This window comes from Haliotis rubra, unplaced genomic scaffold, assembly GCF_003918875.1.
Source record: "Haliotis rubra isolate DU_JTF1 unplaced genomic scaffold, ASM391887v1 Scf37, whole genome shotgun sequence".
In the NCBI taxonomy this organism is placed as follows: domain Eukaryota; kingdom Metazoa; phylum Mollusca; class Gastropoda; order Lepetellida; family Haliotidae; genus Haliotis; species Haliotis rubra.
In genome coordinates, this window is record NW_025767046.1 from 2,255,891 (window position 1) to 2,327,979 (window position 72,089).

The window sequence follows — 72,089 nt, forward strand, 5'->3', positions numbered from 1 at the left end:
TGCTCAAGTCATGCAACTCTGAACAGCAAATTGCAACATCACAAATGACTGGGTCAATGTGCCCTTTCTGAAAACTAACAATAGCTTGGATGGCAAGGTCTTTGTTTACACTTTTTTTTAAGTGCAGCAATTTGCTCCTATTGGCATGAGTAACATAATCTACGAAAATACTACTTTCCAAACAACTGATTGTCATGAAAAGCCATAAATGGTGTTTGTCTTTACATACATCAATTTTTAGAATGTCACGTCAAAAATAGAAAAATAATAAAAAGTTAAAACACAAGTTTCGAAGTTTGCAATTTATTTACATCATTAAAGCTTTTAAGCTTGAACCCCGACCATATTTACCCAAAGATGCATACACATGACAGCCTTATCGTGCAGCAACACCTGACAAGTCGGTTACGTTTCCCTATCATCACCATGTTTCCATGAATGCAAGGTGCCTCCCATTCCGAGATAACGCTATTTCCTCCGAGACCCATCCCTTGTCTACACATGCACAGAACCTCTCCTCATCACCCTCTCCTTAGATAATACAGTTAGAATATACAGAGGCAGAAGAATCAGAGAATTTATGTCAAATTTAACATACGAGACCAGCCAGCACCCTGTCCTCGTCATCATTCTAGTAAACAGGTTTTATCCCAGTGGCTGGTTTTAGGGAGATTGGAGGAGGATTTAGTAGTAAAAGCCTTCAGCAGGTAGCTAGTTTGTGGAAAGGAAACATGACCTTTTGTATTAGGCTAGAAGCGGGCTTGTAAAGCATTCATTCATGAGCTTATCACTGTTGTTGCAGAGGGGACCCAACAGGAAAGAAGTGTTGCATTTATCACGGTGTTATTGAATTACCAGGAGCAATCTGGCCGTGTAAGTCATATTGGAAGTCTTGCGATTTATTTTTGTTCCATCATGTCTTATCAGCACACAGTTGTTACGAGGGGTTTTTGAAGACATAAATTCCACTGCTGGAAAAACTGGATGTAATTTATGTTTCGTTTTTATCTGCTTTTTCATCACGAGGCAAATATTACTTGGCTTCCAAGTTGTTCAGGACAAGGAATGGGGCTCTTTTTAGCCCACAAAATATACAGTATTTGAGAAATTGTTGTGAAGTTTTGACATCACATGAAAGTTTTTAATTTGAACATTTACTATTTGGGGCTTATAACAACACTTTATCTGCTGGTTAGGTAGGATAAGGTAAAACAAAGTTGATTTGAGTGACTTTAAGAATACTTTGTTGTTCTAATGGAACAAGGGCAAGTTTTAGAGAAAAGCTGATTTTATTATGAGATGTAGATACAAACATATGGTAAGAAAATAAGTCACAAACTTGTTCAAAGATGTTCTGTTTGGGCTATCATTGTGTTCAGAATTAAAAGTCCAAACTTTGCATATGTTGGAACGAGAGAGTGAATTTTACGCCGCACCCAGCAATATTCCAGCCATATGGTGGCGGTCTGTAAATAATCAAGTCTTGACCAGACAATACAGTGATCAACAGCATGAGCATCGATCTGCGTAATTGGGAACCGATGACTTGTGTCAACCAAGCCAGTGAGCCTGACCACCCGATCCCGTTAGTCGCCTCTTACGATAAGCATGGGTTACTGAAGGTTCATTCTAACCCGGACCTTCACGGGTTATGTTGGAAAGAAACAAAGAATGTCTCATATGTTTCTTGTATCATGTATCTTGCTATGCTTAATATCTTTAAAAGCTCTGAGCTTTATTGCATGGTGTCCCAGCATCCGTAACCTACCTACCACATACAAGCAGACGGTCAAAATCCATCAATTACATATTATGAATAGATTTAAACATTATTTTTCAAGTGGGATATTAGTATTCTATTTGTCCAACATTTAAAATATAAATCCCAAGATTTGACCAGTATGGAAGCCTCTAAGACCCTAGTTAAAATGACACATGCAAAAATACATCTTTACTTGAGACATACGTATTTCAACAGTATATTAAGATATGAGAAATATATCATCGTCCATCAGATATTTTTGTCCAATGCTGAGTTTACATCTCTCCCTATGATGACAATGGCAAATTTCCTAGCCACCACTATCAATAGTTTTTCAACAATAAAAAGGTCACCCTGAAAATGGGACTTTGGCCTCACTGAACTGAGTGAATGTATTCACCATCTGTCAAGCTGGTAATACACTTTGACATCAATAAAACATACAATCATATTCCAATAAAAAACATAGATGTTAATTTTTGGAATGCTATCTCTCTCATCTTGGTGACATTTCTTTCCTGTTTGTTAAGCCACGGGTGGGCAGTGAAGGGAGTTAGATTTGACTTTAATGGCAATAATATGATCCACTACAGAAAAACTGTCATAGTTTACAATCCATTCCAGTGTGGGTGGGTGGATTCTGTCAGATGTATTTTACTTTGTGTTGAGTGTTAGTTATACCATGGCTTGTCAGCTTCATGTGAAAGAAAGTCCAAAGTAACGCAGTTCTCAGATGATCACCACTTTGGTGAAACCCATATGCTTAGGTACAGTGGTAACAAACCAAGAAACGTAATTGTTGCAAACTGGGATTCAAACCCACAACCATAGGGTTCTGAACACCATGGAACCCATCTCTTAGACTACCCATCTATACTTGGTTGATTGTTGTTTAACGCTGCACTCAGCAATATTCCAGCTATATGATGGTGGTCTGTAAATAATCGAGTCTGGACCAGACAATCCAGTGATCAAAAGCATGAGCATCTATCTATGCAACTGGGATATGTTGACATGTGTCAACCAAGTCAGCGAGCCTGACCACCCGATCCCGTCAATACGATTCATCAATACGCATCCATGTATCGATCCATGGGCTGCCGATACAGTGATTCGATACAAATTTTTACATTGTCGTACATCCTGATACAATACTACAAATGGGCCACAATACATCAATGTTTAACTTTTAAATATTGCCAAATCGCGATATCTGTCAAGATATACTGTTTTTAAAATCATCACAAACTTCATTCTATTGTGACTGCACTGACTGCATCCAGCAACATGCAGATATTAAAGATGTTTTTAATCCATGTTTTCTGTTTATAACAGTATTATACCTTATTTATTTTGTACTTGTTTTTAAAAAAGTCCCTAATGTGTCTATTTCTCAAATTAATGTTTCTTTCATATAAACATTATTTTTGTTTTGATCTTAGGTGTTTTATAGTTGGTGTTAGAATGAAAGATTTTAGTATCGTGATACGTATCATATCGCCAACCTTATATCGGGATTCGTATCGTATTTAGTGCACAATACTTTGGCAATATATCGTCATGACTAAATATTTGTTTGGTGATGTATCGTATCGCAGGTTGTATGCCAATACCAGCACTGACCGTTAGTCACTCTTATGACAAGCATGAGTTACTGAAGATCAATTCTAACCCATATCTTTACGGGTTTGACATAATCAAAACAATCCAGAACAGATAATGAATTAAATCAAAGATTGTGTGGGACAAAAAGTATCAATACACAGTGGATTTATTTCAAATATTTCTAGACAATGCGGTTTACCAATGTTGTTCAGCCACACAGACTGCAGCACACACTATCATCCATCCATTCAACAATGATAAAGGCTTACAATGGGTGTCATTACGTTCTTCACATAATATTAGCCTTTGAACCAGTTTCGATAAATCCCTGTGCATGGAATAACATGAGTGACAAAAGGTACAAATAATGCATTAGATTCCTTTTAAATAGTGCAAACATTTCGACTCTTGAGTCAAGCTTGCACCTTGTCACCCATCCAGCTCCTCTCCTTGACCAACACTGTGACCTATACCCTGTACACAGGACCTTGTCCCATCAACAATAACAATCTGCCCCAGAACTCCCACAGTTGATTCAAGATTATGCATGGTATTAACATTTTCCTCTACTGAGACCTTTTATCAAAAATGGGGAAAAAATAAAATGCCCTCAAACATTTGTGGCCTGGCTTCCTTCACATGTCATCGTATCCCAATTGCATAGATTTTTATGCTCATGTTGTTGATCACTGGATTGTCTGGTCCAGACTTGATAATTTACAGACTACTGCCATACAGCTGGAATATTGCTGAGAGCAACGTTAAACAACAAACCAACCAAATCCTTCAGTGGCATGGAAACCAACAAGGATGCAACAGTTGTCTCCCTTGTCTACTCAAACAGCATTTACACTTGCCACAGACACTAAGGACAAAAGCTATTCATTTCCCACAATATTCAATAAACAACACTTGATGTCATTCTGTTAATTCATTTATTTTCTTAAAACAAAATAAAAAAATAAAAGAAACACATACATTTCGACCTCTGGGAGGAAGATAGGATTGCATTCTACCCTATCATCTTTTAAAAAGTCAGTCAGTGAGTGAAGGAGTTTAGTTTTATACCGCTTTTAGTAATAATCCAGCGGGGGACACCAGAAATGGGCTTCACACAGTGTACCCATGTGGAGAATCGAACTTGGCATTATGAGCAAACGCTTAAACCACCAGACTAGCCCACTGCCCCTGCTCCTGCATGAAAAATAACATATTGTCTGAACTGGTTACCGTCCCACTTTAGGCAGATAAACAGAGCTGGGGCTTGGCTCAGTTGATGATAAATTGCTTTCCAGTTAATAAAACCAACATTCACTTCTATCTGTGTGCATCATTACAATTATTACAATAACCATCACTTTTTTTCAGGCACTACACCAAATTCATAAATACATTTATGCTTATTGATATATGAATCTTTGATTTTGAATGATTGACATGATTAACAGATCCATATGTGTAAAATATTGCTAAATGATTGAGTAATTTAATAAACTTCCAATGGCTCCATCCTGAACATGACCTAGCTGATTGTAGTTCCCCATATTCTCTGATGTGATCGATTGATATTTTGTTAACTATTACTCATCCCAAAGGCCTGCCCTAGTAGTGTTGATGGCTGAAGTTGCAATAACAATCCATTTCCAGAAAATTTCTTTCTTATCATTTATTCAACCTCTGAACTTTTCTGGACAAAAGAAATCTGGGACTGATAAGATTAGTTATCTCACTTCCTAAAATTTCATGAACAGTAAGTCCTTCAGTCACTGCTCATACAGTCATCAGAGTCACTCTTCCAAGTCAGTTCCTCATCATTCTGTTTTCCAGCTGAAGTCTCAAAAATTGACTTGCACCTGGTGCAAGTTAGACTAATAACTAGGTTGCGTTTTGTAATATTGGATTGCACCAGTGCAAGTAACAAAGCACTAAATTGAGCCCTGAAAAATGCTTGTAGGGACGGTGAGACTTGTTTCTTTGGTATATGTATCTTGTGGTCCTTTTAACTTGAACTTTCTGCACCATGGCTGAGACAAGGTCAGCTAAATCCTGATGGGTGGATATGTCATGCTATGTCCCTTTGAGTCAGTGTCCTAGAATGTGACTTCATCTACAGTGCTATAAGTCTTGGATTTACACTGACAAACACAATTAATAACTGTCAAATTAATCATCCCTTGATGGAGTGGTATGTGCCCTGTGTTCATGATTGACTTCTCAAAGTCATCTACCCATCACACTCCTTGTGACTGGGCTGGACATCCTTACATGGTATCTCATCACTGATTGGCTGTTTGTGTCAGCTGACTACTTCCTTGACCAATGAGGCAAGAGCTTTCACTGTCTTTGGGGTAGTATCTTTCAGAGACATTGTTAGGATAATGGGTTTGGTTGTTGTCACCTCAGCTATCAGATTTTTAGCTAGGACATGGGTAAGAGGCTGAAATGATGAAAAAATTACCATAAAATTTAAGATTTAAATATAAGGCCATACAGAAATAAAAAAATATTTTCCATTTACATAAGATAAAACAATCCCTAAATTGGGAAAAAAATACAAAAGCAATACAAAACATCTGACTTGTATGTTTCTGCATTTATGGCATTAAAACATAAAAACCAGAGTGCATACTTTGTGTTTAACCAGTATTCACAGTATGAATACATTACACTGAACAGATGACGATGAATTATATTTTGGCAACGTTGTTCCATTCTGTTCTTGAATTTACACAAATGAAACATGGGTTTCATTTTAATGGGTTAAAACAGAGATCATACAATAATATTTATTATATGGTCTCTGGTTACAACAAGGATGTGGAGGTAAATGAGAATCTCACCTCGTCTGACCCTAGAAGGACTTTTGTGGAATATACTGATGATGACTGCTGCATCTCGTCGAGGACAATGCTCCGACTTATCTGTACCTGTAACAAGATCAGACTGTTTTATAAATATATAATGTTTATTTATGAAGGAAAAATAAGTAAGCATCATCAAACAAAAGTATGTCTTTTTTCTAGACTGATATTGTGATTTGGTAATATTCAAAGTTAAACATTGATGTATCATGGCCCATTTGAAGTATCTTATCGGGATACACAACATTGTAAAACTTTGTATCGATTCACTGTATCGACGGCCCATGGATCGATGCATATCGATGAATTGTCACACTACTAGTTTCGGTATAGATTCTTATACCGTTGTCAAGCGAGAGAACTTGACACTGGCTTGACAATGGTATAAGAAGCTATACTGAAACGTCACATCATATTTAATATAGAAGCTGTTATCCATAAAGTATATCACTTTCTTAGTTCTTTTCTGTTGTGCACACAGTTCATTTGGCAAAGGGTTTTTGCTTGCAGTTGTCAGGATAAACAGAAAAGAGCCTTTAAAATGAGTGTGTCAACATTCAAATCTGGACATTCGCCATAATATTAACCTGTAAGTGAATAAATAACTCTCACCATAGTACCAAACTTCTGGAGCTGAGAGACAACCAGCAGTAATCTGTCATCAAATTTACTGCATAGAACATCGGTATGGTTGTTATTCACCTCCTTAGCAACCTGCAATATATAGATCATTGTTGACAAGTACTGACCAATAATCCCCAACACCCCATTATAGCATCACAGTAACTGTAATACTAGTACTTGGAGTTACAATGACTAATTTCCAGGGTCATAACAGGAGATTGGAGGGTTCTGAAACAGTGGAATGATGTAGATTATTGGACAATAAGATTTAGCAATCACTTAAATCACAGGAACAATAAAATTTCATGTCGCTAATTTGGTACAATGGGGGGTTGTAGTCAAAAGTGCCAAAGGACGAAAGGGCCAAAATTGAAAAAGTCAAAAGGGCCAACGAAAAGTCAAAAGGGCCAACGAAAAGTCAAAAGGGCCATAGAACATACAAACTAATATTTATTTTATATATTTTATTATATTTGTATCAATATGTAAATAGTAACAAAAGTAATAGTATATAGTGTTATCATCATAGATTCGAGTGTTGATTAATATGAGATGAAATATTCATAAGTGATTCAAATGTTCCTAATTCCCACATCTTTAACTTCAGTTAAAGTTCACTATATGAGTCATTTTCAGAGTGTAATCATAAAAAAATTATATGTGTTGTTATTTTTCTAACTATATTAAGTTTTGATATTAAATAACACCATTGAAAGTACATATTAGGATTGCAGATCTCAAGTAAGTGAAAAGCTGATTGTGCTAAATTTATACGTCCATACTGTTACCATGTTTTTAGGTATATAGAAGAAGTTTATGAAAAAAACTCAATTTGCATTTGTTTATTCTTTAGTCATTGCTGGAACAAAACGTTCATAGCCCTAAGAATTCTTAACTTTGATTGTAGCCAATGTGTTAAGAATGGGCTTAAAGAAGTTCGTAAGGCTACAAACATTTGGAGAATAGCTAGCCTGGGCATGTTGATTTTTCCTGTCTTGTCAATGTCACAAGCAACACACTTTACAGGCATGGTTACCAATGTGAATTGTTGCTTGAACTGTTCATCTTCTATAGCAGTCTGAGTCATGAGGCTCCAATCACAACTAATTAAAACATTAATCTTGTTGAGATTACTAACTAGTGAAATTGACACCATGACTGTTTAAATCTCACAACTAATCAAAACGTTAATCTTGTCTAGATTACTGACTAGTGTCTGACACCCATGACTCTGTTATATCTCATGTAATCATTACAGTATCAGTTGTATGGTTGACCATTGGGTTGACTATACTCATAACATAAACACTTAACCACTACTGTTAATCTTGTCTAGATTACTGGCTAGTGTAATTATCCAGTGACTGTTTAAACTTCTTGTAATTTGTTGTATGGTTGACTAAAAACACTTAACCCCTCTGAGATGCACTGAGACACTCTGATATATTTAGGGGGTGGTGGGGCAGCCTAGTGGTTACGGCGTTCGCTCGTCACGCCGAAGACCCGTATTCGATTCCCCACATGGGTACATTTCTGGTGTCCCCCACCGTGATATTGCTGGAATATTGGTAAAAGCGGCGTAAAACTAAACTCACTCACTCTGATATGTTTATGTGAATGACCCTTCCTAAAATGTATGTATAAAGAAAGTGGGGGAACCAACCAACCAAGTCAACCAACTCATCAAGCCCGACCACTCGATCCCATTAGTCGAATCCTACAACAGGTATGTGCTGATGAAGACCTGTTCTAATGCATGACTCAAAAACACACACACACAACACTGACATACTCTTATTTACTATCGTCTCTAGGATTAAGCCAGGTACATAACGGTCACGACAGCGAGATCGAGACAATCCTCAGACCTTCACATCAGTTTGTCACAGAAAGGCATCTTTCCTAACGGTGTAAAAAGACGAATTCATATGCAAGAAGGCGAAATCACGTAAGTAACGACATAGGGAATGATACAATCCAATGAAGTATGTGGGTACCTGTTTTGTTACCACTGGAAATGCTGCCGACATGGGAGCTGCCATTTTTATTTCCACGATAGTATTTGCACAACAACTTATCCTATTACATTCCTGCATTGTGGTGTACACATGTAAGTACCAATTCTAAATTAAGATAATTAATCTATAAACATTTATATGTGCTTATAGAATTATCTTTGTACACGTAAAATGATTCTCCATCAAAACATTTACAATCGAGAACATAATAAATATGTCATGAACATTAGTTGCAGGTATAACTCCGCCACCAATTACCTGCTGGCAAGATGGCGATCGACATCATTAGTTTTGCTTATGCTGCGACACTTGCTGCTGGTGGAATCTTAGGATATGTTAAAGCAGGTAAATACTATAGCTTATTTTGCCATATTTGTATAAGGTCACAGACAAGTGAATTTGGTGAACTGACAACATCTGTTCTTGTACAGGCAGGTCACAAGTTTCATTCATCAAGTGATGTGGAAGTGTTTACGAGTTCAAAATGTAGAACTTTCAAGAGATGGGGTTTCAGGTGTCGGGTCGTATATTAGGTTGCATAGGCATACATAAACGTTCGGATACATTTAATGTGTGCATAAAGAATGAAATATGTGCATTTTAATATCCATCATTAATAAGTACAACCAGAAATTATTGAGAATTTAAAGATTGTAATTTTTTTATTTTTCACTCATTACTCACGTATTAATGTGAATATTAGCAGAACATAACTCCAGATTCAAAGAAAGGTGAACAGTTAGTATTTTGTCAAGTCACCATGGGCAGCAATGCAGGCTTCAATGCGGCGGGGCATACTACTGATAAGAGAAGTTAAAAAGTCGTGGTTCATGCTGTCCCAATATCGGACCACTTCTTCTTTCATTTAAGCAATATTTGTCAGATTTTGCTTGTTGACACTTTCCTTCATAAGTCCCCAAACATTTTCTATTGGATTTAGGTCAGGGCTATAGCTTGGCCAATCTAATAATGTCAAATTTTGGGTCCGAAACCAGGCCTGTGAATGCTTTGAACGATGTTTTGGGTCGTTGTCCAAACATTTCCATAAAACACGTGAGCAGATGGATGTCCCTCGAGAATATCTGTGTACCGCTCACTGTTCATATTCCCTTCAAATACACAGAGGGGCGTTGTCCCTAACACAGATATGCCACCCCACATGTTAAATTTCGGACTGTACTTTGGGCGCTGATACAAAGGTTTTTCAGTTTGTTTGGTCCAGAATTTCAGTGTATTAGGAAACAGGCACACAGAACTTTCATCTCTGAGAAAATCACATTGTCCCAGTTAAAATGTCTATGCTGTAAGCACCAGTTCAACCTTCGCTCCTTTTGTTCAGGTTTCATGAACGGTGATGGAATTCCTCGACTTTTCTGCCAACCAATTGCATGCAGCTCAGTTCTAATTGTCTCCTTACAGACAGCCACAGTTCCTCTATCAATCATATCCAGCCTTAAGTTTTCTAAACTCCTTCATTTGTTTTTAGAAACAAGAATACCAAGCCGCCTCCTATCACCGACAGTCAATTTTCTGGGCCTCCCTGCGCCTCCCTGGTGCTCAATGCCATATCCATTTGCAATATTTTTCAAAACACGATAAACAGTGGACAAAGGGATGCCTGTTCTACTTGAAATCACTTTAGCTGATCTGATGCCCTTGTTATAATACTCTAAAATCAACTTCCTCTTCTCTAAATCATCCATACTGAGGATCACTGAAAATGTCGTCTGCTAGCAAGTTAACAAAGGGGGATAACTCTTCACAAACTAATGAAAAAGGATTAACGGAGTTGTCTCTCTTGAATGAAACCAAGCACTTGATAGCTGGTCAAGGTTGTTTATACTAGAAATCCAATTAAACATGTTCCTAAAATTCTCAATAATTTCTGGTCATACTATAATAATAGCCATGTATAACGTTAAAAACTTCCGAGTGCAGTATTTGAGTGATCTCACATGCAAACCCACATGGCGCACATACGATGTAGGAGAGAACAATTATTTTGCCAAACGGAATAAAAGAGAAGTGAGGGAGGCAAATAATTATCACTGAATGAAGTCTTAAAATATCAGAGCTGGAATTTTGCTGAGTGCAAGTTTAAATAAACTTTAAAAATCAGAGTTGTCCTTTATCAGCGATGGGTCCTACAAATAAGACATGACGCTAATCCACAGCCGAGGTGTCAGCCAGATTCCGCAAACATCTCAAATTATTGAGTACCAAAACTGCAAAAAAAAGAATGGCATAAATTGGGACCGATTGCACGAAACTCTGTAATCAATAAACTATATAGTTATGCAGAGTTAATCCAGACACCAGTTATACTGGACACCTTCAAGCTGGTGTATGCATCAATCAATAAACTATAAAGTTATGCAGAGTTAATCCAGACACCAGTTATACTGGACAACTTTCAAACTGGTGTATGCACAATACATGCTGAGCTGCTTAATTAAATAACAATACAGGTTGTGTTTACACTTAACATTTATAATCAAACACTGAATTTGTGTTTTCATTTCAACTGGGTGTAGTGAAAAATCCATAATTGCATGTATGAGCTCAGAGTCTGAATAAAGAGGGTCTGTAATTTCTGTCAATAGGAACCAAACTGAAACAGGTCTATGCATTTGAATATTCAATGCATATGAATTGTTATTACTAAGCTGTCACATGAATTAATGAATATCAACTTTCAAGTCACTTTGACCACCTCTGATTGAAACAGCTGATTTGACAGCCACAAACACCCACTGTAGCAGCTATTGATAGAAAAGGACTTCCTTCTGAATTGTTATAAGTAGCCATTTTAAAATAAGGATCTATATCTGACAGGGTAATCATATTATTTGCATCACAATGAGCAGGGTCTAGAACTAAAGTTTAAATCTGTTAAAGGCATCTTTCTCTTTCTTCAGGTAAATCATTGACTGTTTGCATTTATAAGAGTGTGAGTTTAGTTCTACGCAGCTTTTAGCAATATTCTGGCAATATCACAGCGGGGGACACCACAATTGGGGCTCAGACATTGTACCCATGTGGGGAATCGAACCCGGGTGTTTGGCTTGATGAGCCAATGCTTAACCACCAGGCTACCCCACCGCCCCACATTTACAGGCTGGGGTTAACAATATGGTGAGGCTGAAATACGATATGTATCCCGATAATATGAGCGCGACACAATCCGTGTCCCAATATACTACTTTAATTTCATAAGTTAATATTGTCTGTCATTTTGTTCATTCATCACAACCCAGACATTTGTTTTCAAATTTCAGATAGTGTTGATGGGATAGTGTAAGAGAGAAACGTATAAGCTTGGGGGCACTCTGAAGATTCTGTTATTTCTTGTCACCCAGGAAATATTGTATCATGAGCCTCATATTGTGATACAATACTGTATTGCCATATCAACCCATCTCTTAATATGTAGCTAAGTAATAAGAGCAACACACTCTCAATGCCCTGATGTATGAGATGAGTGAGTGAGTTTGGTTTTACTCCGCTTTTAGCAACATTCCAGCAATATCACGGCAGGGGAGACACCAGGAATGGGCCTCACACATTGTACCCATGTAGCAGGGATGGCAAGTTTCTGCTGATCTACGGATTTCCACCGATTTTATTTCAAATAAATCAATTCAAACCCCTGTTCAATGACACAAGTTTTCAGCTGAAAATAGATTTTCCTGTTGCCATCTCTGATGTGGGGAATTGAGCCTGGGTCTTTGCTGTGACAAACTGACACTTTAACCACGAGGGTACACCACCACCCTCATTTAAGTGATTAAGTATTTGTTAAAAATGTTTTAGTAAAAGGCATAATATGATCTGATTGTAATGAGATTGGATATATCCAGTATTTGAATTCAACTGGTGATGTAATGGTTTGCAGGGAGCATGCCCTCTCTGGCAATGGGCGTGGCCTGTGGAGCCGTGATGGGAGTTGGAGCCTACCAGACAACAAACGATCCTAAAAATGTATCATTGTCCCTTGGTGAGTTTATAATCCTTTTGTCATGATACTGTTCGTGTCTTTAATTACTGAAATTTCCTGGGTACAAAATATTTGAGTCATGGCAACAGTACTAGTTGTTCAAAGATGGTACTTTTTGTTTCACATGCTCAGCATTAAAGGGCAAAACAATATTTGGTTGGCTCAGAGTCAGTATAACGTGTCTGAGATCAACATCAGTTATGACATGAATATGACTGTCTGTTGGAGGACAATGGAGGATGAACTTTAGTGGAAAACTATTGAAAAGCTTCTGTTCAACATTCAGACTATTGGAGGCTATTATCATGAACATGTGTCACCAGCTGTCAGCTAACATTCATCTGATTCTGTTTTAAATGATGAAATTGTGTTTCAGCCACAAGTGCGCTATTGACAGGAGTCATGGGCTACAGATTTATCAGCTCCGGCAAGTTCATGCCAGCAGGAATGGTAGCATCTTTGAGGTAGAAACATTTTGAAAATTTTTAATAGGTGGTGACTAAATCCATCAGATGTTGGAGAACAGCTTGAGTAATTTTTGTTTGTTTGTTGTTTAATACTGCACTCAGCAGTATTCCAGCTAATTCTAGGCAATCCAGTGATCAACATCATGAGCCTCGATCTACGCAATTGGGATAAAATAACATGTGGTCAACCAAGTCAAACATGTGGTCAACTAAGTCAGTGAGCCTGACCACTTGTGACTCTAGATTAACCAGTCATACACGATTAACAGAAACTTGTTAATAGCACAATCATCCAAGCCATATGAAACATGACGAAATTCACACATGCTTGGTTGAAAATATTACAGTGGTATGTTTTGTGTGGTGACATACGATCACATTGTGGTGTTTGCTGTTGCCCACAGCAATAGTCCTGCTATATGGAGTCAGTCTGTAAATACAGTCATCCCTTTCCAAAACGCTAGTCATGGGGTACTTGGGTGACCCCACGTTATACATAACACGGAATAAAGGCAAAGTACAATCATTGAGTGAATAATATTTTCCATGGACAGAGCAGAACTGAAAAAGGGGACTAAATTTAATAAAATAAAATGAATGTGTGTTTACCCCGCTATAACACTGTGTGTGAAACTCTTCTGCAAGACCATTGCTGAAGCATTTTGAGCCATATTTAGACGTTTCTCGGACAAGTGTTTATATTTTTAATGCCCCCAAAGTAATCACAGTGCACAGATAGGTGATGAATAATTGTTTCCCTACTAATTACAGTGGCCACATATCCTCTAAAGAGGATGTATAATTCTTCTGTTTTCAGTTTATTGATGCTGATGAGATACGGATATCGGCTGGCCCAGTGAACTGGCATCAGACTTTGAAGTGGAAACATCATAGCTTCATCATCAACCTCCATCGATTGTCATTGTTCATGACAATATACAGTAGATTATATTTTTCAGTCAATAGGACTTCTCTGTTTTGAGCAAATTTGCTTTTTTTATCACACAATCAAACTGCCTTTTGCCAAACTTCCTTTCTTTGTAGCAGAATGTCATACTCTCTAGTTTTGTTTCGCATCAACCTTGTCCCAAGACATCCATAGTCCTGATTCTGTATTTGATCTGTGTAATAGATTGTGTAGAACCTCTCATGATCTCCAGTGTCAAGAGGGCGGTGGGGTAGTCTAGTGTTCAAGGTGTTCGCTCGTCACACCAAAGACCTGGGTTCGATTCCCCACATGGGCACAATGTGTGAAGCCCATTTCTGGTGTTCCCTGCCGTGATATTGCTGGAATATTGCTAGAAGCGGCGTAAAACCATACTCACTCACTCCAGTGTCAAGAGGGTTACAGTTGGTCACTTTTGTGACAGTTCTCTATGGAGGGTTGTGCCCCTTAGTTATGGATCAGGATCATGTGTTCCAACACAGATGTGACAAATGTAGTTCCTGGTTGTCAGCTCATACATAAAGTCACCTGAATGGTAAACTTCCAAGATCCGGGTCTCTGTTCAGGCTGTCCTTCCACATCCATCTGACATGCCATAATATGACTGAAATGAAGTGGTGTTTCACTTGTGCGCAGTCATTGAAAAGATAACAGTATGAACATTTTCTCATCAATCAAATCTCATTACAGTCTTTTGTCAATGAAGTTTCATGTGCTAGTGTTAGAAGGGTAAGGTTGTACTGTATGCCTGTTTAGACATCACACCATGATGCAATAATTTTTTTATACAGAGGCTTATTTGAAGAATGACAAAGTCACCATGCTTCTCGTACTCAGAGAGCAGAAATTTAAAAAGATAAATTAGTGTGTAGGATATTGTTAAAGAATCCTTATCACGAGATGGACAAAAACTGATTGCCTGACAAACAACGGCTGATGTGTAAAGTGTGGTGCTAAAACCGTTACCTGAGTTACATGTGAAATTATGTATATTAAGGAAATGGTTTGTATAGTCTGTGTAATGGAAAAATGTTATCCAGTATATTGTGGGACAGGTATCTTTATTACAATATATATTTGGAGCTTAAATATTTGACAGTGATTGACTCTGTACATTCAGATCATATTTCATGAATGCTAAATTAAATATTTACTAGCGTGGTCAGTTGCTGCCATTTTGTTGTCATGGATACTGGGGAGATCACTTCTGTATTTTTGTAAACCAGTTTCAAAGGGAGATGTTTGTTACCGAATTTCTGTGAAGAATTCAGGTTAAAGGATACAAATAAAAAACAATCTTATGTTATTTTTATTCAATATACAGAAAAAACCCTATTGCACTGCTATTGTTTGCAGTTGACTGACTGAGTTTTGGTTTATGCTGCTTTTTAGCAATATTCCAGCAATATCACGGCGGGAACACCAGAAATGGGCTTCACACATTGAACCCATCTGGGGATTCGAGTCCGGGTCCTCGGCGTGACGAGCCAACGCTTTAACCACTAGGCTACCCCACCGCCCCTTGCAGTTAACTAGTAATATCTTGCAGTCCTAATTGTTTGAGAAACCATGATACTATGTTTATGAAAGAAATGGACAGTGATGGAGCTTACATGTATATCGTACAAATGGGTGTTTCTGTGTTCATGTCGAGAAGGGTCTGACAGTTGTTCACGACAGACTTTACATTATTTCTGTATCTGGTTGAAAATTGTATGCAAGTGTAGAAAGAATAAAGATTTATAAACAAACATGAGTTTCCTGACCTTGATTTATGTCTCCGCAACATTTGACAGACGATTGTCACTATCTTGAAATGTCAGAGGGAAATTATTAATTTCTCAAAACAAGCCACAGTGAGTGAGTTAGTTCAGTTTAAGACCGCCTCAGTGGTGTAGTGGTTAGAGCGTCAGCCCGGTGAGCGGAAGGTCGCGGGTTTGATCTCGGACCGCGTCATACCAAAAGACGTTAAAATATGGTACTTGTTGGTCCCTGCCTGGCACTCGGCATTAATGGGTACAAGGACTGGTCGGCTTGGAGTCAGTATAATGTGTCTGAGTGGGGTATTCATGCTTCACTGCGGCATGGTATCTCAGTGGGCTAGCACTATAAAACCAGCTTCAGTCTGGGCTAGTACAAGCAGCCGTACATACACATACACACGCATGCACGTCGTCATATGAGCAAAATATTCTCAAGCACGACATTAAACCCAATTTCACCTCACCTAGTTCAGTTTTACACTACACTCAGCAATATTCCAGCCATATGGTGGCGGTCTGTAAATAATCTAGTCTGGACCAGACAATCCAGTGATCAACAGCATGAGCACCAATGGCGTGTCAACCAAGCCAGCGAGCCTGACCACCCAGTCCCATTAGTCGCCTCTTATGACAAGCATGGGTTACTGAAGGCTCATTCTAACCCAGACCTTCACGGGTTGTAGCACTTAAAGTAATGAATTATGGAACCCAAACTGTGTTGAAATTTCAAGTGAGTGAATATCTGGACACTAAAGTCATTATTCCAGCTGGCTGATAATTTGGTGACAGGTGCTTGTACAATATATGCACCAGGGAAAGTGCCATCTTTGTTGGCTCCTACAAACAAAGGCGTGCAGATTTAGAATGGTATGGATACAAGAGTGTCAGTTGGGTTTTACGCCACTTTTAGCAATATTCCTTCACACATTGTACCCATGCAGGAAATCGAACCATCTTTAGTGTGACAAGCGAACTCTTTAACCACAAGGCTACCCCACTGCCCCCATTAAAAGAAAAGGCACACAGGGATAAACTACACACACTTACACTACACGGCAACTATGTATTCTCTGGGGATAGAGGAACTATGTATTACAGTCGTGACCCGTTTATTCGAACCTCAGATATCCGGAAAACTCGCCTTCCGAACGAAAATTCCTCAAAACGAATTCACAATGTTGTAAAATTACTCACTTATCCGGAAATCCTGTTTCCTTAAGCGGACGGTCATTTTCACATACAAAACGCTAAATCATATACATTTTATTCTCGTATATCCAATGGCTGAGCACCTGTCAGTATGTTTACACACGCATTTTACAGTGTTTGCGTGCCCTAACATAAAGGAAGTCGTCAGTCTTTAAAGTGTGAGAGGATTAACTACCTGTAATTAGCAAGGTGACACTGAGTTAATTTTGAGTTGTGATTGGCAAGGCTAGACGTCCCCGTTGTTTGGTAGTTACTTTCATCCGGAAGTTTATGTTAGGTACAGCAACAATGCGAACGCGAGGAAGACATCAGAACTGTTTCGTGATTGGTTGCTAGCATTTGACAGACAGATGCATGTACAGGTATGTTCGCACATGTTATTGACATGACTACTTTATTTGACAAGATGTGATTTTATGTTTGCATTGTTATTTGTTGATGCCTTATCAATTAAGACTACGTCTGAAGTCTATTATGTTCGTTTCTTTGTATGTCTATTTACATATTCCCCGTGGTTCAGATATCTGGAAATTCGTTTATCCATACAATTTCAAGAAAAACACAAGTGTTGGGATAAACGGGGCACGACTGTATACACAAACAGCTAACTCACTAATATCAGTTTGCTTACTCAAACTCTGCGTGAAACTGTCAATTACGTTTTATTAAGGTACACCAAAGTTTGACTTTCCAGTATAATGAATGGCTGTATGTCCCCTTTCTTAATTTCCCCAGCTTCATTATTTTACTGGTAGAAAATAAAATCCAACACTGAACCATAATGTTCCCTTGATAACCCTTGTTGGGTGTTAAGTCTTTGTGCTATCGACTATTTGTCTGTAATATACTCACTAATGGTGTTGCCATATGCCTGATAGTGCTGGGAATTGGTTAAAAATCTCATAATTAATGATTGGTTCATTACAACCGATGAATCATCGAAAACAAATGGTCAGCATCATTTTCAGATTTTCCTGGGTTGTTATTGCAGATATGTATAACATGATGCAACTTGTTACTTTCAAGTGATGACTAATATATAATGAACAAACTTCCTGGGGTCTTCAAGAAATATTCAGTCAGAAATATTCTAATATTCAGTTAGTGAAGTGAGTTTCCTAACAATTAAACACGTTTTCTGGCCCTGACATCTTTGAAGATATGTTCCATCGTCAAGTGTTTCAAAGACTAAAACATTTGTTCCAAAATCATTTGTGTTCGATTATGAGAAAATGTGATCGATTGCTTGGTCGTTTGGTCACTGCTACCAATCTTCGATTATTTCAATTTATTGGAACAACACTAATTCCTGAACATTTGGAACTAATCTTTTTAATATTTAGGATACAGATATCAGAGGTTTTATCTGAATGCTTTGGTCACTCGTACAAAGAATTCAGAACCTTGACAATGATTGGACTATCAAGCCTCCACAGTGAGCGAGTTAGGTTTCACACCGCTTTAAACAGTATTCCAGTTTTACCATGGCATGTCAGCTTCATGTGTGTGAAAGCACAACTCTTTACCACTTGAGAATACACTTGAACGATAAACCCAGCAACATAACTGAGGCAAACTGGGACTGGAGGTGAGGTGAGGTGAAATTGGGTTTTACGTCGTGCTTGGGAATATTTCACTCATATGACGACGTGCATGCGTGTGTATGTGTATGTGCGGCTGCTTGTGCTAGCCCAGACTGAAGCTGGTTTTATAGTGCTAGCCCACTGAGATACCATGCCGCAGTGAAGCATGAATACCCCACTCAGACACATTATACTTACTCGAGCCGACCAGTCCTTGTTGTACCCATTAATGCCGAGCGCCAGGCAGGGACCAACAAGTACCAATTTAATTTTTAACGTCTTTTGGTTTGACGCGGTCGGAGATCGAACCCGCAACCTTCGGCTCTCTGGGCGGATGCTCTAACCACTACACCACGGAGGCGGTCAACTGGGACTGGAGCCCACAACCATAGGATGCAGGCATACCAAAGGGAAACAACTCCGTACAGCACATAGCTTCATCTGTATCCTCCATAATACAATGTTTTCCATATGGTGGCACTAGCACATGTCTAATGAAATCAGTTCTTTGGTTTGCAAGTTCAAAAGAATAATAAAGGTATGGTATCACTTTAATTCACAAATAATCCTTTACATCACATAATCCCAATGAAAACACTCAAGCCAGGAAAGACAAGAGTGAGTTCTCAACTACATGAGAAACAGACTCAAGAGCAAAGTTCAGGGAATGATCACATTGATAAGGAGCTGAATGACACTACATGTGCCTTGCGAGATAGAAGCCTGGCTACTGTGTTCCTCCATCCTTACAATGTCTCCCGGTTGTTTGGGTTTACCAATCCTGTGAGTGTGGGTATATTCACAAAGTACATTGTCCATACTCATTGGGCTCAGGCTTTCAGCTTTTTCTTTTGCTCTTTTTCAAATTCTTTGTGCTGCGTCTGTCAGTTTTAGTCTCTGAAATGAACATGTTCTTGGTAATTCAAGGAAAATGATTGTCAATTTCTAACATTTCCGGCAATGGGCTTAAGGTAAGGTTTTAATGTTTTGAAATGGAATGATCTTAACCTGAACATCTACAGAGACATGTAAAAGGACTTGGCTCAACAAAACAGATGATTTTCTCAGGATGAGGACTGGATTTGTTTAGTTTGAAATGTATCAAATATTCTTTGAGACCCGAAATGTTTTCGATCTCATTCTCAGCCCCAGCCCTGTAACAAGAAACTCACGGGTTCCTTAAGTGTTTTGTTTCATTATGACTTCCTTGTTTTGTTTCATTATGACTTCCCCCATACATCAGTGTATACTCATCCAAAATAGTCATGACATGCACATTAACTATAGTAACATGAACAAATTAGGTGATCTTTAACTTCTTTTGAGATGTATATTTCGATAAATAAGATAGTCACCTAAATAAAGCATCTGACAAATAAAATGTTAGGAAAGGAAAACAGACTAAATCATACAGATATTCAGTCACACTTTGCCCTTTCTTTTGTTCTATATGCACCGTATACCACCCTGTATCCAATAAATAGATACAACGCCGGCTTAGTTAGTGCAATCATGTCTGAATGGAGTTGCCATAAATCTCAGTTATTTATCACATACCTTTAACCTTGGGCTTTTTCTTCTTCCTTGCCTCCACCTCCAACTTCTCCAGCTTCCATTTTCCGTTTCAACTTTTTTGCCCTTTTGAACTCTAGATATGACCTTGACTGTTTCCCTGACCTTTCTTCCTTGGAGGAATCAGAACTAGTGTCCTCTTCATGGCCACTGTCTTGTTCAGAGCTATCTTCACCTTCTTCCTCTTCATCACTGGTCTTCTCGGTTTTGATTTCGACACTGTCATCAAGGTCACATGCGTCCTCTGCCTTAATGTCAACATCCCCCACTTCCCTCTTCACCTTTGTCTTCATCTTTATCTGCGTTGCAGCCATGCAAGTGAGCCGAAACTTGGTGTCATGTGAGGCCATCAGATCAGCACTAACTGAATCCTGCACAAGCAAGAAGAAAAGGTTCTACACACAGGAACACAATGTTTGAGTGAGTGAATGAGAGTAGTCTTCTGCCACTTTTAGCAATATTCCAGCAATATCACGGTGGGGACATCAGAAATGGCCATATAGAATGCTTGGCACTATTTCATCCAAATGATGGCATTCAGTCAATAATTAAGTCTGGATCTGACAATTCTCTGATACAAAGAGCTACTTCCCTAAACAAGGGGTAAAATTATGCGCTATTAACAATCTGATCTGGTCAGTCACCTCTTATGACATGCATAGACTATGAGGAACCCATTGTTATCAGAAACCCCCACTGGACTCAATACAAGTACAGTCAAATCCCGATGAGTGAATGCGGTGTCTCGAATATTATGCATAACTCGAAGTACCTGTCGGTCCCGACCATTCCCTGTTATAGTTGTCATCATTTGAATGCCGGTTACACTAATTGTCTCATAAATACACACGATGACTTGAGAAGGAAATTTAGTCCCACGAGATTCAAACAACAGCAATCTTGTATACATAAACCGAAGTCAGTCAATGAGAAGTTGATTGGTGTAGCAAACTGATCCAATTAACAAACCAGCTGCTCACACCTTTCCGCCATTGACGGGTGAGTTCAAAGGCAGATTAGTGATTTTACGGAAATCACTGTCTGTGCTAATCAGACTGGAACTGATAAGGTGCCCCTATTAGTGAAAGGGAAATCATTAGGTAAACAAATGCTTAGGTGGAGGAATTAGGACTGGATCATCATTTTCTACCCTCATAGACATACCTATGTCTTCGAATACATCGATAAGTCGAATGTATTACTTGGTCCCCAGCGATTGACTCATGGGATTGGACTGTAATGTGGTGTGCTCCAACAGGATCAGGCTGGGCATTGTTACTTTTTTCTCAAGGTTGGTTTTGTCTGTGTCATTAAATTTACATTGCATAAGCACTACAAGCTCGTTCCAAGTCATGATTGAATTTATCTTAAAGACTCCAGGAAATCTGTGTTCCTAACATACTAATCATCCTTAAAATATGAGAAATTTGCCGATGGATTTCGTGCAATTTGCAGAAGACCGAAATTACTACATGATTTTTCTTTGTGTGTGCATTAACAAAGATAACAGGAACATTTGATAAATGACGCAAACCAATTATTTTCGATGATTGATCGGTTGTAATGAACCAATCATCAATTATGAGATTTTAACCAATTCCCAACACTATGGGGGGACACCAGAAATGGGCATCACACATTTTACCCATGTGGGGAATTGAACCTGGGCCTTGGCCGTGACGAGCGAACGCTTTAACCACTCGGCTACCCAACCGCCCCTCAGTTTCTATACTTCACTCTATCAATAATCACGGCTGGATACCACATTCAGACATAATACATACCATTGAAGTAGGGCTTCAACGAGTCCATTTTTTGGGACTCGAGTACTCGAGGGGTGAGACTCGACTCGGACCCGAGAACTCGAAATTCATACCTTTCAAGCAAACGATCAATTGTAAAGATAGTTACCTAATCATTTTAAGAAGTGAAATCTCAATCGATGTATAATATTTACTCTCATCTGCAGACTTGTAACAACTAATACCATACAGCCACACCATGTGAGGAGTAAACTATGTAATCTAGGTGTTAATAAAAACATTATCAGATGGGTTAAAGAATTCAGGGTACATAGAACTCAGTATGTCAGTGTCAATGGCTATCAATCTTTTTTCTCTCAACCTCTACTGGAGATCCACATGGCTGTGTTCCTTCATCCGTACTCTTCGCTTTGTATACCAATGACTGTTACTTGTCAATATATGACTTGTTTACTGTGAAATTTGCAGATGACGCCACTGTTACTGGCCTAATTTCTGATTCTGAACATTATTATCGTCAAGGCATTGACAAAACCGTAATAACAGTTTTTATCAAACCTTTATTCAAAGTGTGTTGACCTACAATTTTCTATGTTGGTATGGGGATCTGTCTCATCTTAACAAAACAGACTTTTCAAAATTGTTAATACTGCTTGCAAAATTGCTGGAGTGTATTTCGAGTATAGTCAAAAGACAGCTAAAATTAGATTTGATAGTTGACATATTTGATCTCACCATTTTGAACTACTTCCTTCTGACGCTGCTGTCGATTACCTTCCCTCAAAACAGAGCTCGACAGTCTTTCATACCATCAAGTATTCGTGAATGCAACAAATATTTTGAATCACCATCATGTGATTAGAAATAGAATTATTCAGCCTCTTTACCTATGTGGTTAATTGAATTATATCATGTCAGTTTTATTTGTAAATAGCATTCGTTTTGAGCACGTAATTATTGTGTATATTTTTGTGAACTGTGTATATATTTATTTTGAGACAGTTTGGATGTATGAGAATTTCCTCCGGGGATAAAGTTATATCTTTTTCTTAATATTAGACGTTAACGGCCGCTCATGCTTAGCACATGGCAGACAGTCCGTCAACGTCAATAATTCAAGTTATCTCCTTTTTAGTCCTCGAGTCCTTGAAAATGGACCTCGAGTCCAGCTAAACCCGACTCGCCCTCGAAAGTACTCGAGTACCCGTGGAAGCCCTACATTGAAGTGGTGAGAGTTTAGCAGGTGAAGTATTTAATGATTTTCTATCAATAACATGAGGCACCTAATTACCCTACACAACAACCATAAATGTCAAGTCTGGCTGACTATTAGAATACTATTTCAGTTCAGTGAACCTACTTTATCAGAATGCACTGTATAAAGTTATATACAATTTGGTTACGGGCTGCTTGACAGAACTTTTGACAGCCAGGCATTTCTACCCTATAATAATCAAGGTATGACTTTACTGCAAATTCTATCCAAAAACTGTTCCAAATAGATCTGGCATTAAATAATTGCAGCTTCAAGACAAGCACAGGAAGTATCCCAGACACTCAGTGAATGACTCAAAAACACTGAAGTAATGAACACACTACTTGAAATATTCTAAGGAGATATTTTGTCCACAATAGAGAAGACAATCTGTCATGTGTCAAGAAGTCTTAACTCCATTGTGTTTCTCTCTGTGCACCGTATACCACCCTGGGTCCAACACATGGACACAACGCCGGCTTAGTTAGTGCATTCATCTTAAATCATTATCTGACAGAGTAGCAAGTTTCAGTTGGAAGTATGTCATGATAAACTGTTTTGGAAATATACAGGTATATACAACTGCAGCCACAGCTAAGTGAGTGAACAGGGTTTTAAGCCACTTTAGCAGAAATCCAAGGACATAACTCTTTGTACCCTGGAATTCATTGGCGTCATAAGCGGACACCTGATGTCCTTCGTGTAAGTGCCTCTATGTCTATTAGGTTCACATAATTATAAACCATCTTAACATTATCTACTGAAGACTTTGATAAACAAGAAAAAATTGTGTCCAGGGACACGGATGCCCCCGCTGCTGTAGGAAGAGTTCACACATTCAGGGTCTCACTGAAGTACTTGAAAACACTAAAAACAATGTGTTGTAACACAACCTATTATCATATAAAGATCAATAATTGAACAAAATTCACGAATAAGTTCAATAAACATCTATGCAACTATGAGATGCACACCTTTCGAGTCCCAATTAAACACACGTATAAGCGTAAACAATTCTGTTGAGCAGTTTTTGTGGAGCAGTGGATAGACTTAGTCCCCTATTTCACTATCATCAGAGAGAAATTCAACAAAATTGATCTAAGTTCAAATGTCTCTAAACATACAAAAAATACATATAAAATACAAAAACAAAATATGATATGCACACCTTTAGAGTCTCTATAAAAGACGTGTAAGCTAAATGAGTTTTGTGCAGTGGTTTTTGAGGAGAAGTGGATAAAGTACACCCCCTGTTGTATGGGACGAACAGGATGAATAGAACCAAATTCAACTAAGTTCAAACATCTGTAGAAGTGAGAAAAAGTAAGAAATTGGATGAACAAGGTATGAGATGCACACCTTTAGAGTTCCAATGAAACTCACGTAGAAGCTCAATATTCTGTTGAGCAGCTTTTGTGGAGAAGTGGATAGACATATCCCCTATTACACTATCATCATAGAGAAATTCAGCAAAATGTACCTAAGTTCAAATGTCTCTAAACTTACAAAAAAAACAATAAAAAACAAAAACAAAATATGAGATGCACACCATTAGAGTCCCAAGAAAGCCCATGTATAAGTTCATTGAATTCCACAGAGCGTCTTTTGTGGAGAAGTGGATAGAGTACATTGCCTGTTTCATATGGACGGACACGGAGGGTAACCCTATATGCCCCCAGCCATATATGGCGGGGGCATAAAAAAAAATTTGGGCGGTAGGAATAAATAAGTGGAAAGTGCTCCTCAAATAACCTAACAGCCCAGAAATGAAGTCATCAAGAGAAGATGAAAGTGTTATTCGTTTGTTGTTTCAGTGCTGGCAGTTAAAAACATTCAATGCTGTTTGGCTGAAAATCTACAGTTACAATGTTGGAATAACCACTTTTGTTTTTTTGTCCACAATAGAGAAGACGATCTTTCATGTGTCAAGAAGTCTTTTACCATTGTGTTTCTCTCTGTGCACCGTATACCACCCTGTGTGCAACACATGGACACAACGCCGGCTTAGATAGTGCAGTAATACCACAACTTTCCCAAACATACAGAGACCAAACCAGGCAGAAACAGAGGCATTAATCATAACCTACCACTAACTAGAACCTACGTATTAAGTGAATGAGTATGATTCTTCACAGCTATGTTGAAATGGCTTCATAACCATAATCTATAAAAGCAACAACTATCAGCAATTCATCACACTGTACATAAACCTCAAGTGGATATCTCAAACATCTTTCATGTAAATATTCTCCTTGTGCATAATATTGCGTATCACTTCCTTGATAACGATGTTAGCATCTACACTGCAACATCGGATCAAGTGCAATAAAGAAGTTGTCTATCCATAAGAACAGTTCCACTTCATCACACCAGCTTCTAAATGCAACTTAAAGAATCTTAATTCCAGTCCTATCACATGGGGAATGAAGACTAGGAATTAGTTCTTTGGTGTAATGAGCCAACCATTAGACCATCCAACCCTCCCTGGGTAAAACCTGATGAATACCGAGGGAGAGGCGGGTGGAGAGAGATAAGTACCTAGTGGAACAATATTTCAGAAACATCACCGCATGTCAGCTTACTGTAGGACGAAAGCCTATGTATGAAGTGGCGCTGGAACAGAATCTAACCTTGAATCTGATTCAAATTAAGGGATTCAACCCTGCACACTGTGGCACCAGTAAAGTAGGTTCTCATCTCGAAATGTCCTGTGTTGTGTGTTGAAGCCTATGTGTTTACCTGTGAGAAGGTGACCTTAAAGGCCTTGATGTGACCACAGCTGGAGGCCGACAGCAGGACCAGGGGGCAGTCATTGTCAGTGGTTTTCACTTTCGTCAGGTGACGGACTCTGTGGTCAGAAGAAAGTGTACAGGTCAGTCAAAAGCTAAGGGAAGACCCATGGTCAGAGTTAAAAAGAACTGAGCCTTGTTGACACTACTTTAACTAATAAAGTGAAAACTAAACCAATATGAAGATCTTTCTGATCATTTCATGTTTTAATCAAGATGCTAAAGTGAGGTGCGATTTGTTTTATTCCAAAATCTAAATTATCAGTCAGATTGTCTTGAGAGGGCTCTGCCATTGTGTTTGAAGCAACTGCAAAGAATATGACAGGTGGAAGATGACTGGCCAATAAGAGAGACATAACTTATAAGAGCTACCAGTGGTGCTATGATTGAGCTACAAAATTCCAGCCTAGTTCTGCAAAGAAGCAATCTGGACTTTTGCAGTCAGTTACCTCCCTTGCCGCTTGAAGACTACGCATTTATTTCAGTTAATTTTAATATCTGGAGGAAAACTATCTGTGTTCGATTTTCAGTATTTTGGGGCTTAAATTACTCCTGACCATGTCCATCCCTTTAAACCCTATGACATTATGTGTAAATACATCTTAGTGACCATGCAATACAAACTGCAAGGAAATCGATGCTTGTTGCTCTAAGCATATGCCACCACAAGTGATCACATGACAACTTGTCGGTCTCATGCTGTATCTCCATGTACCTGACGGTGTCGGTGCTGATGCGTTGCAATTCCTTCTCATCCTTGATGTTGTAGATGACGATGTCTCCACCCTCTCCTCCATATGCTATCACGTTCGACTACAACAGAAAAAAAAACCATCTGAGAAAACGAAACAAACCACTGTCTTATGTCATTATTATTCTTGTTCCTGAGGATACATATTTGAAAGTATTATGTTTTATCTGGATTGTCTGATGCTCATTTAAATCCTTTCGTCCTTGTGTTGACTACTAGCTCCAAGTGAAATAACTTAAATTATAAAATGCAGGACTCCAGATAATTTTTGAACATCAGGAGTACGTACTCCTTATTTTTTCAATATAGGAGTACTCGAAAACCTTAAGTCTACATTTAGAGTACTGAATGGAAGCTAATGGACTATCAGTAATCTTGTGTTTCGTTTCATATATGCACCACAACATTGCTAGTCTTGTGTAAACAGGTCAATAAACAATAGAACAATACCTTCTCAGATACATATGTCTGTAAATGATTCTAAGACCGTACACCATTGCCGTGGTGCGTATCTGCTACGTTTTATAAATTATTTCCTACCGTATCGTGCAAATTTTTGTCCCGTACATACCCCGATACGGCCCTATCTGGAGCCCTGAAAATGTATACTGTGATAGACCACATTACCCATTACACTTTCAAAAGTTATTTTTTTTGTAAATGACATGCTTATGAGCCATTTGTTCTTCTTATATTTTTTCCTATAACTGTAATGAGCAAACCCTTTACCCACTAGTCTACCCCACCGCCCATTAAATGTTGAGGCATGGGGTTCATGTGAAGCAAAAATAATTGGTAATGTGAAAGTTTGATTTGACAGGCTGATCAAGATGTATCAGGCTTGTTTGAAATAAGCATTAAAGGAACATGTCTTCATGTCCACAATAGAGAAGACGATCTGTCATGTGTCAAGAAGTCTTTTACCATTGTGTTTTCTCTGTGCACCGTATACCACCCTGTGTCCAACACATGGACACAACGCCGGCTTAGATAGTGCAGGTAACTTTCACATAGTCTTTCACATCATCACCTGTGTTAATTGTGATAAGGACAGCATGCATGGAATCTTGTTCCCCCAGTCCAATTTGTTCAGTCTAGTAAGCTCAGCAAGTTATAAGTTATAGTTCCCATGGCACTAAAATCTAACTATGACTTTGTTGTTTACACTGACTCTGTAATATTCCAGCTATGTGGCAGATGTCTGAAAATAATTGAGTCTGGAACAGACAATACAGTGATCTACAGCATGAGCATCAATCTACGCAGTTGGGAAAGAAACGTGTCAACCAAGTCAACGAGCCTGACAACCCGATTCCATTAGGCTCCTTTCACGACAAGCATGGTTTGCTGATGACCAATTCTAACCTGGATCTTCACTGGTCGAGTAAAATATTCATTAAAGCATTAAAGGAACATGTCTTCATGTCCACAATAGAGAAGACAATCTTTCATGTGTCAAGAAGTCTTAACTCCATTGTGTTTCTCTCTGTGCACCGTATACCACCCTGTGTCCAACACATGGACACAACGCCGGCTTAGTTAGTGCACTTAAATAGGCTACTTCAAAACACCTACAGGATGAAAAACAAAAGTAAACTCTAGCTCAGCAACACTGGTCCATTTTACTGCATGCAGTGTTTTATCTGTAATCTCTTTGTGAATGTCCCCGAGTTCATGGGTGATGGGAGAATTATTCAAAGTATTCATTGGTTCATATGAAAGGAGTTGTATAAATGGCATCTTGTCGTAAAAGATTACAATATATTACGTCAGGATGCCGTAACGCCAGGTTCAGTGTCAATGTACATCCAAGAAAAAATGAGATTGCTCAAAGATATCAAACTAGGGCAAGCACATGACTATGCAAATCGGGTTATTCATAGCTGTATTTGAATACTTTCCATCAGAAGTCAAAGAAAAATTGTTCCATCAATTTCTGAACACAGATTTCAGCAATATTCCAGCAGTATGTTTGCAGTCTAAAAATAAGCAGACCAGACATTCTAGTGACTGACATAAGCATCCATCCACGCAATAGACATGCATCAACCAATTCTGGGTTGCAGAAGACCCATTCTAACCCGGATATTCATGGGGTTAACCCATAGAGCTAATGTTAACTCACCCGTAGGAAGACTGCAGCGTTGACCCTCCTGTCTACGCTGACACTGTGATACACAGAGGACGTCTGGAAACAAATAAATTACTTCACGACTATCATCTGATGAATTATTTCATACTTGTCATGACAACAAAACATCCTACTGAACATCGGGGGTGGGTATTTTAAGCATCAAGAAGAAAGAAAATTGGACGATTCGGATGTTTGGAGACATCGGCATACGAATAGGATGCCATTTGGACATGGAACAAACGCAAATTAAACATGGTAGCATGTCTGCATGCATGTGTGCTTTCTGATAATTTCCACAATGTAATAGGTATTTCATAGTGTAAACAGGTGTTTATATTCAGACAATGAATGGGAAGATGTTGACCTTTGTTGCATACAGGCTTCACGTCTCCGTGAACAATGACAAAACAATTCCTTAGGGACCATTCACAACATATGGTTAGGGAGTGATGATTTTTGTGGAGAAGCATGTACAATGTGAATGACAACCCAAAACACACAACCCCCTTCCCCCTAAAAAATAAATAAATTAAAAACAAGCATTGTCACTAAGGTGACATAATCCCCGCCGCAAATTATCAAATCAAACTTATAAAGTAATGAAAGTTTAAGGTGAAGTTAAATGTCAACAAAAACATGACCAGTCAACCTCTCTTGATATCTTGCTCTTTAGATGTTCAAACACACATATTTTCAAGACTGACTTTGACCTTGACATGAATGTCATAGTGTATGAAATATGCAAAACTAGTACTAAAGAAATTGCTTATTGAAAAACATTCAAGGGAGGTCTTGAAAGTCTATGAAGAACATCCAGTGAACCGTTCTTAAAATATCTTTCTGACAATTCAGGTTAACATGATGAAATCTTCAAAGTGTCCTCGTGACCCTAAAAATTATGTGAAGGTCACCAAAATTGACTGGGCCTTCCCTAGATGAAGCTTGGTGTCAAATATGAAGAAAATCCATTGAATATTTTTTTGCGATATCTTGCTGACTATCTTAACATGCAATTTAACATGCTGAAATTTTCAAAGTGTCTGTGACCTTGAAAATTAAGTGAAGGTCACCAAAATCAACTGGGCCCTGCGCCTTCCCTAGATAAAGCTTGGTATTGAATATGAAGAAAATCCAGTGAATGGTTCTTGAGATAGCTTAACATGCAGGTAAAACGTTAGTCCCTTTGTGACCTTGAAATGAAGGTCAAGGTCACCAAACTTGACTTAGATCTTTCTTATAGGATGAACCTAGGTACCAAATATGAAAAGAATCTAGTGAACGGTTCTTAAGATATTCCAAGTCGTACATACGGACGGATGGAGCCTAATACTATATCCCCCGCTTCGAGCTAAACACGCGGCGGGGGATAATAACAAGTGGTTGCCACTGATATGACAATGTCCCCTGCCGCTAAAGAATGGAATATTTATAAACATTTACTACTTTTATTTTTGGTCACATACAAGATGCTTTAAATGACTGATGTCTGCATAATGCCATGTTCAAAATAGATGACACCCTAGCACATGTGTACAAAATTTATGACAACAACAAACCACCCCCAAAATCATCATCAGATAAATTATGAATGGTCCCTTAGTTCACTCAAATGTGAGCCTGAGCAATACCACTCAACTCCTGATAAGGATGTACGGCCAGGTCACTCTTCCACAGTATCTTTGTATGACATCTCTAAACAACCATCCATATTTGTCTCTCACCTTGACAATCCAAACAACCCTATCAAATCCTGGGTAGTATTTAAAGGTCAATGGGGGATAACTTAAATCAAAGTCATGTAAAAGACATTTAGTGCTCAATGAAACTTCCAGTACACTTACCTCTGTCTTATAAATGTCAATTCTGTTGCTGAACACAATGAGAAATCTTGTTCCATCAGGGGACCATAACACTATATCAGCCGCTGAAAAACATTTATATTAATTTGTGAATATATTTATAGAATGGAAACATGAATATCATCAGAACCCATTCCAAACTTAACTCAGCAGTACAAATAAAAGCTATCTTAAACATCATGCCACAGGCTTGACAGTGTTTTCGTCAAACATTTCCAGAGTAAACAAAATATCAATTACTCAACAAGTGTAATGATTGAGTGAGTGGATTTAGTTTTATGGCGTTCTTAGCAATATTCCAGCAATATCACAGCAGGGGACACCAGAAATGGGCTTCAATCATTGCACCCATGTGGGAATCGAAGGCGGGACTTTGGTAGCGTGACGAAAAGCGCTTTAACCACTAGGATACATCAGCCCCTCAACCAGTGTAAAACAGGCACCATTGTACATGTAGCTGCTATAGAATTCCTGTCTGGGCTGGGATTTGAACCACAGACCTTCTGATCTGAATTCAGATGCCTTGTCCACATGACCAAAGCGATTAACCCCCAACTCCACACAAATTAATCATAGTGCTACGTCTCTTAAAAGCTTATATCCAGGGATTGGAGTAATGATTTGCAAAATGAGGCTATCATTTTACTAGTCTACCAGCCTAAATATCTTTACATAATTTACTGCAAATTTTAGTGTGAAGTTATGTCACAAAAGACAAAAGAAATCACATGTGTATATTCGACTCCAGCTTCAGTGTTTCAAGGCACAGACAATGCATGCTGTATAATTACAAAAAGCTTTACATCTTTACAACAAACCTTGTTTGATATTTGTGATATAAGCTGACCTTCCTCGGACGAGATTCCAGGTGTGAAGCGCACGATCCTTCCCCACTGTCAGAGCCAGCTTGCCAGAGGGATGGACAGCGATACAGTTGACAGCATCCCTGGGGACAGAAGTAACTGTGTTCACTATCACCATCACTTCCAGGGTCGCAATCATTGGCACCGACCCAGTCAGTTTGTGTAATGTTACAAATATCACAAAGACTAGCTAAATTAGATCTGCATAATCATGATAATGTGTGTCCTTTATGTAACATTAATGCTTGAATTTGTCAAGATGAGGCTATCCTGGACACTTCTGGGAAGTAGCAATATCATTCACAAACACTGGATAAGCAGCTCCTCAGTACCCTGTTCGTTGTAAGATGAATCAATTATAAGTGAGCAGGTTTTACGCTGCACTCAGCAATATTCCAGCTATATGGCCGCAGTCTGTAAATAATTGCGTCTGGACTAGACAATCCAGTGATCAACAACATGAGCATCTGTATATGCAATTGGGATACGATGACATGTGTCAACAGCGAGCCTGACCACCCGATATCGTTAGTCGCCTCTTACGACAAGCATGGGTTACTGAAGATCAATTCTAACCCGGATCTTCACAGGTGAATCAAGAATGAGCAACATTACAACCACCACAACAGTCTACAAATGTCTAGTCCAGCATTTGAACTGACATGGAGTGTCAAATTTACTGCACTCATAGTTCTACAGCAATGTGAGCATGTTTGGTTGTTGAAGTCCCATATCATTGCTTATGAATTTTTAACTCACTGAGATACCACGCAAGTGTTCACATTAACATCCCACTTAGATACTTTACTCTGACCACAACAGTCATAGTTATACACCTTTGTCAATGTCAAATTCTTGGGTAAAAAGAAGTTAGATCCTTCAAGTCTTTCTGCAGGATGTGAGTGAGTGAGTTTAGTTTTACACCGCACTCAGCAATATTCCAGCTATATGGCGGCGGTCTGTAAATAATCGAGTCTGGACCACACAATCCAGTGATCAACAGCATGAGCATTGATCTGCGCATTAGGGAACCGATGACATGTGTCAACCAAGTCAGCGAGTCTGACCACCCGATCCTGTTAGTTTCTGCATGATGTGGCCTGGTGATCAAACCGCCCTCCCTAAACTAAGTGATTAGAGGCAGTAAAGTATCCATTGAGCAAAAAAACAGATCCAGGCCATCAGAAGAGTAATGTCTTGAAACCTGATGCCACATGCATAAGAAGCTGGTTGACTTTTCTGAGATACTGTGAGGCATACAAAACAGTTGTTAACAGATCAGTCAGACAACTTCTTAATGCAAGTGATAATTTCAGAGGAAAAGTATTTGAACAAGACTACAATACTGAGGAAAAATGAGTGAGTTACGTTTTACGCCGCTTTTAGCAATATTCCAACAATATCACTGGACACCAGAAATGGGCTTCACATATTGTACCCATGTGGTGAATCGAACCCGGGTCTTTGGCGTACTAGGAAAGAGTGAGTAAGTTTAGTTTTATGCCGCTTTTAGCAATATTCCAACAATATCACGGTGGAGGACACCAGAAATGGGCTTCACACATTGTACCCATGTGGTGAATCGAACCCGGGTCTTTGGCGTACTACGAAAGAGTGAGTGAGTGAGTTTAGTTTTATGCCGCTTTTAGCAATATTCCAACATCACCGGACACCACAAATGGGCTTCACACATTGTACCCATGTGGTGAATCGAACCCGGGTCTTTGGCGTACTAGGAAAGAGTGAGTGAGTAAGTTTAGTTTTATGACGCTTTTAGCAATATTCCAAAAATATCACCGGACACCAGAAATGGGCTTCACACATTGTACCCATGTGGTGAATCGAACCTGGGTCTTTGGCGTACTAGGAAAGAAAACGGCTACACAAAAGAACTCACTTGTGACCTTTGAATGTTCGGAGACACTCCCAGGAAAATGTCTTCCACAGACACACTTTGTGGTCCTCGGATGTGCTGAACAGGTGGGAGTTATTGTAGAAATCAAGCCAGGTAATGGAACCTTCAAACAAAATCAGTAAGTGACCAAGAATTGCATAGATTGATGCTTATGTTTATGAATGGACATGGTTATTTACAGAAAGCTGTCAAACAGCTGAATATTGCAGAGAGTGACGTTACACAACTATCAGTAGTTGTTATACCGGCAACTTTACCTCCACTGATAATACATGGGAATACCAGTGTATGAAACAAGGCCCATCCGACTGCCCGAGATGGGCTAGATTTCTGACGGTCTAAATTCACAGCTAACGAGCCTGAGGTTCTAGTAACATTTCAGATAACACGTTCCATACATTTGAGTAAATTCACCATATCCTAAAATCTATTTTTCAAATTAAGCATTACATTTAGACTTGACAATTACTTTTTGAACATTGAACTATCGTATTGCAAACTCAAAGCACTGCATATACATTTCAATATTACAGAAATGAGACAGGAGTTTCATAAGCTTGATGCACAGCGCGAATGATTCATCACTGAAGAGTTCTTTTGATTGTTCTGGTTAAATCCATTTTGGGCTGGCAACATTTTGAAGTTACCAGCATTGATTTCTGGCTGGGTTTGGAGCTTATTTCATACACTGGCGTATAACATTATCCATGTATGTCACCTCATGCCCACTTTACCCTAGTCTTGGTTGGCCAACTTGTTTTGTCACTACCACCCCCATCAGTTCTTGTCACAATGTTTTAGCAAGAACCGGACAAATAAATTTTAACAAACACTGCAGATACTACATCTAAAAACAATACAGGTGGGTTGAGAGGGTGCTCAAAACACATACATGGAACACCGGAAACACCATCTTGACAAATCATTTCAGTACCATTGTATTCAGTATGCTTGCACCAACTATGCCAATCCAATTATTTTTACCTGAATGATGTACAAGTGACCCTATCTCTGTTCCTTTCCTCAAGTTAAACACTCGGATGGTTTCATCAGTGCCCCCAGAAGCCAGGATGCCTTTTGTGGACATCGCCAGTGCCTTGATGCTCCCACTGTGGGAGTGGTTTGTGAAGCTCTGGCTGAACACATGATTCTGAAAATAAAATATATTCAAATTTATAAATGCTTTAATCTTTTCATATGCAACATGCCTGATAAAAGACATACTGGGTTCCTTAGAAATATGTCCCAGTTATGGTGGATATTCTGTCTATGTTAAATTTCAAAACGCACACATACCTATTGTCATCAAATATGTTTAAATTAAACAATATGGTAATATTATATACAACAAAGTTCAAGTAAGTTGATTCCATGGTCTTGTGTTTCATAAAGCAGTCGAAGGGTAACTACATTTAGTAATTTACAGCAAGGTGAAGACACTTGACCAAATCAACAAGTTTTCTGTTGGGGATATTCTATATAGGGCACCAGGAAACGCGATTTCAAAATAGGAATTGAACATAAACCGAATAAAAATGATTGCTTTTAATTACGTCGTATCACTATCACTGTATCAGCAAATATTATGCAGCTATTCGCGAGGAACATAGACAGAAAGTGATGGAATTCGCATTCAGATAAGCAGCATAGCCACATGGATTAAACTAATGCATACATCAGGATCGAGTGATAAACGATAGCCAAGAATAAGTTCCTCGTACGTTCCAACAACAACTTCTAACTCTCTGCTTTCCATTTCGACCATGTGCTCGACGACTGGCGATGTGTCGTCATCAGTTCAAGTATATTCAAGGGAGGTAACGGCCTCTTTGCCGTGTTTGCAAAACACGGGATGTCATAGTTGCAGTATCAATAAATAATGTGATCAGTTTGTCGTTACAAAAAAAACCCCGAATAATGTTTCCTTGGGTCAGGCTAACGTGTATTTTTTTTAACGAAGTGGCAAATGCGTACTGCTAACTATTAAATGACGTCACCATTTCTGTGTATTAACTCTTCAAGCAAAGAGATATGTTAATACCACATTTCCGGTTTCAAGAAGTTGCAGTTTTCGTGAATTGACCAGTACAGTATGGCCCTCAGCAGTTCGCTGTGGATGGGTGACGTGTGTACTTTTTAAAAGATTCATTGCTCAACAACTCTTGACCTTGTGCATAATTCACTTTCCAAACATTTCATTTGGTGAAGCATAACCACAACCAGCTGATACGATGGAGCATTTGGTGACACTATCAGCATCACTCACTGGCATAATAAGTGACACCAAAGACGTATACTAGTATATGGACACACCTGTGCATATACGTGTTTGGTGACACAAACAATCTGTAATGATTCAGTAAAATAGTTTACGAGTATCATTATATTAATGTACGTGTACTGAGCAGCCCAATTAATAGACTTAACATTGCAAAAAAGGCTTCATGCCAAAAGATTTTATGAAATGCGTTCGTTCAGATATCAGTTCACAGAAAAGGTTCGAGGTTTACAACTGTCCATTAGGCTTCAAATGCAAAACCTGTGTTTTGTCCGTTCATTGGATACTGTTGTTAGTGCCATGCGCTTCATCAACTGCTTGGGGATAACACTGCAAAAGTCTCCCCAACTTGCCCATGTGATGATGCTTAAAACATGGATAGGCTCAAACCATTTTAGACATTGAAGAAAATAGATCACACTGACTTATTCATGAGAGTGCATTTTTCCACATATCTGTATTTGAATTAGCACCACATATAGGATCAAACTCACATTGCCAGCCTGAAACAAAGTTTGGCTGATGAGTGAATTTAATCAGACAATACCCTATGACAAACAGCTACACCCCTTGCAGGGTTTGTTCCTACAAGGGAAGAGAGAGAGAGACAACAGGCGTTATCACAAATAACTAGTGCTTGCTTAATCAGCACCAAGTTCTATACCTTTCTGCACTTGAACAGTAGCTAATTCTCCATAAAACTCAAAACATTGTGTAACCCAGAGGTCTGAAGTGTAGGAGTTCATTGTGCAGAGTTGTAACCCTTAGTAATGCAAAAGTCCAGTTATCATGGGGTTACACTTGCTCAAAGCTTTTACTGGAGTTTTTTTTCATCTCTGCATGTTTTCCTCCCATAGCAAAGCTGTAATGCTGTTTGCATTCACCCTATTTGATATCCTCAGTATCCATGCAATTTGAAATCCATTCAATCTGTAGGATCATGTCCACACTCACTGCCTGACAGTGTAAAATATGTTGAACACCACTCTCAGACTTTCCATTCACTTGTGCAATGTATAAATTTTATCATTTGTTTTCAGTTGGATACCTATATGGATGAGTTGTTCATCAGTGGGGCGTTTCAACAGCTAGGAGAAAATGTGCTGCATGTAAAACTCATCAAACATAAGAACACAGGGTAATTTGCATCAAGATTTCTTCTTGTTGACAATATTTACATGTTTGACATCTTTCTCTTGATGCTATGGATGGTTGGAACCTTTCTCATAAGTTCCAATCTTCCCGATTAATTGAACTTGTGATTGCATGTTGCTATGTCAAAAAGATTACATTTTGTATGATGATATTTATTGATTTAATTTTTTATTTGCTTCCACATGAGTTACAGCATGCATATCATATTCATGTATGCATTCTTGAGCCTTACATAAAATCTAATACACAGACATTATCCCCAAAAATGTGTTCTACATGTGTTCTTGTTTTCAGTGGTCACGGAAAGAACATTCAGAGTCAGCTAATTTCATTCAGTTATTTTTAAGGTTAACTTGCTGTCAATGATTTCACCTTTGCTTTCAGATATGTTTCTTTATTGCTGTTATTTGTTTAATGTTTCAGCGCCTTGGCTGGATATTGCTTTGTTGAGTTTGGTGATGCGGATGCTGCCAACAGAGCCATGTTGAAACTCAATGGGAAGATCATCCCTGGCAGCAACCCTGTAAGTAAGCCGACCAGAAGATCTGGGTCAGAATTGGTCTTCAGTAACCCATGCTTGTCGTAAGAGGCGACTAATGGGATCGGGTGGTCAGGTTCGAGGACTTAGTTGATACATGTCATCGTATCCCAGTTGTGTAGATCGATGTTGATGATGGCAGTCACTGGATTGTCTGGTTCAGGCTTGATTACTTACACATAGTTGGACTATTGATGAGTGTGACGTTAAACAATAAATAAGAAAACTGAAACTAAGCCAAGATCTTCAGCCACGCAGATCCTCATGGGGATTCCGAGTTATACACACCCCTTTTCGGAGCACACATCCACAGCTGATTGAGTATACTGAGAGTAAAAATATGACAACACCATGTTCCACTCATCTGGTGATGTATCTGCAACAAAATTGCATAATTGCTGAACACAATTTGCCAAATTACAAAATCTGATCCCATTTCCTATTGGTGTTTTTTTTTCTGTTACTTGGTTGACTTTGAGAAAGTTTTAAACAAATGAATAAGCACTTTATGAAAAATGTATTCTGTTGAAAAACTGCAGATCAGTGTAACGGGAGCTAACTCTTGCCATTTACATAAACATCAAGCAAGCCATTGCTTTCTAGTTGTGTTTTACTATACAATCCACAGTTTTAAGATGGCTTGTTTAAAAAAGTTTGTTTTTTTTTAATAAGTCCAACCAATTTTTGTTAAAACATACAGAATTCAAATTTCATAATAGAACACACTGACATGTTTCAAGAATATCGGGTAAAAGCTTACTACAAAGGGAACTAAACAAACCAATTACCCCTGTTTATGGTTTAAACTATTGTAAGAAATAACCACACAACCAAGGTCCAAAATGTTAGGGGAAATATATTATGATTACATGTCTAATTGTAATAGAATATAAGTTTTAAATATATAATTTCGTTTGTACATGTTACAACTACTCAATGGCATTTTTGATGTACTTTAATGATACATTTTATTTTTCAGCCGAGACGGTTCAAGCTGAACCCAGCCAGTTATGGGAAAGAACATATGCTATTGTGAGTAGTTTACATCATATATGGTTGTATCGATAACTTTGAGTCTCCCGAGAAAATAAATGCATTGTGATGATGATCATACATTGCTCTACCTAACTTGTTACAGCATGCTTTTTTGTTGTACATTTTAAATTTAAATTTTAGGAAAACCTAGTTATGTGAGGTAAACAATTGTATGAATTCGTAGCAAACTCAGAAGTTATCTCCCCTTGACCATCACCAAGCATGACTTGTTCAGGATACTTGCTCAGCCTTTGAAAGCTTTGCTTGAAAATACTCAAAATATGGGTTACAGTTGTTCAGTTCTCAAAATTTGTTTTTCGACTTCTTAGTTTGTAGACTTGTGGCTAAGGATGAGTGCTGGATCTAGGTATTATGTTTTATTTAAACATATTTGTAATTTTAAAAAGTAGACATATCCTCAGCATTCATTGTAATGTCAAATGGGCTACAGTGTGAATTCTTTTCTGATGTACATGCTTTTTAACTACTGGTCCAAATTCGTATTTTACTTTGGTGGCTCATGCACCATTTTAACAATTTTACATTAAAATATAATATAATATAGTATGTCACAACACTGGTATCCATATTGTGATTTGTATTTGGATATATTTGAAGTTGAAGTGTTTGTAAATGACTGACACTGATTGTACAAGCAGATCCCAGTTTCTATGTACAAAGACTCGTAAAGATCCAGGTTAGAATTGATCTTCAGCAACCCGTGCTTGTCATACGAGGTCACTAACGGGATCGGATGGTCAGGCTCGCTGACTTGGTTGACACATGTCATCGGTTCCCAATTGCGTAGATCAATGCTTACGCTGATGATCACTGGATTGTCTGGTCCAGACTTGATTATTTACAGACCGCCACCATATAGCCGTAATATTGCTGAGTGTGGCATTGAACAACAAACCACTCACTTCGACATACAAAGGACCTAAAATATGTAGCCAGTACTTTTCTGATAACAGCAATCTCAAATACACTTGGATAATTATGGAATTTTTCTTTTTTATATATTATAAGTTTTAGAGCGTAAAATATGCCATTTTGTCAATTAATCATGAAGGGAAGAAACATCTATCTTGAATGAAAGTCTGTGTAGATTAATTTGAACTATAGAGATAATCACAATATTTTACTCAATATACCAGGACTGTAAAATAATGTATTGGAGTATGAATTGTTTGAAGTGGGTATTGCCATATACCAGTATACCATACAGACCTGTAAACCTGTACTGACTTTACATTTCAGACCTGAGTTTTCCTTGTTTGTTGGTGATTTGTCAAGTGATGTTGATGACTATCAGCTGTACAACGCCTTTGCCAGGAGGTACAGATCTGTTAGAGCTGCCAAAGGTATTGCTGAACCTAGCACTGAGTGTAGTTGTGTACTGCTGAAACAGCCTTATGAGCCCACAGGGCTGCAGAATCTCTACACCAGTTGATAACAACAGCAGGTGGAGTGTTTTCCTGGCTGAGGGTTGGTCTCCAGGAACACAAGGGGAGAATAATGGGATATAATGGTCAGACTTGATGACTAGGCTGATGCTTGTCATCATATTCCATGTGAATAGATGCTCATGATGTCAGTCACTGGATTGTCTGTCAGATTCAGTTTTTTATCATTAATCATACAGCTGGGGTATTGCTGAGTGCAGCGTTAAACAACAAACGTATGTATGAACAGTTGTTTATTAATTCCTACATGAAAACCCTAGGCTCATTAATTGTAACACAGTATGCTCAGACATGAGAATTTTCCACGGATCCGCAGATTTCTGGGATTTATGTTTTCATTTGAATGTCTTTGAGATTGATGTTAATCTGCAATAAAAGACCCCCCAAGATCCGTGGCTAAATTTTCAGTGCTTTTTGTGCTTTGCCATTCTCAAGTCTGTATACTTGTCTTCCCAGACTGATTCCTTAGCTATCAGGAAATATTAGATCAGCCTTCATGTAGCTCATGACCCGTGAAGGTACGGGTTTAGAATATTGATCTTCAGTAACCCATGCTTATCATAAGAGGCGACTAACGGAATTGGGTGGTCAGGCTCGCTGACTTGGTTGACACATGTCAATTGCGCAGATCGATGCTCATGCTGTTGATCACTGGATTGTCTGGTCCAGTCTCGATTATTTACAGACCGCTTCCATGTAGCTGGAATATTGCTGAGTGCGGTGTAAAACTAACTCACTCACGTGGCTTGCCATGTGATGCTGTACTTGTCTTGATGTCAGTCTATACTTGTGTCCCCAGTTGTTCTCGATTCAACTGGTTCCACGAAGGGCTATGGGTTTGTCCGCTTCTCTGAGGAAACTGACCAGCAGAGGGCTCTCATTGAGATGCAGCACATGACTGGCATAGGGCGTAAACCAATCCGAGTCAGTCTAGCATCGCCAAAAAGGTGAGGAACAACATGGCACCTTGTGCAAACCCCAGCCAGTTGCTGTTGATTTCTTATAAGTTTATTACATAGTTTAATCAACTTTTCCAACATTAAATTTTTCCTACGGTCTACTATTACTTCATAATTTTTAGGGGTTGCCCTCTTCTGTTATCTCTATTTTGACTTGATAATATGTCAGGTTAAAGGTCATGTCCCAGTTTATTCTATAAATCTATATCAGGCATTTACCTTGACCTTCAAAACTATTGGTCCAGTGGACCTCTGTTACAAATTTCATGGCTACTGGAAAAAGAAAGTCAAGTAATGTAATGAAATGGCGCAGCGTACTGTACTGTGTTGTTTGATAATTACTTTATGTACAGGACCGCCATATTTCTGGTCAAGAGTATATTCATTTGAATATCATTTTGCATTGTGATACAGTGTATGTTTTGTTCTGGCCCTTTTCATAATTTGTGTGTATGAGATCCACATTTTCGTATAATGTAAAACCCTGCCATATATGTGCACTGTCTACATGAGACAACTGGCTTACTGCAGGCTGTCTGACGGAGGTGGGTCCTACTCTTCATCCTCTGGTTACTACCCTCACCATAACAGCTACTACTCTGGCCCCTACTCCTGGGGGTCCTACGTCTACAACTACAACCACATGCACCCCGGCAGCTCATCACACCACCCGGATGCCCATGTAAGAGTTCACATCCTCACTGATGGGGATGAAGAGCGTGAAAATGATGTTTGGTGATTGATGATGATGTTTGGTGATTGATGGTCAAGCTTGATGATGATGATGATGATGATGATGATGATGATGATATTAAGAGCTATGTTTCCTGCTTGTTAACTCTAAGGTTTATTTCAGCTGTGACAGCAACATTATTTATCATTATGTGCCCTGGATTTTCTGTCGTTAAAGATAAGCTTGATTTGCACAGACAATAATCAAACCTCTTTGTTAAAATGTCACAGAAACAAATGCCATAACATCTTGAGTATTGCTGTGATAAAGTTGAATAATCTTCTCAACATGGATTTGAAGGTTGATGTGATGTTTGTTTGTCTAGGACTATTATGGGCAGTCCTATGATGAAGACATGGAGGCTTTAGAAGGTAAACCTGTCTTTTATCTGTGGTTCTTACTTTCTTTCTTGTAGATTTATCTGTTCATTTTTTTATTATTTTGTTGTTGAAGTTTTCTTCATTACATATATTTTTTTATTGTAAGGTTGCTATATTTTATGTCAGAAGCTATACTTATTGGAGGTTTCTCAATTTCTGTCTTTGAAGTGTTGAGAAGGAGCTGATGTTGCAGAAATCTCAATTATGTCTTGTTGATATATAAAACAATACTAAGCCCAAAAGACCCCACAAAAACGTGCTATATTTTTATTTTTGCTTCTGGTATATCTGCATTAACACAAATTTTAAATCTTTGCATGAAAATCAAATGATTTTAATCATTACTGGTATAGCAAAGGAGTGTTCGAAATTATGAAATTCTAACAAAAATTGTGGCATGTCATAGGGGTGAAACGGTACGCTCTTACCATGGTACGGTACGTATTGCGGTACAAGGTCTTCGGTTCAGTCCGTTTTGGTTCAGTATATGAGAACTAACTTCCGGGAAAATAGCGGCCTTCTAGCAAAGAAATGCATAGATTTTGACAAAATGATTCCATTTTAGAAAAGGTTTCAAAAGGTTAATAAAGTGACGGTTATAAAACTGAAAATACCTGAATTTTTGGATTGCATTACGGTATACCAAACAGAAGGCAAAATACCATGGTTCTACTAATACCGCGGTATACCGTTTCACCCCTAACATGTCACCTTCCAGAATTCCAATTTGATTTTTAACATGGCCTTATTTGCAACCCCATTGAAATGATTGAAGCTACCATCATATGGCTTTATATTTTTAAAGGGATTGTCTTATGTGCAACTTGAATGCTTATAAGTATTGACAATAGATTTAACGCCATCATTAACTCACCTGGCCAAAGGGATCAGGTGGTCAGGCTCACTTACTTGATTGACATATGTTGTCGTATCCCAATAGCGTAGATTAGTGCTCATGCTGTTGATCACTGGGTTATCTGGTCCAGACTCAATTATTTACAGACCACCGCCATGTAGCTGCAATATTGCTTAGTGCGGAATTAAACACAAATAAATTTAGGTGAGCTAAAGTGCCATGGAACTATCTTTTCTTTTTTATTGAGTGAGTGAGTTAGTTGAGTTTTACGCCGCACTCAGCAATATTCCAGCTATATGGTGGTGGTCTGAAAATAATTGAATCTGGACCAGACAATCCAGTGATCAACAGCATGAGCATCGATCTGCGCAATTGGGAACCGATGACATGTGTCAACCAAGTCAGCGAGCCTGACCACCTGATCCTGTTAGTCGCCTCTTACGACAAGCATGGGTTACTGAAGATCAATTCTAACCCGGGTCTTTATTTTTCCAGATCCATGTGTAGAAGTGAACATCAACAAAGAGAACCGAGAATTTATGGAATCAAGTGAAGTGAGTAAATGCTGCTTTAGGCTGTCACTCTCAGTAATATGAAATTTTAATGTTGACTTGCATCAGAAATGCTTGCCCAGGGGCAAGTGTACAATTCCAGGCCAAGTATGTTATCAGCCCTAAACATATATGGCCCATTTAAGCAGGAACAATTCTGTTACATTTTTCACAAAAGTTTATATTCGAATGACTCGGGTGTTTAGGATGACTGATTTGGTAACATCCATGCGATTCTACTTGTTTCAGGCATTTTTTGAAGCTCTGGAGAAATCTCGCTGGTTCCCTCTTGACTCTGTGACATCACAGATTCCAACACAATGACAAGGTTCTGCCTCTGGTGAACGATGAAAGAAAGTTTGTGTGTGGTCTTGGATGTAAGTGATCATGTCAGCTGGACCCATTCTCCATTGTCCTGTCCTAATGTCTCCATTCCAGTCTGATTAATAACCTGGTCAAATTCACAATCATTGCTGTAAAATTTTTTCGACCAGTTTGTATGACTTAATTTTGATAATTGACAAATCAAATTACATTGTCCTTTCAAGTAGCAACATCACTTTGACTTGTTTTTTGTGTTGGGTCGTGTAGTGTACTATTTAAATCATTTGCTCACCATGCTGAAGACCATGTGTGAAATATGTGTCATGCCAGAAAGTGCATTTAAAATCTCTAAATCATCATCATCAACTCTGTAGGCCAGTTTTGATTTCTGGTGTCCCCGGCTGTGATACTGCTGGATTATTGCTAAAAGTGGTGCAAACCATACTCACTCACATTTGTGTGCCAGCTCAAATACAGCTGAAATTTCTTGTAGCATTATGGCTTCGCTTCCCTGTTTTAGTTCTCAGGGATATATCTGTTCCACTTGAAAGTTCTCAGAGTTTGAATTGGAAAGCACTTGATTGAGATGCACTTTTCAATCTAGTCCTATGGCGAATATGTAATCAGAAGAGGGACCTTGATTGTGATAAATGCTGTGAAAGTTCGCGTGACTGATCAGCCCAGGGTGTACAATTGAACCATATCTTGGACTGCTGTCTGCATGTCTGTTTCTGGTCTTTAATGTTTCACAACATATGTGCTAGGTTGTGGTTTTCAAATATTTTGAGGTAAAGGTGCAATGTATTTTGAACAGGAGGGACAATAAATTTAACCAGGAATTCAATACCTCCAGAATGTTGTGTAGATCATTGTTAAAATAGTGAAATAAATAGTAAGCGTTATCAGAAAAGAACTGTTGGGTTGGCACTCATGGGGATTCAATTCCTCCAAGTTTGAAACTATTTAAGCATATTTTAGATCTATTATGGGATAATTGAGGTTGATAAGTATTCCATCAAACAGCAGGACAATAATGTGTTTTTGTGAGAATTATGGAATTATGACTTAATAGAAACATGTGGTCCTAATAAGGATGTGACCTGTATGTGTGTTTTGTGAATCTCCTACTTGCTCCTTGGACAGGGGTAGTAAAGATATTTATCATTGAGTTGAAGGTTGCCTGGAAGAGACAAGTGATCTTTACAGAGTGTATGGTTATTGTAATATCTAGTATGTTTAGTGCTAAATTAATCTACTGCCTAATATTTCAGTTAACAGACAAACAGTGTGAACAACTTGAAACCATTTTGCTTCAATTAACTGCAAAACGTAAGGAGTTATCTCCCCTGGACCAACTTTGGTCTTTGCTGATGGTGCTGTTCAAAGTTCTAACCAATACAATAATCGTCTCAGACAGATTTATGATTCTATTCACATGGTGTGATCTATCATTGCTTGATATTTCACTCTATTATGTAAACATAAACAAGAATCAATTGATTATTAACTCAACTTATTTTTCAAATATTGCGTGTTTGTGTGATGTTGGTGAAGCCTTGTATGGTGGGCATGAATGGCTTCAATATCACGTTTATAACTGTGTAATTATCAATGTCATTGTAAATATCACTTTGAGTCTTGAAAACATCAAGACAAAATAAAAAAAGGATTTATTCATTTTGAATGTTGTTTTGTTGTAAATCTGTACACATGCAACTGTTTTGGAACAATTTAGGAGATGACTGTGGACTGGAGTGAGGATTAGATGGATCTTATGGTCTTGTGTGGTCACAATGGCTTCAAATAAAGTATCTGATGTGTGACCAACTGCAAAATACCCTTTTGGGAATCATCCACCTCTGTGGTGTAGTGGTTAGAGCATCAGCCCAGAGAGCTGAGGGTTGGGACTCGATCCGCCAGAGCCTCATACCAAAAGATATGGTACGTTGTGGTCCCTGGCCTGCCTGGTGCTCGGCATTAATGGGTACAACAAGGACTGGTCAGCTCGGAGTCAGTATAATGTGTCTGAGTGGGGTATTCATGCTTCACTGAGGCATGGTATCTCAGTGGGCTAGCACTATAAAACCAGCATAGGTCTGGGCTAGTACAAACAGCCACACATACACACATATGGCATACCTCATCATATGAGCGAACTATTCTCAAGTAAGACCTTAAACCCCATTTCCCCTCACCTCACCTGTTGGGAATCAGAGGTAGAATATCACTGTCTCTACTCTGGTGATCAGACTTGGTGTCAGTGTGCCCTGAAAATGTAGTCGTTGCTCATGCCATTGACCACTGGTTGGCCAAGTCTGGACCAGATTAAAGGTGTGAAGAAACGCAGGTATATATGTAGGTAGGCATCACTATGTATTAGGTGCATTTCCGCATGAGTAAAATACTATAATGCAAGTGTTTTATTACCATTTAGACATTAGGGCAGCCAGTGGTTAAAACTTTAGTTCCTTATGCCAATTTCCCTTGTTCAGTCTCCTTCATGGATGAGCCTATTTCTGGTGTCAGGACATTGTGTCTCTTCATCTATTGCTGAAAGCTACAAGTGAAGATCCCGATTACATAGATCATATGCTTGTTTAGCGGCAGGCAAGATGCTGTCAAACTTGCATATAAGGTTAATTCCTGCCATCACATCTCTTCTATCTTAGCACAAGCATCTCTTGACAGTTCCAAAGTATAACAGTCACATTTGGTAAAAGAACATTCGCCTACGCTGCCTCAACTGTATGGAATGAGCTGCCTACATCCCTCAAAATAGTTGAAACACTGCCTTCCTTCAAAAATAATCTAGAGACTTACGTCTTTCAAAAGACATTTCTCTAACAAACACCATGTCTGAGCAGCGCACAGAGCATACTACTGTGTGAATTGATGGCTATAGTAATGTACATATTATTATTAGGTATTCAGACGAAATGTGGAAGACATACTGTTATTATCCGAATATTCTTCTTATTATTTGTACAATTTTTGTGCCAGCTCAGGCTGAACTAACTACTGGGTCGATTTTCATGAAACTTTCAGAGATGATAGCCTGTATGCTGAAATTGATACATAGTCAAAAAAAATCCTGACGTCCGGCTTCCGGTAAGGGCAGAGAACCCAAAATGTCGAAATGTTTCAACCTCAATATCTCAAAAACTATAAGAGATAAATGGACCAAATTTTCACTCAATGTAGACAACACCATTCCCCGTCGATTCAACACATACCGGAAAATCTTCTTCTCCAGAACGAGCATATAGTACAATCGTGTTCGATATATCATTTTAAAGCCCACACACCGAACTCGATATCTTGAATAGTTTAAGAGTTATCACCCTTTGAATTTGGTCAATTTTTAAGCCGCATTTTCATAGGGTTAAAAAAAGGTCACAACTCTGCGAAAAATCAATGGATTCCATTTTCCTAAGTACCAACCTCTAGGTAATTGAATGGGAAACATTTTGCTTCACATCATGGTTATGTAAAAATCAATAATTACGTCACCATTACGACACAAACACAACCTTCGCGATTTTTCACATTTCCGCACTTTTTGACGGTGCCTGTGTTTAACAATCTTCTCCTCCTGAACGGCAAATAGTACAATAGTGTTCTATATATCGTTTTAATGCCCACACTCCGGACTACTTAGTTTGCTCAAGGCATGTCGATATCTTGAATAGTGTCGGAGGTATTGCCCTTGGAAGTTGGTACATTTTGGCAAAACGCATTTTTATAGGGTTCACATCTCTGCGAAAACACAATGGATTTCATTTTCAGAAGGTACCAAACTGTAGATAATGAAATGTGGAACGTACACTTCGCATTATTATTATGTAAAAGTCAATAGTTACGCCACAATTACGCCACAAACAAACAGGGAGGGACTCTTATTGCTGAGTGTCCCTTCAAACAACAACAAACTGTGGACTAGGTAAGTGGACTAGGTAGACATACCCGACGTGGTGATTACATGTCCAAGTATCCAGTCTGTATTTGTCAATATAATAGTATGTACAGATCCTTTGACAGCATTCACTCTCCCATTTTCGCTTTTCAACTGAAATGCATGGCCATGTTGTGACGTGGATAGGAACGCAATGCCGCTGACCGTTGCCCATGCTATCAATCACGGGTTTGCTTAGTCCAAGCTGATTTTGTTTTGTTACAGATTGTCCTGATACAGCAGCAATATCGTCGCAATAAACAACATTCCTTCCTTCTCACCAAAGCACTGGTTCCTTACACCCGCCAAGATATACCTTGTGCTGTTAAAAAATGTACGGGTCTATTTACGTGGATGGAAAACAAACAATTAGATTATTGATTTTTACGTAATATAATAATAGCTTACTTTGAATATTGCTGCTACAGAAACCTCATAAAATCACGTTCATTTAAATATCATCTATATAAATACGACAATGTAAAAGGAAATCGTCAGCGATTCATAATCCTATGCTCTTGAAACAAGTCACGGCCTCATATCAAATCTTTTAAATACTTCATCTTGAGTGTTGTTGAATCATGCGTTTCAGAGCCGCTCCTCTAGTAGGACCTGTTATGTACAAACACGTCCTAATTATCACGGAGGTGTTGGCGATTAAAGTCACCATATGTAATCAGGCTCTATCGTTTTGCACAGATTTTGCAACAGCCATGCTTCCGTTTCCGCACATGGGGCGTTATATTGATCGATAGATATTTCTATAACCTATTGATTTTATCTATCGATCTAGTAGCTAGTCTATTCTCTTTGCAGACGCAGAGGAGTCCATTTCATCCACGTTTTGTTCGGGACAAGCTGGTACAACAACACGTGTTCGACTGTAGCTGACAAGGATAACTGTTAAGGATGTATATGGAGTCTATTTTATGCGAAAGTCAGATTGATTTTAGACCTGGAAATGTGAAAATAATTATCTACGGAATTGACGTCTGTTTCAGTTTCTGAAAACACGCTGCATCTATGCCGTTTTGATAGTTGTCATGAAATCCAGATATTTAGTGAGAGTTGCCCGATTTTGGTACGACATGTTTTGCAGAGGCGGATCCAGGATTTTGGAGAAGGGGTTGGGTGTGTGTGTTGGGGGTGGGTGTGTGTGGGGTTGGGGGTTGCACAGAAATCATGAAGTCCAAAGGTTAGGGGAAATGTTATCAAATGCACCCCGCAACCCCCGTCTGGATCCGCATCTGTTTTGGTATTCACAAAATTCATTCACGAGTGTACACTCCAAATGTTCGTTGAAAATTAACACTCTGTGTTCACATAACAAATCAACATGATCGAATATCTTGGTTGAAGGCCTTTGATGAAAGGTAGATTCATACGCAAATATTTTAATGACTGTGTACTAGCACATTTGCGTGATGACTTCCTCGGGGCATGTATGTTGACATGGTTGTATGCAGAAGGGACCGAATATTTACGGTTGCACGCATGTTGGTTTAGAGAGCGACTCTGACAAAGTTATACAAAATCTTTATTGATATTAATTGTGTTGTTTATTTGCGTTATTTAGTTTAACTGAGTGAGTGAATGCCTCGATATTCCAGCAATATTACGGCGGGGGACACAAGGAACTGGCTTCACACAGTGTATCCATGTCTTGAATCGAACCGGGTCTTTGGCGTGATGAGCGAACGCTTTAACCACTAGGCTACCCCGCTGAACCGTTTTAGTTAAATTAGTGGAAAGACAAATCGTCAGCTGAAGTGAAGATCTTCGTAGTTGGTGGTGAAATTAATAGTCTTATTAAATTCAATTACAATAAAAAATGACCAAAGAATCCTAAGAGACCGCTCATAATTTATGGGTGGGGTGTGTGTGTGTGTTATGATAATTATAAGGAGGGGGTCACCCATTTTGTTCTGGGGAGGTAGGGGAGGTCATCAATTTTGTACACATGTTTCTAGGGGTGGTGGGGGGTCAGCAATTTTGTACATGCAGAGGGGGTCACTTACTTTGTACCTAAGTTTTAGGGGGGGTCATTCACATTGTACATGCTTCTCCATAAAAATCATCACCCCCCTAGCCATAAATTATGAACGGTCCCTAAGAAGAAAAAACAGCCCCACTCCCGTATACCGTCCTGAAGTTCCCATACCAGCCAGAAGCAGTTATCCTTGTCATTGACTGTCTAGTCATACCGCGCGCCATTTGAAGTTTGACGTGGCTGTCATAGGGCTTCTTCATATGCTGGGAGCAGACGACATTACACGGGCGTCAGGCAGACAACATTTTCCACGAAAGTTTCCTCGTCATATATATTAGAAGCTAAACAATGCACCACGTAGCGTTATCAATCGGAGATGCTAGATTTTTCGAGATATCTGTCTGACAATGAATCATATATAACCAGCTATCAGAGATAGAGTTTACATGGGCACATATAATCCACTATCTCGACTGTCGCGTATGATAAAGTCAGCGGTCAAGGAGAGGTGGTAGAGAGATCTTTGAATGTCAATACTTATACAACAACGTGTTGTACACTACAACCATGACTCAACACTTTTGAACGTATCCGTATTGCGTCTTAGACTATATATCAGCTAGGTTACACAACGTGGCTATGTGTCTATTGAACAGGAATGAATCATCGTTAGTTAGCTTAATCAGGGATTGTGAGACAGACTAAGCCAGTTATAACAGATACGTTTACGTAGACTAACGCTTAGTCTCTGAATATATATAATTTTGACAGTAACAAACACGCCCATTTAAAATGAAAAGGAGCCCTAGGGAGACCAGAGATTCAGAACCTGAGGAAATCTAGACTTGCTTTATTTAGGGCTTTAGCACTGCATACAGGGCTTGGTAGTAGGGAAAATAATGTGGTTCGGGGACTGTGAGACAGACTAGTGTGGACTCTGCTGGTCTGTACGTAGTTTTTATTATATGATACTTATATAGCGCACATATCCAGGCAACTAGTGCTTGCTCAAGGCGCTGATATTTTTTTCCCTCGATCATTGGATGTCAATCTCAATGGCACATCGTATTATCAATCTCAACTCCCTGGGGAGTATACAACTCTTGCAGCCACTAGGCGCACCGAGTTATTGTGGCTTTCTCATCCTAACGAGGTACCCATTCACAGCTGGGTGGACTGGGACACATAGTCACAGTATTTTGTCCAAGTTCACTGCACGTTGCTGTACCCGCAACTAGGTGTTTGCACGTATTCATGTGGCCACCATCTGGTCATGTACCAACGGATTCGTGGGTTCTTTTAAGTGCACAGGGTTGTGTACTGTACACTAGGGGCTGTGACAACACTGAAAGAGGTTGCGCACAAAGTTGACTCCAAGGTTTTACACCCGGTCACAGGTGGGCTCGATCCCGACACCTTAACCTCGCTGGATCACTAGCCTGGCGCCTTAGCCAGCTCACCCAGCTCGCCCCCATAGTTAGTATGGACCATGAGAATGTTGACCATGGTATCTTGACCCTAAGTAGTTTGGAATATGCTAGTTGTTTATCTTGACTGTTAGTGTGAAATATAGATAAGAACAAACTTTATGGATGAACAACTTCTTTATCCAGGTGATGCGACGTGTCAATACAGATTCTTGTATCGTTGTCAAACAAGTATCAAAAATCAGTTGGAAACTTTTCTCTTGTTGTGTTGGTCTCGGTGTTTTTACAACTGTTGTGCTCTGCGTTTGTTGTGCTTTGAGTTTGGTTTTAGAAGGTGTGTAGGAGTAAGACTTCAAGAATTACATTGTCTATCCAATGTCGTACTTCGGAACTATTCCTTAACGGTATGTCCTTGACCTCCATGCATGCTCACTCTATCGCCCACTGGTCCAAGTACAACACTCAGACGACACCAACAGATGTTTTATGGTATTGCCTGTTCGTCTCTAGGCTGCAAACATATTCAGTCACAGTCAAGCAGGAATTTACATCGGGCGATCTCGTGCAATCTCGAAGTTTTCCGTGACCGTACGTTTAGTATACTGATGTAATCGGATAGACTTTGTATGGTGTGATTTACTAGCACGGAATGATGCATGACTTTTATAGGCTGAGTTACATGTGACAACATATCTTAGCATTTACGTACATAAGACTGGGTCTATAGTATTTTTGCAACATATTTCAATGAATGTAAAATTCTCTTGTAACAAACTTGCTGAATGAACACTAAATGCAAAATATCCGTTGACCAGGGTAGTGATATGCAATTTGGGCATACATCTGTGTAGTCTCTAGGGCAATATAATGATGATGATGATGGTGATGGTGATGATGATGACAACGATAATAACGCCAACAACAACAGTAATAATAATAATAATAAGGGCCTGATGATGTACGCCTCTCCGTGGTGGGCCTAGATAGGGGAATTATATTATATCACCCAGTTAGGGCTGACCCCCGAAGCTGGTTTTTCACTGGGTTACTAACAGCCAAGAAGAGTATAGTCTTCACTCCGCAGCCCAGTCAGCCTTCCTCCGGTAGTCAAACCAACCTTACTGGAGATGGGACTTGCTCCCCAGGGGAAGGCACAGAACCCGACCAAGAATATCTTGGTCAAACCATCTAAAATCCACACTACTAGAGTGTGTGCTGAAAGCGACAGGATGGCCTGATAATCCACGAATAAATGGCAAGTCGCTTAAGCTGCATTGGGACAATGCCATGCCCATGTATGCTTTACCTGACGGAGCAAAATCTTCGAGATCAATCCGGCGGCTTAAAAATCTCTCTTGCCCGTGAGCCAGTTCAACCCACAACTGGTGCCCGTCAGGAAACCTTTGCATGAACAGAATGCTCAGTGGCAGCAGACCCGAAACTTCTAATGGACGTCCGTGTCAACCTCTTTCCTCTTGCTGATGGAAACTCTTCCGACAAAGAGCTAATTGGCCCCGAAATTTCAGACCCTCACTCTTCCTCTTCTTCAGTTGCAGATCTTTCCGAAAACCTATTTTGTTTCATTCTATTTATGATGAAAATATCTGGCATACCCTTTAGAAAATCGGAGGCCAATTAAACAAACAAATGAATCTTTCCCAAAAAAATGAAATCAATTTATTAAATGATATTATTTCTATGAAACTTTCATCGGACTATTCATTACATGAAGTTAATTGTTGTGTCTATGCTGCTGCCGAACCTTGGAGGAAATTCACACAGTTTCCAAAGAAAAACATCTAACACTAAGAACAATACACCAAAGAAAAAACCGGTTTCAAGTAAAACTAACGGAAACTAGAAAATACATTTCCTGGATAGAACTGTGCCTGAAGTTAAGATCATCAGGGAGTCCAATGTCAAAACGGCAAAAGACAATTTGGAGAAAATTAAAATACAATACGAGACAACAAAAGAAAAGGTACTTCTCCAAATTGTCGATTCCCTAAGGCCAAAATAAAGGTTTGGACTGAAAGAAAGAAAAATGGGAAAAGAAAAAATAAATTCATCAAACAAAATAAACTTTTAGAACCAATGAAAACACTTCTACAGGCAACTGAAAACAAAAGGTGACGGTGAATATGACAAACGGCCTCCAATGGATGCCAATGAAAGGTTCTGGAAACAGTTGTGGTCTGTACCCGGCAACTGTAACCTTGAGGCACCATGGGTCCGTGATTATGACCATGCAATGCATGAGAAGGTAACTAGGTCGTTTGTCTGTTACATCTCACCAGATTGCCTGAAAAGTGTTATAAAAAGTCCAAATCTAATACAGCTCCAGGGCCTGATGGCATTCGAAACCGGTATTGGAAACTGTTCCCCTGTGTCCAAACACCATTACTACACTGTTTCAATACTCTCGTGGACACAGGTGATGTTCCTCCATGGTTCTGCAAAGGTCGCACAATACTTCTCCCAAGAAAGGAGACTTGACTGATCCCAAAACTTCCGCCCTATCACATGTTTGAATACACAATACAAAATATTCACAGGGTGTTTGACAAACCTCGTGTCATCTTACTGCTCTTCCAATGATATCATTTACAGAGAGTAGAAGGGAGCAAGAAAGGGATGTTGGGGTGCAAGGATCAACTTCTTTGTACAGAAAATGATTTTGGAAGAGGCTAAAACTTATCACCGCAACCTCTCCATGTGCTGGATTGACTACAAAAAAGCATACGACTCTGTCCCTCACGAATGGATTCTGAAGTCTCTTCATTGTATTGACCTCCCTGAGCGACTACTTGATTTACTCAAGTCTTTGATGAGTTGCTGGTCGACTCAACTTGAGATGTACTCGCAAGGGCAGGTGCAGACTTCGGAATCTATTCCAATCAGAAGGGGAATATTTCAGGGGGATTCCTTTAGTCCTTTGCTTTTTTGTCTTTCTCTAAATCCTTTGAGCTTTCTGCTCAATAAAGAGGAGGGTTACCATCCCGGACCTCCTCAGCACAGATCCCCAACACCTCTTACTCATCTCCTTTACATGGATGACATCGAACTCCTTGCCAAAAGGAGATTCCAATTTGAAAGAGCAGGTTCTCCTTGTCGAGTCCTTTTCTAATGATATTGGCATGACATTTTGGACTCGACAAATGTAATACTCTTCATTTGAAACGTGGCAAGGTAACTAATGATGGATCGGTCAGGTTACAAGGGGAGGAGTTATTGAGCATCTTGTGGAAGATCAGGCCTACACCTATCTTGGAATGCAAGTTCGAGACAAGCTCCAGAATGCCCAGATTCAAGAAAAACTTCGGGCCGAGTATAAATCTCGTTTAAAGAAAATCTGGAGCTCAGAGCTAAATGCTCGTAACAAGGTCAAAGCCACCAATACTTTTGCTGTGCCAGTCCTCTCCTATTCCTTTGGAGTAGTTGATTGGACAAAACAAGACATCCAGAGTCTTGACCGTCTGACCAGAAGAATCATGTCTGATAACAGAGCCCACCACCCTCGTTCCTCTCTTAACCGTTTATACATGCCAATCAATTCTGGAGGTCGGGGGTTTGATTAATGTGGAGGCTCTTCATGACAGAATTTTATTGTGTACTTTTGCACATATTTATTTATCGGATGATCCTCTGGTGATGCATGTGAAGACTCATGATGAAAGCAAGGAATTCCACAGTTATTTTAAGCGTGCCAAGGTTGTTGGACAGAATCTGAAATTTGAGGTTGACTTTGCTGATGGCAATGTACTGCTGGACGGTACAGCGATGGGAGTAAACCAGGTGAAGTCCTTTACCAAGTCTGCCCAGAGTCGGTCTTTGTGGAGAAGCTTTCTGAGAAGCCATTGCATCGTGTGTACATGCAGTGTGTTGAACAGAATAGCCATCCCACCGACTCCTTCGCCTGGATGAAGTCGGCTGGTCTTAAATGTGAAACTGAGGGCTTCCTTTTTGCTGCTCAGGACCAGTCACTTCCCACCTCGTAATCGCCTAACTGTGATTCTTAAAGAGAATATTAACATGAAATGTCGACTTTGCAATGAATTTACAGAGACTGTCCAACACCTTGTCAGTGGATGCCCTTCCTTGGCACAAACAGCATATCTTAAACGACATGATGGCATGGCTCGTTGCTTTTTACTACCGTCTCCGACATGCCTGTGGCTTTGACTCCGAGGTCCATCCATGGTACGACCCTGAACATGTCCAGGGCGTCATGGAAAATGATGCTTTCAAACTTCTGTGGAATAGGCCAATATACAGCCCTCAGAAGAATTCCAGCTAACAAACCTGATCTTGTCCTTTTGATAAAGCCAATGAATTTATTTATATCATTGAATTTTCTGTCCCTTTGACACCAATGTGATTGGCAAGATTAAGGAAAAGCATGATAAATATGCGGACCTCGCCTTTGAAATGTCTCGCTTGCATCCCAAGTACACTGTCGTCAGGCTCCCCATTGTTCTCGGTGCCCTTTGTTTTGGTACCTCCTGATCTCTTGGCGCAGATCAGGAGAGTGCCTGGGTTCTCCACCGGGAGTACAGCCCTTCTGACACTCTGGGTAATGCAGAAGGCTGCAGTGTTCGGGAGCCTTCATATTCTCCGGAAAGTTCTTGGTGGGTTCGACTAGGCAGCGTTTCCCTGGAGAAGTCCCATTCGCTGTCTGGGCTGCGTGTAGAGGGGCAAGGGCCCTGAGCTGATGATGAGCCTTACCAGCCTGACTGTGCCAGGATCACCCGAACCCTCTCTGCTGCATACAATTTTTAATCTGTAAAACATAATAATAATAATAATAATAATATCAATAAAGGCAATGATGATGATGATGATGAGGATGATGATGATGATGACGAAAATAACGCCAACAATAGTAGTAATTATAATATCAACGATGTATATTAATATTGATGATGGGGTGTATTAATATTTCTATCTTTAATGCAATAATAAATGCATTCGGTTTTAAATTACATTCAATGATAAAGGACCGCAAAACCGAAAACAGAATAGCTTTATCTTCTAAATACAACCACCACCCAACCCCCACCCACCCCCACCCGATGCCCCTTTAAACCGATGCAACAAATAATATTGGTACATTCATGAAAAGAAATCTATATGTAATATGCGGTTCAAAATATCAGTTTTAATACGACTGACAACAATATACCCGAAATATAATTCTACATCAGATGCGACTTCAGCTGCGGATTTTGAATGATATTATTGTTCGGAAGAACAAAAGCTATGAATCCATAAGGGTCCATTATTTTGGAAATTGTAATATAATTCCCATTAGATGGCAGGGTTCAGCAAAGGTTAAAGGTCATAAAAGGTTAAAAATGAATTATGAGAGTAGATCATTCCAGTGCTGTTGATAGTCACGTACATATGTTGCTAATGATTTGTATCTGATAATATCGAATTTTTATAGAAACAAAAAAGTCCATTCAAACTGAAAATAGGCTCGGTGAGATAGAAACACGTGGAAAATCTGGACTTGCCCTATACTCGGTCCATTATTAGGGTATGGGTCAAATGGAAGGGAAAATAATATAAGGACATGCTGACTGAAATCTGAAGAACATCATAACAGGTGTCGAAAACTTTCGTCACTACAGCTACACACACTGCATGCAGTAACAACGTCACCAAAGCTACACTCACTGCATACAACAACAACGTCACTACAGCTACACTCACTGCATGCAGCAACAACGTCACTACAGCTACACCCACTGCCTGCAGCAACAACGTCACTACAGCTACACCCACTGCATGCAGCAACAACGTCACTACAGCTACACCCACTGCATGCAGCAACAACGTCACTACAGTTACACCCACTGCATGCAGCAACAACGTCACTACAGCTACACTCAAAGCCTGCAGCAACAACGTCACTACAGCTACACTCCACTGCATGCAGCAACAACGTCAGCTACACCCACTGCTTACAGCAACAACGTCACCACAAATAAACTCACTGCATGCAGCAACAACGTCACTACAGCTACACCCACTGCCTGCAGCAACAACGTCAATACAGATGCACCCACTGCATGCAGCAACAACGTCACCACAGCTACACCCACTGCATGCAGCAACAACGTCACTACAGCTACACTCACCGCCCGCAGCAACAACGTCACTACAGCTACACCCACTGCATGCAGCAACAACGTCACTACAGCTATACACACCCACTGCATGCAGCAACAACGTCACTACAGCTACACTCACTGCCTGCAGAAACAACGTCACTACAGCTACACCCACTGCCTGCAGCAACAACGTCACTACAGCTACACCCCTGCATGCAGCAACAACGTCACTACAGCTACACTCACTGCATGCAGCAACAACGTCACTACAGCTACACCCACTGCATGCAGCAACAACGTCACTACAAATAAACTCACTGCATGCAGCAACAACGTCACTACAGCTACACCCACTGCCTGCAGCAACAACGTCACTACAGCTACACCCACTGCATGCAGCAACAACGTCACTACAGCTACACCCACTGCATGCAGCAACAACGTCACTACAGCTACACTCACTGCATGCAGCAACAACGTCACTACAGCTACACCCACTGCATGCAGCAACAACGTCACTACAGCTACACCCACTGCATGCAGCAACAACGTCACTACAGCTACACCCACTGCATGCAGCAACAACGTCACTACAGCTACACTCACTGCATGCAGCAACAACGTCACTACAGCTACACTCACTGCCTGCAGCAACAACGTCACTACAGCTACACCCACTGCATGCAGCAACAACGTCACTACAGCTACACTCACTGCATGTAGCAACAACGTCACTACAGCTACAACATCAACAACGTCACTACAGCTACACTCCCGTATGCAGCAACAACGTCACTACAGCTACACTCACTGCATGCAACAACAACGTCACAACAGCTACACTCACTGCATGTAGCAACAACGTCACTACAGCTACACCCCATGCATACAGCAACAACGTCACTACAGCTACACTCACTGCCTGCAGCAACAACGTCACTACAGCTACACCCACTGCATGCAACAACAACGTCACAACAGCTACACTCACTGCCTGCAGCAACAACGTCACTACAGCTACACCCCATGTATACATCAACAACGTCACTACAGCTACACTCACTGCCTGCAGCAACAACGTCACTACAGCTACACTCACTGCATGCATCAACAACGTCACTACAGCTACACTCCATGTATACATCAACAACGTCACTACAGCTACACTCCATGTATACATCAACAACGTCACTACAGCTACACTCCATGTAAACATCAACAACGTCACTACAGCTACACTCCATGTATACATCTGCAGCAACGTCAGCACAGCTACACTCACTGCCTGCAGCAACAACGTCACTACAGCTACTGCAGCAACAACAACGTCACCACAGCTACACTCACTGCATGTAGCAACAACGTCACTACAGCTACACTCAATGTATGTAGCAACAACGTCACTACAGCTACACTCACTGCCTGCAGCAACAACGTCACTGCAGCAACAACATCAACAACGTCACTACAGCTACACTCCATGTATACAGCAACAACGTCACTACAGCTACGCTCCATGTATGCATCAACAACGTCACCGCAGCTACACTCACTGCCTGCAGCAACAACGTCACTACAGCTACACTCCATGTATGCAGCAACAACGTCACTACAGCTACACTCCATGTATACATCAACAACGTCACTACAGCTACACTCCATGTAAACATCAACAACGTCACTACAGCTACACTCCACTGTATGCAGCAACAACGTCACTACAGCTACACTCACCTGCCTGCAGCAACAACGTCACTACAGCTACACTCACTGTATGCAGCAACAACGTCACTACAGCTACACTCACTGCATGTAGCAACAACGTCACTACTCCATGCATCAACAACGTCACTACAGCTACACTCACTGCCTGCAGCAACAACAACGCTCACTACAGCTACAGCTACACTCACTGCCTGCAGCAACAACGTCACTACAGCTACACTCACTGCATGCAGCAACAACGTCACTACAGCTACACCCACTGCCTGCAGCAACAACGTCACTACAGCTACACTCACTGCCTGCAGCAACAACGTCACTACAGCTACACTCACTGCCTGCAGCAACAACGTCACTACAGCTACACTCACTGCCTGCAGCAACAACGTCACTACAGCTATAGCTTCAGCAATAGAGGCCCCGATTAACAGATAGTGAAAACCGATAGCGAAATTGCTAATCTGCTTAAAATCATAATTACATAATTATAAACAATTATACACAACATAACTAAATTAAACCCGTTTCATGACGGATTGTGCCAAAATTTACTTTTGTAATTATATGCTATTAAGGGCCGTTCAGTTGGCACAGCTTTTATGGTGTCATTGTAATGGGTTAATCATCTGTGCACCGATACAGACCAAGGCGAATTTAACTAATTAATAATAGCAACTTTTTAGAGTCATCAATCGTCTATAAGTGTAGGTGATTATGCAATGAAATAATTGTCATGGTAAACTAGTATATCGTAATGGAGTCTAAATGCTCGTAAAGTTATGAAAGACAATTACCCCTCACTTTCCGACCGGTTCAGCAAGTGTGCATGTCAATGAACGGAAAATCAATGAACCTTTGTTATGTAATAAGCAGTCTTGGCAGAATTTGAATAAGTTTAAATACGATTCAAAATATACATTTTGAGTTACTTGATTCGGAAAACGACAAAACGATACATGAAACATGATCACAGTTTTGTTTGCCTTTACACAAAATCGCAATGAGACATTAAAAACAACCCCCAAACAAACAAAAATATTCACAGCGTTTACAAATCAAAACAAATACAGGAACACCCACAATTTGGAGACAATTGCAAGACTTACAAGCCATGAAATATAAACAAATCATTTGTTCTTTAACGTACTTTGAGGAGTAATAAATTTAACATATTCATAAAATATAAATTAAATATATTATGTTTTCTCTTCATTAGGGGCATGCCGGTCTGTGTACCACAGCCATGTGTTTAGAGAGTCCAATAAAATCTAATGGTCTATACAATAATGTAATGTTTACTTGGCGTGTTGTCAAGAGCAACTTGGCATAATTAATTAATTAATTAACTGGAACAATTAGCAAACAGTGCCCGTATAAATAGTCACATGTGTTGTTTCATGACTTTACACCCTCCTTGAGCTGAATAACTACCATTGATGGCAGATGTGATCGTTGAAATCCTCGCTGTCATGTCGATGATGTAAGTTTAATGCTGACATTATTTTCGAGGGGTTCTCTGTGTAATTGGCATTGTCCACGCGACTTTTATTCACCCACTTAAACCGCTTGACCAAAATTAATGATCATCTTCTAAAATCCTCGCACTCATTCGATAATTACCCCATGTCCTGGTGAGGTATTATCGTTAATAATTTTTAAACCCTCTTTAAACTTAAACAGGGTGACACCCACCCTGAATTGAAAGCCGAAGAGCCACAGCACGTCCCCGAAATAGTTGTGTCCAAAGATGAGCATTTAGACAGGGGATGACCCCCGCACCCTGGGGAGAGTCTGTTTCGGCCAGCTGCCGGGATGAATATCATTCAACTGACCCCTGGTCACTCTAACCACGTGTCTGGCACGCGACTCGTGCAGGCCCCTAGGCTACCCCCTGCACGTAGGCAACAGGTGCCTATCGACATGTTACCTTAACAAGGAATAGAGCATTGCTGGTTAGTGTGAACTGAGTGAGACCAAATGTTGCACGTTCGATTTCCATCGATTTGGTGGAGATCATGTTGCCTCCCGTTCCACCCCCATCATTATCTAAAACACGTAATGTGCAGTGGTGCCATACAGCAACAGCTGGGGTATAATAGATGATATCCAGGAATATTTAGAATTGGCCATACAGATAACATGAGCGGATGTTACGGAGAAGATTATATGAGCTGTGTGCCCACTCGTAAAATTGATTTTTTCATATTATCAAAATTATTTCTGGTTAAACGTTTACAGAACTGTTTTAATAATAGCGTGGTTTTTGTAATTGCTTTAGGGTTGCATTGTTTTTTATGTGGATTTATTATATATATAATTAATTTTGTATATCAATATTGAAATGATGTGATATGTATTCCAACCTGCATGTGAACTAGATGAAGTTCCCAGATTTGGTCAGAATATACAGGGTACCGGTTTTCATTTTTGAAGCAAGATCTCCTCTCTCTCTTTGTTTCTCTCTCTCTCTCTCTTTTCTCTTTGTTTCTCTCTCTTTTTCTGTTTCTCTCTCATCTCCACAATCCCCGTCTCTCTCCCTTTCTCTTTTTCTTGTCTCTCTCTGTCTCTCCATCGTTTTCTCTCCATCCACAATCTCTCTGTCTTCTCTTCTTATAGCCCTATCTCTCACGTTCCACCTCTCACACTCTCTCATTCTTTCTATCTCCCACTCTTTCTGTCTCTTTCCATCTCTCTTTCTTGAAGGTATTAACAACACTTTAGCAGACTTCCAATATTGTTAGTTGTGTATGTTTTAGCCTAATGGTTAAAGCGTCCGCTTGTCATGCTGAAGACCAAGGTTCAATTCCCCACATGGGTACAATGTGTGAAGCCCATTTCTGGTGACCCCCGCAGTGATATTGCTGGATATTGCTGAATATATATAAACGCGGCGTAAAAACATACTCATTCACAATTAAACCATGTAATAGTTAGTTGGATCTCATCCACGTTGTTTATCAATGGTCAGAAACACCAGGATGTGGCTTCAATCGGAGGCAAGGTTGAACTACCAATACTGGTCAAGTCTGGGCCTCAAGGTCATCCTCCTGAACAAATCATAACAACTATTTACATATTCAACTGTTCAAAACATGCCGCCAGATAATCAAATTCCGTTTCTGTATCATAGTATCGTTACGTCACACAATTTCTTCAGAAAATAAATACACAATACAATTTAATAAACTGGTTTTTTCGAACATAGAAATATATGCCTAGTCTGCCTCACAGTCAATGAGACACGTTACATCAACTTCCACCAAGCCTTCCGGCTCGTATATACCCGTCAAGTTTTAATTAAGCAAATCTAGATTTTCCTCAGAATCTCCACCTCACTAAAATTTCATTTTACCTTAAATGGAATTATTTGTTTCTATCAAAATTATACTCTTAGCCACCATCAGGCGGAATGGGTGTATGCTTGTGATTGGCCGAAACATGTCAATGTTGAAAACCCCATCTAAATCTAACTGAAATAATAATAATAATGGTTTTGTGAAAACATAACTAACTTTTGATTCCCTAACGTTGGCAACATACATGCTTTATTCTAACCGCGTCCTTTCTTACAATCCTGTCCGCCCGGAGAGCGGAAGGTAGCAGGTTCGATCCCCGACCGCGTCATACCAAAAGACGTTAAAATATGGTACTTGTTGGTCCCTGTCTGGCGCTCGGCATTAATGGGTACAACAAGGACTGGTCGGCTCGGAGTCAGTATATTGTGTCTGAGTGGGGTATTCATGCTTCACTGCGGCATGGTATCTCAGTGGGCTAGCACTATAAAACCAGCTTAAGTCTGGGCTAGTACAAGCAGCCGCACATACACATACACACGCATGCACGTCGTCACATGAGCGAAATATTCTCAAGCACGACGTAACACCCAATTTCACCTCACCTCCCCTCTTACAATCCTTCGATCATTTTTTAGGTTCCGTCCGGATTAAAAGGGTTTCACTATACTAATATACACAATCAATAGTTTTGAGAAAACCGGTACTGAAATTAGATCCTTTCTCGTTTCCTTCGACGCGATACTTTTGACAATATCCAATATCACAGAAATTTTTAACTTGGCATAAATATGTCTCGCAGTCAAGATTGTCCCCGATTAGAGTCCCGACCGGGTCTAACAACATGTGTTGAAATTGTCTCTCTATTTAAAGTCAAGGGTTCTCACCGATAAGAGTCCTGAAGGTCATTATGTTTAAACAAGATCTGTGTTGTTACTTTTATGGGAACTGAATATCGGGACAGCTGGATTCCATTCTGCATGTGTTTATTGTTCGTGCAATGACACGTGCAACTATTCCAACGTCAAACTATTATGATATACAATTACCCATATTCCCACCCAGGAGAAAATAAGTACCAGAGATTGAGATTGATAAGAGATTAAGACTGAGACTCGAAAAAGATGAGATATTATTTGTGAGTTATTCCGAAATTCCGGAAGAAAAGTAATGTTTTATGCGCAAGCACTCAAAATGATAACGTGGTTGACCCTTCATGGTTCGTTAGACTGTCATGAATATGGATGTATACACGTGGACGTTGGATTTGACCACAAACAGATGAAATGTCTTAAAAGCTAAAAAGCGTTGCCAAGACACCGCAAACTGGGAGTTTGTCCAAAGTCCAAAATACATTGGTAGTACCCGTATACAATACACATAACCATCGAAAAAACATTTCTTATATTAAAAATATTTCAGCCGCCATAAAACATGAGTGTATACGTTTTTGACAGAACAGTATAAATGGACGAATTTCAAAATAGAATGTACTCCTCTGGACATGTCTTTATACAATTTGTCTTTTTATATCAACACAAGAGTACACACAAGAGTACACAATCTATACAAGAGTATGGTTTTCGCATCTTTTAGCAATATTCCAGCAATATCACAGCGGGGGACACCAGAAATGGGCTTCACATGTTGTACCCATGTGGAGAATAGAACCCGTGTCTTAAGTGAGTGAGTTTAGTTTTACGCCTCTTGTACTGACTGACTGAGTTTGGTTTTACGCCGCTTTTAGCAATATTCCAGCAACATCACGGCGGGGACACCAGAAATGGGCTTCACACATTGTACCCATGTGGGGATTCGAACCCGGGTCTTCGGCGTGACGAGCCAACGCTTTAACCACTAGGCTACGTTGGGAATCGACGGGTCTTAAGTGAGTGAGTGAGTATAGTTTTACGCCGCTTTTAGCAATATTCCAGCAATATCACGGCAGGGGACACCAGAAATATACTTCACACATTGTACCTATGTGGAGAATAGAACCCGCGTCTTAAGTGAGTGAGTTTAGTTTTACGCCTCTTGTACTGACTGACTGAGTTTGGTTTTACGCCGCTTTTAGCAATATTCCAGCAACATCACGGCGGGGACACCAGAAATGGGCTTCACACATTGTACCCATGTGGGGATTCGAACCCGGTCTTCGGCGTGACGAGCCAACGCTTTAACCACTAAGGCTACGTTGGGAATCGACGGGTCTTAAGTGAGTGAGTGAGTATAGTTTTACGCCGCTTTTAGCAATATTCCAGCAATATCACGGCGGGGCACACCAGAAATATACTTCTACACATTGTACCTATGTGGAGAATAGAACCCGCGTCTTAAGTGAGTGAGTTTAGTTTTACGCCTCTTGTACTGACTGACTGAGTTTGGTTTTACGCCGCTTTTAGCAATATTCCAGCAATATCACGGCGGGGACACCAGAAATGGGCTTCACACATTGTACCCATGTGGGGATTCGAACCCGGTCTTCGGCGTGACGAGCCAACGCTTTAACCACTAGGCTACGTTTAAGTGAGTGAGTGAGTATAGTTTTACGCCGCTTTTAGCAATATTCCAGCAATATCACAGCAGGGGACACCAGAAATATACTTCACACAATGTACTCATATTGGGAATCGAACTAGGAACTCAGGCGTGACGAGCGGACGCTTTAACCATTAGGCTACCCTACTGCCCCTTCTACTCCAGACAGCTGGTGTGTGAACGAATGGCGTAACCAGGAAGTCATTACAAAATGTGATAACCATGTTATTTACTCAGAAAGAACAAAGGATTTTTTATATATATTATTCTATAAGTATTCTTGTGAAGGAAAACTACAGAGTCGTTCAGGGAAATCGAAACCAGTCCGGCCTTTCAGTACTAATTCATTCATGTGAAATATCGATTTTATGTTGTGCGATAAATATAGTATATATAACATGTATATACAATAATCACTTTGCGTGACCTGGCTGATTGTGTGTCACCGTGACCCAACGTCGTGGGTCGTAGCTGATGTCGTTAACTTCCTTGTCTGGCCCGGAATCGATTACGTTTATTTACAAACAGTTCATCGTGACATGGCTGTACTGGTATTGACGGCGGCGTCACAGAGCATGCGCTCAGTCGAAGTGACACAATGTTGAGCAGTGGGACTCTAAACTTACCATGGATCGTGGAGATGTGTCTGGAATGTAAGTTAACTAGTCAGCTCTTGACTAACGTTTTGTCTTTGAAAATACATGGAGGAAAACCAAGTTCTATGGATAGTCAACGTCTTTATTGCAATGAATGCGACATTTCGGTGTAGATACTAATACCGTATTAACAAGCAAGTGATAACGGTGTTCTTATCTACACCGAATCGTCGCATTCACTGCAATAAAGACGTTGACTATCCATAGAACTTCATCTTTACAACTTCTAAAATGCCCATCAAAGGTGTTTTGATAGAAACAAACAAAAGCTGAAACGAATCCCGAGTAGTATTGGAAATTCTGGCCTGGCGACAATCTAGACTTGCTTATTGAAGACTATAACATTACAGAAAAGAGTGAGTGAGTGAGTTCAGTTTTACGCCGCACTCAGCGATATTCCAGCTATATGGCGGCGGTCTGTAAATAATCGAGCCTGGACCAGACAATCCAGTGTTCAACAGCATGAGCATCGATCTGCACAATTGGGAACAGATAACATGTGTCAACCAAGCCAGCGAGCCTGACCACCCGATTCCGTTAGTCGCCTCTTTAGACAATCATGAGTTACTGAAGGTTCATTCTAACCCGGATCGTCACGGGTATTACAGAAAAGATATAACACCGATGGGACAATGATATGTTCCAGGGAATGTGAGACAGACTAAGCTTGTATAACAGATACGTTTACGTGGTTGCCTAGACTAACGCTTAGTCGCTGAATATATATAATTTTGATTGTAACAAATATACCCATTTAAATTGGAAAGGAGCCCTAGCAAGACCAGAGATTCAGAACCTGGGGAGATCTAGACTTGCTTCATGTAGGGCTTGGCTGTAGGGAAAATAATATGGCCCAGGGACTGTGAAATAGACTAGTGGTCTCCAGGACCCTAGAGAAATAGAAAATAAGACCAACCCAAGTTTTGAGTGGTTGGGCATGTCTAGATTAAGCATTGTTGTGGGCGCCATTTGGATTCTGTTTCGTGTTTTTCTATTTCTTTGTTTTTAAAACATAAGTTTACTTCCGGGACTACATTTAGCACAGACCACGTTTCGTGAGTCGATACACTGACGATTTCTCCAGGAGTCGTTTTCATATCAGACTGACTATTCCTTGAGATAGCCTGACCATGACTAATATCATAGAAAAAAAATGGGAAAAACTTTTGTCAAAGAGAGAAAAAATGGGAAAACTGCTCTTTCATTGCAAGGATGTTGTGAACATTTCGAGTGTTCGCTTTAATGATCTTTTCCACCTATTTTTAACTCAATTTATCATTAAGTTATACGAAATGAAATATTGATATTTCTTATAATGTAATCATTAAATTGTATAACAGCTTCAGGAGAAAATTAAAGACATTGATTTGTAAAGATATGGGCACAATAGAACCTTTTCAAAATATATGTCCTTCGTGGCATTTTTAACAGATGTTATCTTTCAGTTTTGATCAGGAAAATTAGAGAGAAAGATAATTATATGTTCTAACAAACAAGTGCATTATGGAGCACTGGACATGTGTGATGTGTGTACTGTTGTGAATGTGACGGGGAGAAATATACCGTCCGGTCACCAAAACCATGATATGTGTAGTGAGTGAGATGGGTTTTACGCCGATTTCAACAATATTCCAGCAATATCACGGCGGGGGACACCAGAAATGAGCTCCAAACATTGTACCCATGTGGGGAATCGAACCCGGGTCTTCGGCGTGACGAGCGAACGCTTTAACCACTAGGCTACTCCACTACCGCCATAATAGGTGTATTTGCTGTGTGTAGGTAAGTAAGGTTTCATGACACTGTTGGCAATATTCCAGCCATATCAGGGCAGGGGACAATGGAAATGGTCTTCACTCAATGCCAGGGTTGGGTATTGCCAACATTTTCGTATTGCTATATATTGTGATATGTGTTGGCCTATTACAATATGTATTGCAATATATTGTGAAAGTGTAACACATTGTTTAAGGTAATGAAATTACTGTTTCCTGTCTTTTGAAACAATACCACTGGCCACTGTCAGGAGTTAGATGTGATTGTACAAGAGATCAATTGAAAAGGTTTCCAAATTAAAGACTTCGCTTTGGAACTATAGAAAAAGCGTCTATATTGGCGTCTGCCATTTTGGTTTGTTCATCCTTACAATGACTGCCGGTACCATTTCTATATGGTTTTATTTATATGGTTTATAAGTCATGCAAATGCAATTATACGACCATTAAACATTCTCAAAACTATTAATGTATAATAATATACAGGAAGTACAAATGTTATTAGTATTTTTACTACACCGCGAAAATTACCGATCATGGTCACGGAAATTGCCGATCGTATCGGGTAAACTGGTTCGCGAAAAGAGTGCCGCAATATATCGTATTGTGAAGTTCGAATTGCAATATACCGTTTAACCGGTATTATCGCCCACCCCTACTCATTGCTATCATATTGGGAATCGAACTCGGCTCTTAAGCGTGACGAGCGAACGCTTTAACCATCTGGTTCCCTTTCACTTCTTTACTGCTGGAATGTGGCAGTGTGCATTATAGCTACACACTTAACGTTTCATGGATTTAGAACACACTTTAGTTGGTAAAACATGGACGCCCTATATCACGCTGTGACATCTAGTCATGTTGTTTCGTTTCAGGACAATTAAATCCTTTGCCCATTTTTATACATTTGCGTAAGTATTCTTACATCCTGTTGCAAATGTCGTAAACATTGCGCAGCCCGTCGCATACAGGTTGCTAACTGATGGTGGTAATAATGTGAAGGTATGTAATATATAAGAAGAATATGTTTTTGTGAACGGTGTTTACCGTTGAAATATTAAATCTACACTTTTACTGTAATCCCTAGTCGCATCCGGTGGCCATGGTGTGTCCATTTTTATTACGACCAGTGTGGCTTTACTTCAGTAATAATAAGCCCAAAATAGCCATCTTTCGTGGAGCCATGCCGTCAATTTGTCATGTTGTTTTTGAGATGGAAAATAACACCCTTTGTGCAGGTTTAATCGCAGGTGTAAACGTCCCTTCGTATCCTGAAGTTAATGTCGTAAACATGTTTACGTCACATCTGCCACGTTTGTCATGCAGTTCACCACTTCCGGTTATAGCGTTGCCAGAACAATGAACTTTACCTCAAGAAAATAATAAAAACGCAGTTACAAATAGGAGCCCCACCAGCAAGAAAAATGTCAAAAGTATATTCTCAGTGACGCCGCTCATGTTGTTGGTCAGGGTCGTTCGCCATGCAATCAACCACTCATTTGCCTGTTCGTGACTGCTCGTGACTGCTCGTGTCATTCCGGGACAGGGCTTGTGGTGACGAATGTTAACTCTCGCTTGAATGTGATTTCAGGTCTTCGTGATGTTGCTGGGCCATTGCTGGGCGGTGCGTGGTCCTGTGCTCAAAGCTCAGGTCACAAATCGGTGAACTTAAGCAGCGTCGAGCTCGGAGAGTGTTTGGATGGGTGACCGTGTTTGGCAGCTTGACTCCTGAAAGTGTCTAGGACTTGAGTCCTGCCCCACAACGAAGCACATGTGACACATGTGGTCTCACCTTAGGCAAGTGAGTTTGTTCAAAATTGTCTCTGTTCACCCAGCAGGAAAATGGGTACCCGGTGGAAAAAGTCATATGACTATAACCTTCTAGCGCTTAACAGGCAGCTTGGGTTATCCGGGGTAATAATGTGCTGTGCCTTGATTGTTAGCGCTATGAGCATACCTAGTGTGGAGTTTGGCTCTATATAAATGGACACATTATTATTATTTATTGTTAGTATGACAACAAGAAAAGGATGTAACGGAGATCGTTGCATAAATGAGGTTGCGGCTCATCGTATAATACTTTTGTCTAGAAAAGTTTAGAATTGAAAAATACATGTTTCCATAGTAACATGGTAGAAAGGTTACAGTTATGACCTTTGACCTAGTTTGTTTTCGTTTCTCTACAACCACAGAACCGTTTACCTCTACAAAACTACCGAAGAAAGGATTTGATTTTATGTCAATATTTCATTCAAAAAATTGTATGACGTGGACAAAGGTATGTTGTTTTAATTAAAAGGGTACACACACCTTTCTTTGTTTGTTTCTTTGTTGTTTAAGGCCGCGCTCAGTAATGTTCTATCTATATGGCAGTGGTCTGTAAATAATAGTGTCTGGACTAGACAACCCAGTGATCAACAGCTTGAGCAATTGCAGAGGATGACGTGTCAAACAAGTCAGCGAGCCTGACCACTCGATCCCGTTATTCTTCTCTTACAAGAAGCATGGGTTTCTGAAGACCAATTCTAACCCTGATCTTCACGGGTGTAATATTTTCGCAACACATTTCGTAAGATAATATCTATAATGTGCCCATGCGAATATGGATAGCGAATATCGCCTACAACGCTGCATTCTGTGTGGAGTTATTCCCCTTCTGCACATCCTATGATGCACATGGATTTCCCGACAGTGTTAAACGTCCAAACTCTGCATCACCTCGTGCTCTCCTTATCATGACTAGTAGTGATACAGCCAAAATATTGTTCAAGATGGCGTCAAACCATTCTCACGTTACTTGCTCTTCACACAAGTGTTCATCACAGATGGCGGTTAAAGGTGACACGTGCGGTCAGTCGGTCAAATATGCAGGGCGTTAAGGACCTTATATACCAGTACAAGTTTGTATGTACCCACATAAATATTGACATAGTTATCAGTACATGTGTTTGAATGCCTCGGGTTATGACCGCTTGATCGAGATAGGAAGGACCCTTGTTTTGCACAGTTGGTTATGCAGTATGTCCCAATGTCTCGTGTTGTTTGTGTTTTAAAAGGTGTAAAAACATAAAGTCGGATGTTTGACCTTGAAACATTTGTCCTTAGGGTGTAGAATGTGTTATTTATTTTGTGTAAAACGGAAAATATCTATGCATGTAAACAAAATTAGTTGCCACCCAATATTCGTTTAACAAGGGACAACGCATGGCAGTTTTGGATAGCCATTAGCCTTGCTCCAAGGATTTACTGAATGCTATGCCCATGGATGTAGCGTAATTTTATCATTAAATGAGGCAAGTCCAGATAAGCGGACAGATCATCTGAGGTCGCCAGTCTGATTAAACTAAACTATTAATTATTACCTTTGAGACTTATGCAAGTCTAGATAGTCGCGTTTAGGTCTAGATGTGATAGGTGTCGGGTGAAAACATTGTTTCTGCGTAGACATAAACTTCCAAATAGAATTTGATTATGTGGACAAACCAATTAGGTTTTGAATGGCCCCAATCAAACTAGTGGTATAATATACATTGCACATTTATATGTAAAGTGGTTTAATATAGCTTGCACATTTAACACTGGCTTAACATAGAATGCTGATTTAAAAGTGAATTATTAGATTCAGAATTGACTGAATATAGATTTTAGATTTAGAAGTTACTGAATATAGATTGCACATTTAGAAGTTACTGAATATAGATTGCACATTTAGAAGTTACTGAATATAGATTGCACATTTAGAGTGACATCCTATCGCTTGCACGTACAGAGGGGACGTAATATAGCCTGCACATTTAGGACTGTTGTGATAAAGCTTGCACAAAGTGAACAAACAGAGGACATACCACAGCTTGCACCTTCAGGACTAATGTCGTATTACTCCCACAGATAGGAGTGACTTGATATGCTAGTAGCTGTCACACTTAGTAGTGACTTAGTTCGGAATAACGAAATAATGCTTGCACATATAAAACTAACTTAATAAGATCTTAATATTGTGGTTTTTCCAACTTGAAAAGCGTGTTGCCTTTGATGATCAGAATCTGCAACAGGTGATATTTTCCTTTCGCGTTTGCATAGTTAAACACCCGGGTACCAAATCTGACCTATGACCCCAGTTTCACGTGACACTAGCCCGATGACCTCTAGAGACGTGTCACTACAGACCACAACTGTCAGCTTCACCAGCCGACCTCGGTCCGAGAATCTCGTTTGTCTTTGTGTAGTCCAGTTTATTCCTTTTGTAGCATATCTAAAATCATTTGAAGATTAGACACAATGAGTTATCACCATTTGCTGAAATCTTTGGTGCGTGAAGCCAAACGTGCATTTAGGTTCACACGCTGGTCTTTTTTAAACTCACCTTTGAACCTCTCAGCAGAACGGGCATGATCACTTTCCACCACTGTGACCATCATGAATTTGACCCCATCCTCTATTTATTTGCATGTGTTTGTCAGCTGGCTTTACGCTGCTTTGAACAAAATTTCATTTCTCTCCCCGGGAAACTGAGAATGTTTGTGTACTTGTTGGTTGTTTCACGCCGCAATGTTCCAGTTATATGGTCTGAAAGTAATCGAATATTGACCAGATAATCCAGTGATCAACA

The 72,089-nt window shown here is 39.7% G+C and overlaps 4 protein-coding genes across 5 annotated transcripts; 2 read left to right on the plus strand and 2 right to left on the minus strand.

Annotated features, from left to right (window-relative positions):
- Positions 1-4,283: 4,283 nt before the first annotated feature.
- On the minus strand, positions 4,284-8,925 carry LOC124285839 (proteasome assembly chaperone 3-like). Its single transcript, XM_046722112.1, has 4 exons — positions 8,850-8,925; positions 6,841-6,942; positions 6,208-6,294; positions 4,284-5,804 (listed from the first exon to the last, which is right to left on the minus strand). The coding sequence occupies exons 1-4, from the start codon at positions 8,892-8,894 to the stop codon at positions 5,664-5,666; spliced, it is 375 nt and encodes a 124-aa protein (XP_046578068.1). The 5' UTR covers positions 8,895-8,925; the 3' UTR covers positions 4,284-5,663.
- A 175-nt stretch (positions 8,926-9,100) lies between these two features.
- LOC124285840 (transmembrane protein 14C-like) lies at positions 9,101-15,310 on the plus strand. The gene is made up of 4 exons (XM_046722113.1): positions 9,101-9,215; positions 12,766-12,867; positions 13,244-13,331; positions 14,152-15,310. The coding sequence occupies exons 1-4, from the start codon at positions 9,140-9,142 to the stop codon at positions 14,192-14,194; spliced, it is 309 nt and encodes a 102-aa protein (XP_046578069.1). The 5' UTR covers positions 9,101-9,139; the 3' UTR covers positions 14,195-15,310.
- A 4,058-nt stretch (positions 15,311-19,368) lies between these two features.
- LOC124285846 (p21-activated protein kinase-interacting protein 1-like) lies at positions 19,369-35,561 on the minus strand. Of its 2 annotated transcripts, none has more exons than XM_046722119.1 (10): positions 35,412-35,561; positions 34,721-34,886; positions 33,719-33,839; positions 31,777-31,904; positions 30,941-31,023; positions 29,091-29,153; positions 26,930-27,027; positions 26,165-26,273; positions 20,393-20,778; positions 19,369-19,732 (listed from the first exon to the last, which is right to left on the minus strand). In XM_046722119.1, exons 1-9 carry the CDS (start codon positions 35,499-35,501, stop codon positions 20,395-20,397), a joined length of 1,242 nt encoding a protein of 413 aa, XP_046578075.1. In that variant the 5' UTR covers positions 35,502-35,561; the 3' UTR covers positions 19,369-19,732; positions 20,393-20,394. The 2 variants fall into 2 exon arrangements, with proteins under 2 accessions (XP_046578075.1, XP_046578076.1); XM_046722120.1 differs by having other exon boundaries at positions 35,458-35,552.
- Positions 35,562-35,764: 203 nt separating this feature from the next.
- On the plus strand, positions 35,765-45,695 carry LOC124285847 (tRNA selenocysteine 1-associated protein 1-like). Its single transcript, XM_046722121.1, has 10 exons — positions 35,765-35,861; positions 37,055-37,152; positions 37,593-37,692; positions 38,687-38,739; positions 40,003-40,106; positions 41,008-41,155; positions 41,699-41,849; positions 42,226-42,271; positions 43,632-43,690; positions 43,937-45,695. The coding sequence occupies exons 1-10, from the start codon at positions 35,829-35,831 to the stop codon at positions 44,009-44,011; spliced, it is 867 nt and encodes a 288-aa protein (XP_046578077.1). The 5' UTR covers positions 35,765-35,828; the 3' UTR covers positions 44,012-45,695.
- The last annotated feature ends 26,394 nt before the right edge of the window (positions 45,696-72,089 follow it).

What these genes read in the sequence shown, in the direction of transcription:
- LOC124285839 (XM_046722112.1), bottom strand. Translation starts at nt 8,894, where the DNA reads ATGGCAGCTCCCATGTCGGCAGCATTTCCAGTGGTAACAAAACAG. An exon ending in TTCCAGTGGTAACAAAACAG is followed by an intron (nt 6,943 to 8,849) that starts GTACCCACATAC and finishes TATATATTGCAG; the next exon opens with GTTGCTAAGGAGGTGAATAA. An exon ending in TCCAGAAGTTTGGTACTATG is followed by an intron (nt 6,295 to 6,840) that starts GTGAGAGTTATT and finishes ATCTTGTTACAG; the next exon opens with GTACAGATAAGTCGGAGCAT.
- LOC124285840 (XM_046722113.1), top strand. Translation starts at nt 9,140, where the DNA reads ATGGCGATCGACATCATTAGTTTTGCTTATGCTGCGACACTTGCTGCT. An exon ending in CTTAGGATATGTTAAAGCAG is followed by an intron (nt 9,216 to 12,765) that starts GTAAATACTATA and finishes AATGGTTTGCAG; the next exon opens with GGAGCATGCCCTCTCTGGCA. An exon ending in GGAATGGTAGCATCTTTGAG is followed by an intron (nt 13,332 to 14,151) that starts GTAGAAACATTT and finishes TTCTGTTTTCAG; the next exon opens with TTTATTGATGCTGATGAGAT.
- LOC124285846 (XM_046722119.1), bottom strand. Translation starts at nt 35,501, where the DNA reads ATGGTCGAAATGGAAAGCAGAGAGTTAGAAGTTGTTGTTGGAACGTAC. An exon ending in TTGACATTTATAAGACAGAG is followed by an intron (nt 29,154 to 30,940) that starts GTAAGTGTACTG and finishes ATTTGTTTCCAG; the next exon opens with ACGTCCTCTGTGTATCACAG. An exon ending in ACGCTGCAGTCTTCCTACGG is followed by an intron (nt 27,028 to 29,090) that starts GTGAGTTAACAT and finishes TTTCTGTTGTAG; the next exon opens with TCGAACGTGATAGCATATGG.
- LOC124285847 (XM_046722121.1), top strand. Translation starts at nt 35,829, where the DNA reads ATGGCCCTCAGCAGTTCGCTGTGGATGGGTGAC. An exon ending in GTTCGCTGTGGATGGGTGAC is followed by an intron (nt 35,862 to 37,054) that starts GTGTGTACTTTT and finishes ATTTGTTTTCAG; the next exon opens with TTGGATACCTATATGGATGA. An exon ending in ATCAAACATAAGAACACAGG is followed by an intron (nt 37,153 to 37,592) that starts GTAATTTGCATC and finishes TTAATGTTTCAG; the next exon opens with CGCCTTGGCTGGATATTGCT.